Source organism: Centropristis striata, chromosome 5, assembly GCF_030273125.1.
Source record: "Centropristis striata isolate RG_2023a ecotype Rhode Island chromosome 5, C.striata_1.0, whole genome shotgun sequence".
NCBI lineage: Eukaryota > Metazoa > Chordata > Actinopteri > Perciformes > Serranidae > Centropristis > Centropristis striata.
Window position 1 is genome coordinate 8,980,532 of NC_081521.1, and position 60,948 is coordinate 9,041,479.

Genomic DNA, 60,948 nt, shown 5'->3' on the forward strand with positions numbered 1-60,948 from the left:
GTTCAGTGAGGAGTCCTGGGAAGAGGGGAGGCGGGATTAGGGGTCAATGATGATAGTTTCTGATTTGTTGCAGTTGAGTTTGAGGAAGTTGCTGTTCATCCAGGTTTTTATGTCAGTGAGGCAGTTTGTGACGGTGAGCAGAATGGCAGGAGTGATGGTTTTTGTGGAGAGGTAGAGTTGGGTATCGTCAGCGTAGAAATAAAATTGTAGACCATGATGGTGTATGGTGTGATCAAGGGGTAACATGTACACGATGAATAGGAGGGGACCAAGCACTGAGCCTTGGGGAACACCATGTGTGACTGGGATGATATGGGATTTGCAGTTATCAATGGTGATGTAGTGAAATCTGTCAGAGAGGTAGGATTTAAACCAGGAGAGTGCTGAGCCAGTGATGCCAATGCATGAATTTACTGTTGTTTTCACACGGGACATGAACCCTGTTCTCCTGGGTGAAAGTCCCGTCCGCCTCCCCTCCCCTGTTTTGTGTCTCTTTGTGGTGATCTTGTATGTCTTTGCTGTTGTTTTGCATCTCTTTGTTGTTTTTTTGTGCCTAATTTTGCATTCACTTTTGTATATTTTGTGGGTGTTTTGTGTCTCATTGTAGTTGTTTTGCATCTCTTTGTGGTTGTATTGTATCCCCTTGCATTCATGTTATGTCTCTTTTTGGTATACTTGAAGGTTCTTTGTGCTTTCCAACATGATATGTGTATAAATGATGAACACTCACTTCGTACAGAGGCCCTTGGCCTGCAAAGAAAGTCCTGCATTCAAAACTTAGTTAATTAAAAGTACAAAAGTATCGGCATCAAAATGTACTTTAAGTATCAAAAGTAAAAGTACTCATTATGCAGAATGGACCAACATACAGTGTTATATTCTACATATTCCAAATATATTATTACATTATTTATATTGATGCATTTATGTAAGCAGTGCTTTAATTTACTACACACAGGCCTCATTCTAACTACTCAATATACTGTTATGAAGTTAAATAAAAAAATAAAAGTGTAATCACTTTAAATTTATCATGTTTTTTGTTAAATCTCAACCTGAAAAGTAAGTTAAAAGGGCAGCTAAATGTAGTGGAGTAAAAAGTGTAAAGTTACATCAAATGGAAATACTCAAGTAAAGTACACATGCCTCAAAATTGTACTTAAGTACAATACTTGAGTAAATGTACTTAGTTACTTTCCACCACTGGATACTAACACGTACTAACTAGCACCAGGCACCAGGGGGCCGTGCCACTCATGACTACCCTAACCGTGGCGCCAATGTGCTAATTTAGAGTTACTATCATACTTTACTGTATATTTCCCTTCACAAAAACAGACATCTGTTTCATTTTATTTGCAGCTTCTTCACACATATACCCCTGTTTACAACCCTCTGTCCTGGCCTCCTGCTGCCTGATTCGCCCCCTGCAGACTTGAACAATTACATGTCTGCCTTCCTGGAATGGAGCCGCAGTCATTCCTTTAATCACGAGCCCACTCACTCACATTGTTTTGTTTTTTCCAAGTACAGAAGAAAAACACCCTCTGACATTACATCTTTGTCATCTGTGTCATTTTATCACACACACACAGGAACACTAACATTTCCCGACAGCTGATATCAGTCTCATATCAGAGTAGTGATTCAGCAGATTCTGCAGTGGGCCACTGCACCTGGTAGGAATGTTCCACACACCTGTAAATTGTCTACACACAAGTGTTTTCCATCTGCATCCCCCATTTAGTCATTACGAGCTCCTTTATGATGTTGTTTTGATGATCTCACAATGGCATCTTGAGATGTACGGACAATGCTGCATATTCTCACGCACACCCAGAGATGTCACATACATACAATGCTGTCAGATGCGTTATTATAAGGTTATTACAGTTAATGAAAACTAGAATTGAAAAAAGAAAGAACATTCACTGAAATAAAAATAAAAACAAGCGTTTTTTAAAAACCAATGACTAATTGAAACTGTATTTTGTGGTTACAAAACTAACTAAAACTAACTAAAATGATATTGAAAATGTCCTTAGTTCTCGTCTTTGTCAACTTTTTTCATACGTAAACCTTTTTGGTTTGATATGAAATCTATTTAATCTATCTGGTTTTATGACTTAGTTACCTTATTGGGGCTGAGATGGATCAGACAAATGAAATAAAGGAAACATTTATTGTGACCTTATTGAATCTGGCACCCAACAAATACCCCATTACAAAAAAACTAATAAAAAATAAACTAAAACTAAGCATTTCCAAAAAATAAAAACTAATTAAAACTAGCAAACACACTCTAAAAACTCTATTAAAACTAACTGAATGTGAAAACAAAAAATGACAACGAAATTAAAACTAAAACTAATGAAAAATACAAAACTATGATAACCTTGGTCAGATGAATGTTCACACTCAGAGTAAGTCAGTGAGTAAGTCCTTGTGTCAGTAGGAGTCTTAATGGGAGTTCCACTGAAATCACCCATGGTGGTTTGTCCTCCTACTGAATGACTGATTAATAGCCAAGGGCTTGGCTAATAACTGACCTGAGGTCAGATACTGGACGATCCCTTGGCCAGGCCTCCAAATGAGACATCTCAGTGCTTGTCCTCTGTCTGTCTGTCTGGGTGGCTCTGATTTAGCACTTTCTGTGGGTGTTTTGACCCCTGAGGTCAGAACAGAGCAAGGATGGTCCGGCTGAACAAGAAGTCTACAGTCTCAATGAACAGCTCGAGCCAGCTGTAGATGGAAGATTTTTATACCAGTAAAAAGCAGTTTCAACACACAGTCAGGTGACCATGAGTCAAACTCATGAGAATTAGCAAAAAAAAAACAACCCTTGTAACCAAACAGAACACTGTTCAAACAGAAAATGAGGGCTTTTCAGGTGGCTTTCACACCAACTACATAAATACCATATATAGACATAAACATCTGACTTTTTTACCTGCCAGATATCTCACAAAAGTGAGAGTACTGCCTGGCAGAACATGTGTCATCCTGCAGGAGTGACTGTCTTGTGACTTCCCAGACTCACTGTTCATCACGGTCAATGGCATTATTACACAAGGTTGATAAGAGTGGTGGAACAGAGTAAACAGAGGCCGAGCATTGCCCCTCCCATGCCCAGCATACACAGACAGACACATGATACGTGTTAAAGGTGCACTCTCATACGGGAAATCTTTTATTTGCAAAACACATATTCAATTTCATAGCTTTTCATTTTTCAGATCATGCCTTCACTCATGACTTTGGTTTTAATTTCGGGCATAAATTAAAGGATAACTTTTTCAACCTTGACTCTACTTTGCCATGTTTTTGTGTGGATACTTTATTATTGTTGCTATTTTGCACCTATTACTGGCTTACTAGGACCAGAACACCAAACGATGCAAGGACCCTAATGAAAATGAATAAAAAGTAAAATCCCCTCCCCTCAACTCACATTTCTATTATTGTCTTCTTTTCCATGTTAACACACTTTTAATAACCAACTGCACTACATAGAGGTTTTCTGATTGCAAAAATCTCTCTCAATACTGTACCAATCAAAAAAAAAATGTTGTCTCCATTAGTCTCTTAGACACAAAGACAAATATGTTCCAGATTGAAAAATAAAGAATTTCTTCTTTAAGACCCATTGCTTTAGTCTAGTTCTAATAAAAAATACCCAGATTTTCCCGTTTGGACAAAAAAGGCAACAAATGGGAAGCATATTGTATGTTTATCACATAGTTTTCATTCATTTTTGACGTTCACACAAAAAAAGGACACAATGACTATGACTTTAAAACCCTTTAAAAACATTTAAAACCATCCATAGTTTGTTGATATGTACGGGAACAAACTGTGGTCTGCCCTTTTACGGAACAGAGATTAGAGTGTAGCTGGGAGGGGAACCATGCATGGTGGGTGATGACTATCACAGTAATGACAGACAAAAATTCTTGATATTGGGCCAAAGTCTTTGAGGTAAGTCTTAGGTGGCGAGCTGCCTGCCAAAACTTGCGACAAAGGACAGTTTCCCATCAAACATTTTAGTAGGATGTGTGAAAAAACTACCCTTTAACCCTATATTTTAAAACATTTACAGAAATATGGAGTTTAAACTAACATAAGGGAAGCCAATCAAGGGTCATCTAAGGACATGAAAAGACCTCTGTCAGTTGAGAAGTGATGGTAGTTAGTTGCAACAATTTGTGCGTAATTGTACCATCACGCAATGGAAATTCAGGTCAAAAGGTTATGAAATACACTGTACATCTTATACCATAGCCTACTTGTCATAACATGGGTGGTTTTCCCAACACTGTGACCATGTTGATTTTACATGAATGCTTTTCCCACATCTGACATGCAATAACATTTAAGTACTGCCAAGAGGAAACATTAGCAAAGAGTTTGTTGTAATACCTGGTGGAACAAAGGACAGGTCTTAATCTACATTTTAAGAAATAGTCTTTTTTTTTCCTCTAGTGAGATAAGAATATAGATACCAAGCTCATATGACTGTGTTATGCACTGAGCTGCAGAGGGAATGTGGTTAGCTTAGCCATTAGCATAACTGACTGGAGTCTGGGGGGAAACAGCTAGCGTGACTTTTCCCAAAGTTCCAAAACAAGCTAACTAAGACTGTAAAAGCCCACTAATTAATGCAGCAGGTTTACAAAAGTATTTGGTGAGCTCAGATTTAAGTATAGGACTGTGTACATGCACGATGACACCACACCTGGCAACCTCACTGTGACAACATGCCTTCAGGATGCTACATATGGTCACTGTGTTGTTGTTGTTGTTGCTGAAATAGTTTCAGCATGTAGCTCCTTACAAAACAACAAACATTTTTTCACTGATTTCTTTTTATGTACAGGTTTAACAAACAAGAAATGTGTTAAATAATGAGCTTCAGAGATGTTTGGAGACATATTGTTTCACATTGGAGGGAGCCATGCTAGCTTTTTCCGGGAGCGTGTCTATTTTCCCCGGGTCCTATGTTCCCCTCTTTGTATGAGACTGGGGAACATAGAACCCTTTTCCCCCACTTTCCCCAAAAAGGGTCCTATGTTCCCCGGTCTCTTACTTTTTCCACCATTACTGCCAAATTCCATGGCAAATAGGCCTATGTAGGCCTACGGGCTGTTAACACGCATATGCAAATAGGCCTAGACGAGGAAAGATTAGCTCGAGACCTGCAGGTTTGCCACCCCTGACCTAACCATAACCCTAAAACTAACCCCGGAACAGTGGGGAACATAGGACCCTTTTTCAGAAAAAGGGTCCTAGAGCGGGGGACATAGGGATGACCCCCTTTTTCCACCTGCCTCCAGTCCTAATGCTAACATAAGCTAAGCTAATCATGTCCCGATCCCAGCTGTGTACTTAACACACGAGAGCGAGATATGAGATTGGCATCAATATTCTTCTCTTACTTTTTCGAAAAAATGTTGAACAGTTCCTTAAAATGAATCACTTTCATTAAATAAACTTGTGCTAGCATTAATAATGCTGAAGCTAATGATGTGCTAACACAGTTTGTTTTACTTATTGTTTTGACTCATTAACACAGGTTGTGTTACAATAAGCCTTTTAGTCAGGTGCAAATATGATTTAACCCTAAAAAAAATTCTAACAAAAGGTTTCTCAGTGGTTTACAGTAGTATCAGATGTACTTAAAAACATACTAAAAGTTTAACACACAAAGCTCCAATTTTTTTCCACATGCTCTCTATCACCATAAGTTTCAATTTGGATGGGAGCCACTTCATCAGGATTGTGGATCGGTTGGTGTCAAAATCTACATTTTGAGAATATCACTAGATGATTATTTGATCATATAGTTGTGTTCATTTTGGCCATGTATTTACGTCGTTTCCAACTTATTAATATAGGTCATATACAGTACATGTATTCTGAAAAATGAATAACATGCATACATTTAATTGAACTTTATTAGCTTCACTTGTATTATTTATTACATTCACAACCACAAAGATCTGATCAGTTCAAGTGAGCCTTCCTGCATGAGCACCTTGCACCACAGACACTTTACAGTTTCCCTTTAGTAATTATTATTATTAGGGCCCGAGCAGGAACGACCTGCGAGGTCCCTATTGTATTTCGAATGATTATTTATTATTATTTATTAGGGCCCGAGCAGGCAACGACCTGCAAGGTCCCTATTGTATTTCGAATGATTATTTATTATTATTTTTTTTATTCTCGTGACGAAATGATCGCATTTTTCACTGCCTGAACATATCCCAAAACTCATGAAACTTTAAATATAAGTCACACATGGTGAAAAATTTTATAATGTATTGTCATCTTGAATTTCCACCACTAGGTGGCGCTATAATAAAGGACAGTGCGTTTTGGCTAACAACTCCCACATACTTTATCGCACATTCAAAAAACTTATATCCACGCGTTCACTGAGTTGTGCTGAATCTCGTGATATAGGCCACGCCCATTTTCGCCTACCGTTTTTTTTCGCAAATTCGCGAAATGTCGCAAACCTACTTTTTCGAACTCCTCCTAGGCAATTTCATCATTTTGCGCCAAACTTTGCACACAGCATCTATGGAACCTCATAACAAAAAGTTATTAAAAGAATTTTGATAACCCAAATAATACTCAAGTTATTAAATAACAACTTCCTGCAGGTGGCGCTATTATCAACACAAAACACAAAGTGTTGCATATCTCCACATTGGTGTGTCTGAATGACATGAAACTCAGGTTACTATTTCCCCATGAGCCCCTGAGGCTCGTTGCAAAATTTTGGCCGATGACCACTAGGTGGCGCTCTTTAAATTGAAGTATTTTATATCTGCAAATCGGTTGGTTGGATTAACACCAAACTTGGTATACTTATTGTCAATGCCCTCCTGAGGTTAACCCTTGAAGATTTTATTGATCGGCCCCTAGGTGGCGCTCTGGCGGCAGTTTAATTTAATCAGTGCCACTGTGCCCAAACCATAAGACTTAAGGCAATGAAATTCATAGGGGTGGTATAGACTGGCCCCTGTAACGCACAAACCCTGACGGCAGCATGCCCCGACACGCGTGTCCTGCGAGGGCCCGTTCAGTACTGCGCGCAGTCCTAGTTATTTTTATTCTTCTTCCCAAATGATCGCATATTTCACTGCCTAAACATACCCCAAAACTCACGAAACTTTAAATATAAGTCATACCTGGTGAAAAATTTTATAATCTATTGTCATCCTGAATTTCCACCACTAGGTGGCGCTATAATAAAGGAAAGTGCGTTTTGGCTAATAACTCCCACATACTTTATCGCACATTCAAAAAACTCATATCCACGCGTTCACTGAGTTGTGCTGAATCTCATGATATAAGCCACGCCCATTTTCGCCTACCGTTTTTTTTCGCAAATGCGCGAAATGTCGCAAACCTACTTTTTCGAACTCCTCCTAGGCAATTTCATCGTTTTGCACCAAACTTTGCACACAGCATCTATGGACCCTCATGACAAAAAGTTATTAAAAGAATTTTGATTACCCAAATAATACTCAAGTTATTAAATAACAACTTCCTGCAGGTGGCGCTCTTTTCAACACAAAACACAAAGTGTTGCATATCTCCACATTGGTGTGTCTGAATGACATGAAACTCAGGTTGCTGCTTCCCCATGAGCCCCTGAGGCTCGATGCAAAATTTTGGGCGATGACCATTAGGTGGCGCTCTTTAAATTGAAGTATTTTATATCTCCAAATCGGTTGGTCGGATTAACACCAAACTTGGTATACTTATTGTCAAAGCCCTCCTGAGGATAACCCTTGAAGATTTTATTGATCGGCCACTAGGTGGCGCTCTGGCGGCAGTTTAATTAAAAAAATGCCACTGTGCCCAGACCATAACACTTAAGGCAATGAAATTCATAGAGGTGGTATAGACTGGACCCTGTAACGCACAGACCCTGACGGCAACATGCCCCGACACGCGTGTACTGCGAGGGCCCGTTCAGTACTGCGCGCAGTCCTAGTTATTATTATTAGGGACCGAGCACTAACGGTGCGAGGACCCTATTGTAATTGGTCCGTCTATTCTTATTATTATTATCCTGGAATTGGAATCGCCTTTTTGGGGGCTTTATCATATTCAAAAACTCACCATTTTTGGAATATACATAAATCTCCGCTGAAATTTACATATTCTAGTGGTCCCGGGAATGGGCGTGGCAAAATGACTCAACAGCGCCCCCTTGAAAGTCAAGAAAATTCAGCCCCTCGCACAGGAATGTCGTAGAGACATGCAATTTGGTGCATACATATATCATGACCAGACGCACCAAAAAGTCTCAAGAAGCCATACCCTAAAACGTACAGGAAGTCGGCCATCTTGGATCGAAAATGTCGTTTCCTGCTGTTTTGGGCCATTTCCACGTCGCATACTTTAACGAACTCCTCCTACAGATTTCATCCAATTCTCTTCAAACTTGGACAGTAGCCTCACAAGGCCTTTGGGATCAAAAGTTGTATAAAGCTTTACCGACGGTCACACTATGTGGGCGTGGCATGGCGGCAAAATATGGCGTCTCGCCATAACACACGAGACTGTATAACTTGACCATACATTGTCCAATCTGTCCCAAATTTCACACACGTGATTAGGGTCCAGCCCGGAACACACCCACGTGTCAATATTGACACACAGTCATAGCGCCCCCTGCTGGCAACAGCAAGTAACATCTTTTACGCCTAGCCCCAGCAGTAGGTTTCACGTAGAAACACGAAATTTGGTACACACGTGTTTCATGTGGAGACGAACCAAAAAGCCTCTTGGACCCATACCTAAAACCCTACAGGAAGTCCGCCATCTTGGTTTGAATATCGCACTTGTCATCGTTTTTGGCCATTTCCAGGTCACATACTTTAACGAACTCCTCCTACAGATTTTATCTAATTCTCTTCAAACTTGGTCAGCACCATCACAAAGCCTTTGGGATCAAAAGTTGTATAAATCTTTACCGACGGTCACACTATGTGGGCGTGGCATGGCGGCAAAATATGGCGTCTCGCCATGAAACACAAGACTGTATAACTTGACCATACATTGTCCAATCTGTCCCAAATTTCTCACACATGATGAGGGGCCAGCCCTGGACACACCCACATGTCAATATTGACACACAGTCATAGCGCCCCCAGCTGGCTACAGCAAGTATTATGTTTTACACATACCCCGAGCACAGTGGTAGGAGACACGCCATTTGGGACGCATAGGGACTCCCCCGACGTGCCCTACCCCGACGTGCCCTCCTCCGACGGCTCCACTCTGCGAGGGCCCGTTCAGTACTGCTTGTTATTTTTATTTTTCTCGTACCCAAATGATCGCATATTTCACTGCCTGAACATACCCCAAAACTCATGAAACTTTAAATATAAGTCACACTTGGTGAAAAATTTTATAATCTATTGTCATCCTGAATTTCCACCACTAGGTGGCGCTATAATAAAGGAAAGCGCGTTTAGGCTAATAACTCCCACATACTTTATAGCACATTCAAAAAACTTATATCCACGCGTTCACTGAGTTGTGCTGAATCTCGTGATATAGGCCACTCCCATTTTCGCCTACCGTTTTTTTTCGCAAATTCGCGAAATGTCGCAAACCTACTTTTTCGAACTTCTCCTAGGCAATTTCATCGTTTTGCACCAAACTTTGCACACAGCATCTATGGACCCTCATGACAAAAAGTTATTAAAAGAATTTTGATTACCCAAAGAATACTCAAGTTATTAAGTAACAACTTCCTGCAGGTGGCGCTATTATCAAGACAAAACACGAAGTGTTGCATATCTCCACACTGGTGTGTCTGAATGACATGAAACTCAGGTTACTACTTCCCCATGAGCCCCTGAGGCTCTCTGCAAAATTTTGGCCGATTACCACTAGGTGGCGCTCTTTAAATTGAAGTATTTTATATCTCTATATCGGTTGGTCGGATTAACACCAAACTTGGTATACTTATTGTCAATGCCCTCCTGAGGATAACCCTCGAAGATTTTATTGATCGGCCCCTAGGTGGCGCTCTGGCGGCAGTTTATTTTAATAAGTGCCACTGTGCCCAGACCATAAGACTTAAGGCAATGACATTCATAGAGATGGTATAGACTGGCCCCTGTAACGCACAAACCCTGACGGCAGCATGCCCCGACACGCGTGTACTGCGAGGGCCCGTTCAGTACTGCGCGCAGTCCTAGTTATTATTATTTTTATTCTTTGTCCAAAATGATCGCATATTTCACTGCCTGAACATACCCCAAAACTCATGAAACTTTAAATATAACTCACAACTGGCGAAAAATTTTATAATCTATTGTCATCCTGAATTTTCACCATTAGGTGGCGCTATAATAATGGAAAGTGCGTTTTGGCTAATAACTCCCACATACTTCATCGCACATTCAAAAAACGTATATCCACGCGTTCAGTGAGTTGTGCTGAATCACGTGATATAAGCCACGCCCATTTTCGCCTGGAGTTTTTTTTCGCAAATTCGCGAAATGTTGCAAACCTACTTTTTCGAACTCCTCCTGGGCAATTTCATCGTTTTGCACCAAACTTTGCACACAGCATCTATGGACCCTCATGACAAAAAGTTATTAAAAGAATTTTGATTACCCAAAGAATACTCAAGTTATTAAATAACAACTTCCTGCAGGTGGCGCTATTTTCAACACAAAACACGAAATGTTGCATATCTCCTCATTGGTGTGTCTGAAGGACATGAAACTCAGGTTACTACTTCCCCATGAGCCCCTGAGGCTCGCTGCAAAATTTTGGGCGATGACCACTAGGTGGCGCTCTTTAAATTGAAGTATTTTATATCTCCATATCGGTTGGTTGGATTAACACCAAACTTGGTATGCTTATTGTCAATGCCCTCCTGAGGATAACCCTTGAAGGTTTTATTGATCGGCCCCTAGGTGGCGCTCTAACGGCAGTTTAATTTAATAAGTGCCAGTGTGCCCAGACCATAAGACTTAAGGCAATAAAATTCATAGGGGTGGTATAGACTGGTCCCTGTAACGCACAAACCCCGACGGCAGCATGCCCCGACACGCGTGTACTGCGAGGGCCCGTTCAGTACTGCGCGCAGTCCTAGTTATTATTATTATTATTATTTATCCTTTCTCATATGGCTTTTCCTAGTGTTGGTGCTTCCTGCCTATTAAATTAATATTACTATAATATACTATTAAAAAATTATACCTTTCTAGTGGTCAGATTTCGGTCAACTTTTAGTATGTAATTAAGGACATCTAATACTACAAAAAACAGCTTAGAAACCTTTCGTTAGAATTTTTTTAGGGTTAGGTGTTTTTTTTTCATGTATGCCTATTTTCCTAAGGTGATATAGGAACTAGCAAGCAATAGATAAAGAAAGCAATTCTACATTTATATAGGGGTTGATTTTACCCAAAATAAATTTTCTATTTTTTATTTTCTAGCTTTTTTTAACAATAGGGTGTGCTACATGACACACTTATACAAAAAGTGAAAGAATGAGGGACTTATTATTATTATTATTATTATTATTATTATATAGAATTAAAAACCTGCCAGAGGTAAATTTGACCTGTTGGTAGTTCTAGGTGTCTACAGTCATGTGATTAATCGAAACAATTGACGAAGTCTGTGTTTTTGGTAAAGCATGAGAAAGCACAGAAGCCGAAGCCCGCATCATTTATCTTCCAGCCCATTCATTCAACACTTTATCTGCTCTATAGGGCCGTCATCTCTGTAAATTAATCCTTGTTTTCTCTGCTGGGCGTGGCAGCCATTAGGACAGACAAAACACTGGAGCCATCACTGGAGCCATCACTGCAGCCGCTAGACAAATGAAAACCCCTAAACTTGGCAAGCATAAAAAGACCCTGCGTGAGCGCTGTTTGTTTTGTCTGTATTTGGTATTACTCACGTTTGGAAAAGGACTCAGTATGTCTTTTGTCTGTCACTCCACTGCTTCTATCTCCCCTATCTCTTTAGCTTTATCTTTGTCTAGATAACCTCAGATTTACAAATTGGCTTGGATTTAATAATTGGCATTATTTTTAAAATACCCCAAAATATGTTTTGGGGCAACCTCTTATGAAGCCACTTTATTGCTATGATTAGAAGGAATCTCTTTTGTTTGCTTCTCAATGACATAACAAGATATGTTTTTACATCAGGAGCTCTTTATACTTTAATATCCTGCTGCATGTTCCTTCCTGAAAAACAAACAAAGAAGTTGGAGCAAGGATGAGACTGAACATAACCGCAGACAGACGGAAAACTGTTAAGCATGAATTCTATCTGAGTTGTTGATCCTGATGCAGACGTCCGGGGCAGGGACAAAAATATAGATTTCCAAATTAGACTAAACTCATGTTGTTTGAAGGTTTGTACTCTGGGGAAAAAACTGTTAAAGGAAAAAAAGAAAAGGTGGATTTATGTGGAATGTGCTTGTTGTGTTGAAACCTGCAGGGGGGCTTCTGGAATATGTTTACTGCTTCAGAGAAGTCATTGTTCTGACGTGGCTACTAAGGAGACTGTGGAATTGTTCCTTTGTTTGACCATATCCTTTATGGGAGGGAGACAAGCAGACACACATCCGGCTAAGTAGGATAGATAACATACTGTACCGCACAAGACATCTGGAGCAACGTAACACCTTCAAAACCTTTATCTGATTTAACTCCATGTTTTTTTCCAGGTTTATCTCCTTTATTATTAGTCACTGACATGTTTGTCCATCTTTTTTTAATTTTTTTTATACATGTTACATAATGTTTTAGATCTTAAGATGTACTTTTCCTAAAGTTAAAGAAAGTCATTAGTTTCCATTCATCTCTGTAGACATTTTCATTTTATATAATAATTCATATTTTTTACTGGTCTTCCAGAACTGGTCAACTGAAAAACTTAAACTATGAGAAACTTAAATTAAAAATATTATCCTGGTTTTAGCCTTATTATATTGGCTCTGAGACTCTTTTACCTGCTGTTGTTGTTGTTACCAAAAGCTATAATGGTGTGATTATAACAGATGTAAATCTTTTTTGTATTGGGCATTTACATATAAGGTGACACAGATTCATGGATGTTTCTGTCTTTGTGTATTTACATTGAAATGTGTGTGATGCCGGTCCAAAAATCACTCCCAAAAACCAGCTTTTTAGAAATGTTTTGCTTGTTGTCTTGCAGACAGACATGACAAAACATGACTTCAGACTTTTTGCACATTGGCATCATATTGTAGTTTTTTTTCTGCATATTTTAGAACCATTTATTACAATTAAGTCACAGCAAAGTTTGTTTGCTGTGGGTTAACACCACTGTAGTAGCAGCGTTCCTTGAGCTGTGCTAGCCTCCAGATGATAAGAATCCATACTCAATGGTGTTCAGTTTTCTGATGCACCTGGGACCAAGGTTAATATAGTTCACAAAAACGAAATAACAAAAAAACTAGAATTGAAAAAACATTTTCCTTAACTGAAATAAAAATAAAAGCCAGAGTTTTTATAAAACGATAACTAACAAAAACTGTATTGTGGGGTTACAAAACTAACTAACACTAACTAAAATTATAGTGAAAATGTCCTTCGTTTTTCAACTTTTTTCATACATAATCCAGTGTTTCTATTTCTCCACCACTGAGTGTGTGTATTCCTGCTTTGTGGGCTTCCAGGAGAATCGAGAGTGAAATTACCGTAATGACATCATGTTGGCTGTAAAGAGAAACTTCTCAGCTTTCAGAAAACATTGGAATTTTCCAGATAGCGCAAACCGCTTAGTTATTAAAGTAAAAGTGTCTCAGGCGGAAAACTGTAAACTTTATAGTGAGTTTCACTTGCACACAGTGAAAGTACAACATCCAAAAAATAATTAAAACTAACTGAATTTAAAAACAAAAATTCATAACAAAATTAGAACTAAAACTGATGAAAAATCCAAAACTATTATCACCTTGTCTAGGACGTCCACAACAGGTAAGAAGCAGCAAAAATGCCTATTTCAGCAGTATTGTTTGAGCCGTCATGTCTTGGATAAGCAATTTTATTTTTTATTGTAAAGCACTTTTAACAACATCTGTGTTATGAAAAGTGCTCATCAATTGTGTTCGGATATTTCTTGTAACTTTTTTAAATTTCATTTTTTAAAACTTCTTTTAAAAGTGTAGATGCATGTATGAGAATACCAGACTACACTGTAAAAAAGAAACTGTTGTTTTTACGGTAAAAAAACGGCAGCTGTGGTTGCCAGAACTTTACCGTAATAAATATGATGCAACTTTTTGTTATATTACAGTAAAATTATATTAGCACTGGTGATTTCATGCTAACGGTTGCCATTTTATTCCATATTTTACCATAAAAAATAAAAAAGTTTTTCCATCAAAAGAAATTGTGCTTTGCCATATAATTGACAAGAAAATACTTTATAAATGCTGCATAAATTAAATATTTTATCATAAAATATTACAGTATATTTTTGTTATATCGTGTTTAGTACAATTAACAGTGAGAAAAAGTATTTTTACAAAAAATAAATGCAAAAATTACAGTGATGCTTGTATATATATTACAGTATATTTTTGTAACAAACACAGTGCCAGAGTATTTTACAGGGGAGTAATGTATTTTTCAAAAACATAAAAAAACTGTAGAAAAAAAAGAAATACTGTTTTGGCTGATATATACATTTACGGTGTTTCATTGTTACTGAAACTGAATTAACCCATTTATCATTTTACAGTCTTTTACTGTCATTGTTTAGCAGTTTTTCACCATAAAATCTACAGACATTTTTTACAGTGTACACTATCCTTATGATGCAATGAATTCTTTCATCCAGTGACTCCAGTGGAATGAGGCGGTGTGTTTCTCCAGGTGTGACAGGCCTGATCTCACCCACACACACTGACTAAAGACAATGATTAAATCCTTTCAGTAAACAGATCGCAACACATTCTCAAAATGTGATGACATGTTGCTGTTTTTCAGGGTGGAGGATTGTGTTGCAACAAATATCATGCTCTTATGAGTCTAATTTGTGTAGCCACATTTGACAAATGTGTTTATGCAAATTCATTTTATATTGTTTGATACCTCACATATATGTAACAGTCACCTCACAGTATATTTTCATATCCAAGAAACAATCTTGAAAGATGAAGATTTAATTTTTTTATTGAGCTGAATATGTACACTGCGAAAAAGGTGTGTCTAAAATCACGATAAAAACACTAAATCTGAGGGAAATGATCTTGCTGCATGGACAGATAATTTCACTTGACAAGATTTCTTAAATTTGGATTATTAAATCTAGAAATAAGCATGTTGAACACTTAAAATAAGGAATTAACTCTTAAAACAAGATAAATTAAAGCTGCAAGCAGCGATGAACTGGCCCGAGCAGAGTGACCTGACAATTATTTGTTTCTTACCAAGATAAAAAAAAAAACTTTAGATTTAGAAGTGTTAGATAATTCATGTTTGTTCTTGTTTTAAGAGTTAATTTCTTATTTTAAGTGTTCAACTTGCTTATTTCTCAATTTAATAATCTTAATTTCAGAAATCTTGTCAAGGTAAATTATCTGTCCATGCAGCAAGATCATTTCCCTCAGATTTAGTCTTTTTATCTTGTTTTTAGACACACCTTTTTTTGCAGTGTTTACATTGTAATTGAAGAAGTTTCCACCCATCCATTCATCCATTTTCTTCCACTTATCTGGGGCCAGGTTGGGGGGCAGCAGGCCAAGCCAGGTATTCCAGACGTCCCTCTCCCCAGCAACATATTCCAGATACTGCTGGGAAACCCTGACGCATTCCCAGGCCAGACAAGATGTGTTATCTCTCCAGTGTCTTCTGGGTCTACCCTGGGCCCTCTTACCAGGAGGACGTGCCCGTAATACCTCCAACAGGAGAATTCCTGATCAGATGCACTGGCTCCTTCAATTCAGGAGGAGCAGCTCTTCTCTTCAGGGTGTCCAGGGCTCCTCACCGTCACTAAGGTTGAGCCCAGCCACCCTAGGAACCTCAATTCCGACTACTTGTATCCGTGATCTCATTCTTTCTGTCACTGCCCAAAGCTAAAACTAAGAGCTTTGGCTTCCAGCACTCTGTTCAACATGGTGAACGGTCCGGTACAATGCCCATATCACTGCTTGACGCAGCACCAAAGCGTCTGTGCACCTCACTCCATTTTACCCTCACTTATGAACAAGACCCCAAGATACTTGAACTCTTTCACTTGGGGCAGTTACTCACTCCCAACCCGGAGGGAGCAATTTCCGTCAGAGAAGCTTGGCCTCAGACTAAACCAACACCATTTTATGATTTATTTTCCCACGAGTGCACATTAAATTGCAAGTAAAGCATTCAATTATTGTGTGTAGCTGATATAATGTATGCCTCACAACTCCATTGTTGCCCAAAAACTATTAAAAACAAATGTATCATTGTGTTTAATATCTTCAGGGAAATTGTTGAGATGAAAAGATCAAATCATGTTCTTGGATTTCACTGTTCTATCAGAAAAGTCCAAGTAATATTTGTTATCATTCATATCTAATAAAAAGAAGTTTTATTTTCCAAATTCTACAAATCTCAAAGTTATTGAATTCCACTGAGTGCTCAGAATTTACCAACTTAGGAAGGTTGTGCAGGACAAAGGCATGCTGTGAGCAGTCTGTGGTTTGAGCCTGTGGAAAAGAGGGCGGTGACTCAGCGTGAGGGGGAGTGGTTTGAGGGGCGGACCTGAGGGCCCACAAGGTTTATATAGTTTAACAGCTTCCCCTCTCCTCCTGCCTTGTGTCTGTGAGCTCCCAGTCCTGCCTTCCCAGCCTGTGCTGTTCTCTCTTACTCACAGTCTCTCTCACTGAGTCTCACACTCTCCAGCCACAATGAAAACCTCCAAGCAAACTACATACTCTGTGCGTACCTCCACCAGTAGCAGGCCTGCTGCTATACCAATCACCCGTTCTGCTCCTGTCTACAAGGCCTTCAGCCACCACGGTGGGGCCGGCGGCGGGACCCGCATCAGCATGTCATCAGCCTCCAGCCTCCGCAGCGGGGTTGGATCCGGGATGGGAATGGGAATGGGAATGGGAATGGGCTCTGGAGCAGGGGGCTTCTCTAGCAGCGTGCAGGTGAGCGGGAAGAGCGCCGACATCATGGGCAATGAGAAGTTTGCCATGCAGAACCTGAACGACCGTCTGGCCAACTACCTGGAGACTGTGAGGAACCTGGAGCAGGCCAACCTCAAGCTGGAGATTAAGATCAAGGAGGCCCTGGAGAAGAGCGGACCGGACTTCAGAGACTACAGCAAGTACCAGGCCATCCTGGACGACCTGAGGAAGAAGGTGAGGAGGGAGCTGGGGGAGGATGGGGGAATGACCATGTGTTGGCTTATTAAGTATTGAGCAAGATGAAATTGAATGAAGGGGGGTTAGGTTTAAAGGGGAGAAGGGGGGTTAGGGATAGGGTTGGGGGGTTAGGGTTGGGGTTGGGGGAGCATGTGGATGGGTGACAGAAGATGTGATTTAAGAGTGATTGAGCAAGAAATGTGTAACAGACCAACGCAGATGTGTTCAAAGCAATATATTCTGTACCCCTGACCTCAAACCCCGTTCGGCTTACTGCTTGGCACCACGCCTGCTACCACTCTGAGGGGCCGGGGGGCCGGGGGCTGGACCGGAAACAGTATGGTGGAGGAATGTTGGAGCATCTGGGGAGACAGGAAAGCTGAGAGAAAACAAAAAAAGACAAAAGAATGCGGGGACTTTACAGGCTATAAGGGGTCAACTTACATCCATGCCCATTCATCATGACTTGAACTACCTTTTTCCTCTTTGTTTAGTGTTACACAAACACAGTGTTGTTGGTTGGACAAAGGGACTGTACATGCATTTCTCCTGTGTATACATAAAATAGAAGCTGATAAGGAAAGGAAGGAGAGAAAGTCACTTCATGTGAATAGGATCTTTTAAAGGTGGAGTTTATTAGTTCTGTATTTTATTAGTAATTAATCTGATAAGCCAATTCATCTCACAGTTACCTGATACGCCCGATATCAATATATCCGGCACAAGTAAATAGCACACAAAGATTTTTTAAAGTTGAAAGTAAATGACAACCAGCATGGTTTGTTAATCATTCATTTTAGGTTTTTCCCCAGTGAGTGCCATAATAAAAAAAACAGGTTAGACTGAAAGACAAGTGGACTGTGTAACCGCCCTCCTACCGGCATTCTTTATTCAAAGCTTAATTTTCCTTTTCAGAGAAATTAGTGCACTTTCCAAATGGAACATTCCAGTTGGGCTTAATGGGGCAACTGGATGAACACCTAACTACTGTGTGTCTGCTGTAGTCGTTCAACATTGGAAAATTGGTCATTTTTGCATTTTCTCTTTACTGGAAAGTGCCCACAAAGACTAAGTCTTTTTTGAAACTTTTTTCTTAAAGGGGCAGCACACATAGCAGCATCAAGGTCAGTGATGGCATGGGCAAAATGGAAGGCAAAGAGAGAAGGAGTCTACTATCTTTTTCCCATATCAGCCTCAAAACATTGCATAAGAACGTTTTTTTTGTTTATTCTAATACTAAGGGCCTACTGAGGGCCTCAGTTCATCCAAACAGTCCAGGGTCAAAGTAGCCTCATATTTCTTTTGGCGCAAAAATTGCTCTCATGGCTCCTTCCCCCTCATTTCCATCTGAGAAAACACAGACTCTCACGCCAACGTTAAAATTGCCCAATCCGGTACACAGTCAGCTACCCACATGACCATACACTCACACAACCTCACCACCACCATCACCACCTTCCTCATGCAAATCAGCTGCCTGTCATGCTGACAGGATAGATCCTGTTCCTAAGCAGGGACAGGACAGTTGGTGCCTGGCAGCCACTGATTGGCTCTTGGACTTTGCTACCTGGATGGCTCCCCTGGCAGCCGTTCAGTCCTTATCTACCGTACCGTGACTGCTAAAACAAATACTGCAACCACCTGGCGTTTTTGAAGCAGCCCACTGGCACTGTCCTCATTTACACATATAGATAGTGACTCGTTTTATCTAACAGTAAACCAAACACCCAGTATATGCATGTTTATATGTGTGTGTAATTTAAAAATATAGACATTTAATATTTGGAATTTAAAAATGTAATTTAAAAAAAATGTTCGTAAGAAGGTTAAAATGAATTATTTGTTCCTAATTCAGAATTCTCACAATATTTAGAAGAAGCTAGTGGATTTTTAACAGCATTAAGGTCAGGTGTTGTTGCCTGTACTGGCTCGTTCTCATGGTTACAATCTAAATCTATCTTTAACTTGTTCTAGGTGTTTGATTCCACCACCGACAATGCCCGCCTGGTTCTCAACATCGACAACGCTCGCCTGGCGGCCGATGACTTCAGAGTGAAGTAAGTTCCAACCCGTTGTCCTGCTGAGGCTGTAAAACACTAAGCCTGACAGCTAGGGGCACACCCTGTATTACAGCTATATGGGTGGTAGGATGAATGCTTACTGTCATGATCTGTCTTGTCGTTATAAATCAACACCTTTGCATCATAGGCGGTGGAGCCCTTTCAGTTGTGTCGTAAATTAAATGGCAGAGCAAACACAGCTGGTAAATGGAGTATAGAGTACTGTATGCTGACCGAAAACTGACCATGTATCTTTAAACTTAAAGGAAAAATACCTTTATACAAGTGTTGGGACAACGAAGCTTCTTAAAGCATTTGCTTTATTTACGGAGCCCAAGAGATGGCGCTCTTTGTTCAACAAAAGGCTAAAAACACACTCAATCCCCATTGCTCAAGTCCTTTTTTTAAGTCAAGACCGCCATCTAGTGGGGTCAGAAATAAAGCAAATGCTTCACGAAGCTTCGTTGGGCCTTCGTTACTTCATATACCAAGTTTTGCCTGTATGTTTTTGAGATATCCTCACTGCCATAACTGCGTTGTGCAGATACGAGTCTGAGCTGGCCATCCGTCAGTCTGTGGAGGCCGACATCGTCGGTCTGAGGAAGCTCATCGATGACACCAACATGAGCCGCATGAACCTGGAAAGCGAGATTGAATCCCTGAAGGAGGAGCTTATCCACCTCAAGAAGAACCATGAAAATGTGAGTATGATGGCATTTAAATCCAAACTTTACTCAACTCTAAAGGGCCTGATTGTCAGTTTCAACCATAGACTTAACATAACAAGGAGATGTAACCACCATGGCATCACTCTTTGGTTTGTGGACTTGAGTTTTTAAGTGGCCTGGAGTTTTGAAGACTTTTTCGTACCTTGCTAACCTAGCTAGCTAGCTATCTTAATTAGCAAGGTACAAAAAAATAACAACAAATAGTTGTAGTATTTTTAATACAATCAAACAGTGAAAAAGACATTTTTGTGAAAAAACATAGACTAGAGTTATTTTTACAAACAGTGGAGTCGCCCCCTGCTGGCCATAAGAAATAATGCAGGTTTAGTGCACTTCTGCATTGACTTCACTTTGGTGACAACCCTTAGTTGAGAAAAAAACATATTGAGGTTTTATTTATTAGGAATTTAACATTAAAATATGTAGCCAATTTGCTGCTTAGTTGTGGTTTAATTAGATTTGACTGACTGTAACTGGCAACATTAGCAAACAACCCAGAGACTGCTGATTCAGATATTGCTACATTTTTATTGGGACTGGCCAATATCATATATCCAGCTGCAGTGAAAAAAAAAAGCAAGGACCAAAGCAGACTGTTCTGTTCTCAGGGCCTTTAACATAATCTTAAACTCTGGTTTTGTACATATTGTCAATGAAAGTCAAAGATAAGTCAAAGGTTGTATTCATGCTGCTACAGTGTTGACATTTTGGTGCTGCTTTCAACAAGGTCTAATGAATTCCAAACAAAAGCCGCTTTTAAAAGACCTCAGAACATCATATCAGCCAACAGCCACACCTTAAAAAAGATCTGAATAAATATTTGCTTATCTCCCCATAATCCCCTTCACTATTATCACGTCTATATAACACACAGTACGCCACGACTGCAGCCGACACATCCTGTCAGGCTGCAGGGCGGTCTTGAAAACAAGCTTGAGAAAAGTTTAGTGGGAAGAGGGAGGTTTGTTAGGAAATATCTGCATGTGAATTTTGTGGGAAGCCTCATCGTAAAATGGTTTCCATCCATATTTGGCAACAGTGAACACACCAAAGAATTTAAATAACTATCAATTAAGTGCATAAACCATAACACAACTGTTTGTTTACTGAAAGAATTAGGGCCCCGAAGAGCTGCTTAGATGCACACCCCTGTGTATTTACCTGACCATAATGTGATTATGGTCGGATGAGGCTAGGAGTCAGAGCTGGGTCACAGCTCAATGAAACAAGTCTCTGTGCTCTATCCATTTACACTAGATTTCTCATTATGTCTATTAACTCCTGTGTACATTTTTAATATTTTAGGAAGTTATGGAGCTTCGTAACCAGATCGCCCAGTCAGGAGTCCATGTGGATGTCGACGCTCCTAAAGGACAGGACCTGGCTCAATTAATGGCGGAAATAAGGGCTAAGTACGAGAAGATGGCACAGAAGAACCAGGAAGAACTCAAAGCATGGCACGAATCTCAGGTAAACGATTAACAAGAAACTATAATCTCTAAAATGTCTGTGAAAAGACTTCCATGACAGTTTTCTGACAAAAAAATCACAACACAGGTAATTTTCTTATAGATTTCTATGCAATCTGACACGTAGCCACCATGGCGTCTTTTGAGTTTTTTGTATCTTGCTAACCTAGTTAGCTAGCTAGCTTAATTAGTAAGGTACAAAAAAATAACAACCAGTTGTTTAATACAATCAAATGGTGAAAAAGACATTTTTGTGAAAAAACATAGACTAGACTTATTTTTGCAACCATTGGAGTCGCCCACTGCTGGCCTTTAGACAGAATGCCGTTTTAAGGCACTTCATTGGCTTCACCTTGGTAACAGCCCTTGTTAGAGTTTGGTTGGTACCAATGGGTTCCTTAGCTCTTCTAGTTTCTTATATAACCAGTGTGTCTATTAAACTCAGCCCAGAACATATTTTGCATTAATAACATCACTTTAATGTGTTAAATATTTCAAATGAACATGTTTATTGTCATAGCACTCACTTTTACTTCTCATTTAATCTTAATCCAGATAACAGAAGTGCAGTCCCAGGTCACCCAGAACACAGAGGCCCTGAAGGGTGCGCAGACAGAGGTGAATGACCTGCGCAGACAGCTGCAAACCCTGGAGATCGAGCTGGAGTCACAGAGGAGCCTGGTGAGAAGCCCTCAGTCAGCACACACTTCATTTACCTCGACACACGCTGCAAAGCCCAACTCAGCACTCTCACTTCAAGTCTCTTACATTGACTTTGTTGACACAAGCTTTACACTCCGGTGACCCCTCGCTATGGAGCTGCCATCAGCCAGTTGGCTTCACTGAAAAAAATTAACCCGTTCTGTTCTTTCCCTTTATAGAAATCCTCTCTGGAGGGCACGCTGAGGGACACAGAGATGCGTTATAACATGGAGATCGAGGCCCTGAACGGCGTCCTCCTGGGTCTGGAGGCCGAGCTCACACAGCTGCGTAACAACATCCAGGTGCAGACGCAGGACTACGAAGCCCTGCTCAACACAAAGATGAAGCTGGAGGTGGAGATCGCTACATACAGACGCCTGCTGGATGGGGAAGGGGACTTTGCGTAAGTAAATGAATTAATCTATAAAAACAGAGCTATCAAAAGCAAGAAAAACCTTAATTGTAGAACCTAACTGATATGGGATTTTTGATGTGGATACTGGATTCTTTAATAACCAATATGGCAGCCTATATAGTGTAACGAAAACAGACATTTTAGAGACCTTTGTGGACTTATGTGACATTATTACACATTAGGGCTGGGCGACATGGACCAAAAGTCATATCATATATCATATCCCAATATTTTTAATTGCAAAGTGAGAGCAAATGTTCAGTCAAAGCCAAATATGACATGTCACAAGTAGTTTTATTGAAACCGTTTATTTAAGCGAACATAAATACTGTATAACAACAGGAGTACCTTTTTTTTAAATTAAAGCTCCATAAAGTGCACTTTTAAATGAAAAAAATATCTTAAATAAAAATAGCCTATGAAATAAAATAGGCCAATCTTTTTCTGAAATAAATATATTTATATGAGAAAAGAATAACGAACATTTCAAAAGAAATAAATATGACAAACCCTAGTAAGGGCAGCATTTATATATAAAGAAAGGAAATGTATATATATAAATATAAATAGATATATATCTATATATATTGCAAAAAAAAAGGTTTTCATATCGGTGCATATCTGACAACATACAGGCTGATATCAATAGATAGCATTATGCCTTTGATAGGCCAATATCGTTTGATAATAATAATAATAATAATCAGTCAACTGATAACATATCCGATATCAGTCGGGCTCTACTTTATTTTACTTTAACAACCTGGAGAGGCAAAGTGCATCATTAAAAAACTCTGTCAATAGAAAGTACCTGAGAAGATTAATGTTGTTGATGTTGTTGTTGTTGTTGATTCTTCTGTTCAGGCTCCAAGATGCTCTGGACCAGAAGTCAGTAAAGAAAGTGATGACTGTCACACAGACCCTGGTGGACGGCAAGGTGGTCTCCTCCAGCACAGAAACCAAGAATCTTTAAATCCCAGAAGCAACCACCTGACACTCCCAACAATCACTGTCTCTGCAACATAACACTAACATGATTGGCAAAAACCTGTCTGTCTTTCTTTTTACAGCACTAACCGTAACGCTGCAGTTAGTTTGACCTCCTGGGCCTACAGCTGTTCCACAGGCCGATGATAGATAAACTGGATAAGAGGAAAACTAAATCATCTTTTATTTATTTCATCATGATTTATTTATGTGTTTGTATGTTGACCTACAGATGTTTACAAAAGTTCAGAATTGGAGAACTGTGAGCTTTTTTTTTCTTTTGGAGACAAACGAATTGAAGACATTGAATATTTCAAAGAAGCAAAAGAGTCCTAAAAATGCAAAAAAAATATTTTTTTTTATATTTTATCATCTTTGGTTTTCTTTCTGTCCAGTTAAGTCTGCCTGTTGTGCTGTGATGTTCAGACATTCCAATAAAGTCCATCTGAGAAATTGACCTTTGGTGTGAACATGGTGTTTTGTCTGGAGCTACAGGAAATTGACATCAGATATATCAGATTATATTATCATAACAGAAAAGTGGAGGAATAAAATGAATAAATCAAGTATATTATGACAGCAGATAGTGACAGGAATAATTACTGCTTTCATTCTCAATAGCAATATATGAATTCTTGAGAAGAATAAATTGTACAAGACTCTTGGCTGGTCTCCAAACTGTAAATAAATAGGATCACTGAAGCCTGTCTAGACGTCTAGAATAAACAGTTTTGGGTCTCAATGTCATATTCTAAAGGTGGACAAGGTCTGGATTAAATCTACAAATAAGCATGTTGAACGCTAAAAATAAGAAATGAACTCCTAAAATAAGATAAATTAAAGCAGCAAGCAGCGATGAACTGGCCCGAGCAGAGTGACCTGATGATTATTTGTTTCTTATCAAGATAAAAAAACCCTTTAGATTTAAAACAAGATCAATTATCTAACACTTCTAAGAGTTAATTTCTTATTTTTAGCATTTTGGGTGGAGGCTTTAAATAAGCCCATCTGGGTTTTCTGCCTCTCCCTGCACTTTACATTAAATGTTATTTTTGTCATTTTATGTAATTCTAACTGTGCAAATAAAATAAAACGTAAAATAAAACCTAATTCAACATGCTTATTTCTACATTTAATAATCTTAATTTAAGAAATCTTGTCAAGTGAAATTATCTGTCCATGCAGCAAGATCATTTCCCTCAGATTTAGTGTTTTATTTTTATTTTTATATAATTATCTTTTTTATTGATTTCACATATCAATATTCCATCGACATTTTACATTTGCTGTACAATTTTCCAACAGGAGTAGAATATTCCCATACTTCTCCACCACGGAGCAGAGACAGTTAGACACAAATTCTCAAGTAAAGTTACAGTAGAATAAATGTGAAGTAAAATGAAACCTTTTAGATTTAGTGTTTTTATCTTGTTTTTAGACACACCTTTTTTTGCAGTGTAGGTGTACGGTCCAAATATTGCTTGGGAACACAACACATGAAGTCTGGAATATTGGGCTTTCTTATTTTTTTTTTCAAACTTTTTTTTATTGGGTTTTGCAGATGAGTACAACCGTATTAAAACATACAAAGAGTAAATTAGTCATTTTTTCTTATAGAAAAAACAAACAAACAACAAAAAACAAAAGTGATCATGGAAGTATTGCTGCATACCCGAACAACCCACAGAACAGCCACAAAAAACAAAAACAAAAAATAAATAAAATAAAAACAAACACAGGCACATCAGTCAGGTAATAGTAAACTGTAATTGAAAAAGCAACAGACATCCTAAATCAGAGTGGGCTTTCTTATTCAGTAAACAGGCATTTTCAAGTAGTGCAAGGTTGTCAACATCCTGGCTGATCCAACCATTGAAACGAGGCTAGCCACCTGTGAAAGCACCAACAGTTGTCAGGAATGGAGGAATTAGCTATAGAGACCAAAACAGTTGTTTGTACCAGGCTGTAAACATGTTTATTTCTGCTGTAAAGTTGGCCATTTTTACATGGAGGTCTATGAGGATTGACTCTCTTCTGGAAGCAGCCTCAAGTGGCCAGTCAAGGAACTGCAGCTTCTGGCACTTTTCTATATAAATAAAACGGCATCATCTCCTTCATAAAACATTCAATTCAAACAAAAACAAAGATGTGATTAAGACTTAAATAAAACGATATAAAAAAACAAACATTTCCGTCATGAGAGAAACTTCAAAATAAAAGATGTTGGAATGAAGCAGAGAAGGATTATGGGAAGCTTCTGATGAAGTTTAGTCTTAAAATAATAACATCATTAATAACTGGTGATAACTTCTGTTATTTCACTGTTAACAACAAACCATAAATTATAATTAAGGACATTTATGAATTATTAGCCATGCTGTCATTTTATTCTGACAGTTTATTGTTGTTGTTGCTGTTTGAGGCCGTTAACCCTCTGGAGTCTATTATCTATTATTCTCTATTATTGAAAACACACATTTTATTTACAGTAATAACTTTATTTATATATGATATGTAGACAAGCTGAGAAAGCCAGTTAAAGTTCAATCATAGGAGTTTTCACAGTGTTCTATTCATGTTTCTAGACAATTTTTAAAATGTGAATTTTCTTTCTACTATGAAAACTATTTCTATTTTTAATTTACATGCAAATATACTGTTTTGTAATTTTATTATTTATTATTTTTTATGCTGTTTTATGTATATCATGATTTTAAAAAAAAAGTACATTTCCCAGACACCTGTGTCTTTAGTTTGTATTCCTATTAGAAATACTTATTTAGATCATCTAAATAAGATGTTTTCTTGTCTTTGTTGGTTTTATTCATTTTATGAAATTTGATGACAATAAGAGAAATATTAAACATTGCCAGGCTTGACCTTGTTAAGCTTAATCTAGGGCTGGGCGATATATCGATATAAAAATATATTTTTAAATATGATATGGAATTAGACCATATCACATATATCGATATGGTTCAATTTCTTTCTTTATATATAAATGCTGCCCTTACTAGGGTTTGTCATATTTAGTTCTTTTGTAATGTTCGTTATTCTTTTCTCATAGAAATATATTTATTTCAGAAAAAGATTGGTTTTATTTCATAGGCTATTTGTATTTAAGATTTTTTTTATTTTTAAATGTGCACTTTATGGAGCTTTGGTTTTTTTTTTAAGCACTCCTGTTGTATTTATGTTCACTTAAATAAACAGTTTCAATAAAACTACTTGTGACATGTCATATTTGACTTTGACTGAACATTTTGTCACTCTGCACTAAAAATATCGGGATATATATCGTATATCGATATCCATCCTAAATATATCGGGATATGACTTTTGGTCCATATCGCCCAGCCCTATCTTAACCTTAACCTTGTTAAGCCTGGTGATGTTGATATCAGAGTTACCATGGATAAAGCTCATTTACTACACACTATCTTTATGAAATTGTCAGCATACCTTTTTGCCTTTGACTCATCTATTCAGTGGGTGTTTTGGGGACAAAGTCTAAGCAATAAGGCCAAAGGTAAAAATGTGATATAGATAGTAGAGGAGTGGTAGGAAGGAATATTGCCTTTCAGAGGGATATATAAGAGCCAAGGTGTCGCCTCTGTCCTCCACTCTCAGCTGCCGAACCCTGTGCCAGAACACACTGCTTCTTCCTCTGATTGATCAGTAACACCTTTTAGGAGCACCATGGAGCCCCTGATGAGACGCCAGACTTCTCAAATTCTTGGTGTCCATTCGTCATCCATTCCCAGACCTCTGCAGGTAGACAGGGCCCACTATGCCCACAGTGTCAGCGGAGGGGCAGGTGGCTATGGGACCAGGATCTCCACGGCTTTTGGCACACGGGTCGGCAACAGCTTCGGGGGTGGCTATGACTACAAATCCACGTCTTCTGGCTCCACTTCTGGAAGCCTGGCCATCACCAACGAGAAGGTAACAATGCAGCACTTGAACGACCGTCTGGCTAACTACCTGGAGACGGTGAGGAGTCTGGAGAAGGCCAACAGCGTCCTGGAGATCAAGATCAGAGAGACCATTGAGAAGAGAGGACCCTTGGAGGGGAGAGACTACAGCAAGTACAATGCCATTATCATGGAGCTGAGGGCCAAGGTAAATCAGTCTTGTTTGTCAGTTAACCCTCTGGAGTCCATCTATTTATTGAAAATACATGTTTTATTTCCTGTAATAACTTTATTTATATATGATATGTAGACAAGCTGAGAAAGCCATTTAAAGTTCAATCATAGGAGCTTTCACAGTGTGATATATATGTCTCTAGACCATTTTTAAAATGTGAATTTTCTTTCTACAATGAAAACTATTACTGTTTTTAATTTACGTGCAAATAGTGTTTTGTAGTTTTATTATTTATTATTATTTCTGCTGTTTTTGTGTGTATAAATGGTCAAAAAAAATGTAAAAATCCATAGAAACCTTTGTCTTTTGTTATTTAAAATAAAATGAAAAATCAGACTGATAGCCAAGTTTGTGTGGAGAAAAAGGAGCCATGCATGTGATGTAAAGACAGACTGAAAGATGCTAAACAGAGACAGAAATTAATGCATAGGAAGTTGACAAATTTAAACCAAAATCTCCTGGACTTCAGAGGTTTAATGCAAACCACAGCACCAGCTACAACCAGTAATGAAAGTGTGAAATCTGGATCTCTTTGGTGTTCTCGTGTTCGTAGACATTGCCGTGTCTCCAAGTAAAGAACTTTAGATTGGCCCAGCTCTCCATCCTCTGTCCACTTTTCTTTCTTGCAAATGTCACATAATGTCTGAGAAAAAGTCAATAAATTATATATATTAATTATATAACCCTAACTAAACCCTACATTTTATAAACTCTTACTTGTATTTCAATGTTATGCTTTTTTATACTTCTACTGCACTCCAATTTGGAGGCCTTTTACCCCACATTTCTTTGTCAGCTTTAAGAATTAGTTACTTTGCATCATGAGGTTGTCAATACAAAAAAATAATCACCAAATATGATATAATATGATTGGGTATGGTATCAAGCAGTATTTAAAGTAGTTAAAAGCTCCACTTTTACTAGCTGCAACATTTACATCAGGGATGGGCAACTTCAATGCTGGAGGGGGCCACAATTTTTCTCCGACACTACCACAGGGCCACATATACACTTCACCAGATATGATGAAACTGCAATTTTAAATATGTTTACAGTGCAGCAACTTAACATATTTCATGCTCAAATGCATGTATTAATAGAAATACGAAAGGTTTGAAGCAATTAAAAAACTGTGATTTCTTTTTTCAGTGCAAGAACAGCAGACCAACATTAATTGCAAGAAGTAATTTCGTGCATTTTTACACTGCACTTTTAAGATTTCATGCTCAAATGCATGTAGTTGTACTGAGGGCCACTTCAAGTGAGGGTGCCCCCGGGTCGTATGCTAATCATAATCCAGTATAATTCTGAAATGGGCCTTTCTACATAATTAGTACATTTATTTCTGGTACTAACAACTGATACCAGTGGTTTTACATCTGTCACATTTTGAATGCAGGATTTTTACTTGCAACAGCAACACTTTAGTATTGGTACTGTTCAAGTAAATGATCTGAGCACTCCACCACCACCAAGTCCTGCTCTCCAAAGTGTTAATGTATATCTCTGACTGACTGATTTCACAACATGTATTACCTGTAGCCTCATTCTTATCTTGACCTCTATATGGAGCTCTGAGAGATAACCTGTGGACTTTTTTATGACTTTTATGACTTACAGCGTGTTATCAAAGGCAGTGCATCCCTCTGCCCAATATAACCGTGTGAAAGTACGGATGAATCCAGGGAGGTACCCGAAATAAACAAGTCACCATAACTGCAGCAGCAACTCCCAACAATACGTAATAAATGAATGCATGCTGCTATAAGATGATTAAAACTTTATACTTTTACTTCATGTGTAGCATTTCTATTGGCAACGATATGTAGAAGTTATGTTAGTAGCACAACACGGTAAAACAACCAGTAACATTAGCTAATGCTGCTGGGGTCATCCCTATGTTCCCCGGGACCTATGTTTTACAAAAGGGGTCCTATGTTCCCTGTTTTTCCCAAAAAAGGTCCTATGTTCCCCGTTTTCCCCCAAAAAGGTCCTATGTTCCCCTATAGCAATACATACTGGGACCTATGTTTTTACAAAAAAGGTCCTATGTTCCCCGTTTTTCCCAAAAAAGGTCCTATGTTCCCCGTTTTCCCCAAAAAAGGTCCTATGTTTCCCTGTAGCAATACATACTGGGACCTATGTTTTACAAAAAAGGTCCTATGTTCCCCGTTTTTCCCAAAAAAGGTCCTATGTTCCTCGTTTTTCCCAAAAAAGGTCCTATGTTCCCCTGGAGCAATACATACTGGGACCTATGTTTTACAAAAAAGGTCCTATGTTCCCCGTTTTTCCCAAAAAAGGTCCTATGTTCCCCGTTTTTTCCCCAAAAAGGTCCTATGTTCCCCGTTTTGCCCAAAAAAGGTCCTATGTTCCCTGTTTTGCCCAAAAAAGGTCCTATGTTCCCCGTTTTTTCCGTAAAAAAGGTCCTATGTTCCCCCTTTTTTCCCAAAAAAAGTAATATGTTCCCCATTTTTCCCAAAAAAAGGTCCTATGTTCCCCTGTAGCAATACATACTGGGACCTATGTTTTACAAAAAAGGTCCTAAGTTCCCCGTTTTTTCCCAAAAAAGGTCTTATGTTCCCTGTTATTCCCAATAAAGGTCCTATGTTCCCCGTTTTTCCCAAAAAAGGTCCTATGTTCCCCGTTTTTCCCAAAAAAGGTCCTATGTTCCCCGTTTTTTCCCAAAAAAGGTCCTATGTTCCCCGTTTTTCCCCCAAAAAGTCATATGTTCCCCGTTTTTTCCAAAAAAAGGTCCTATGTTCCCCTGGAGCAATACATACTGGGACCTATGTTTTACAAAAAAGGTCCTATGTTCCCCGTTTTTTCCGTAAAAAAGGTCCTATGTTCCCCCTTTTTTCCCCCAAAAAGTCATATGTTCCCCATTTTTCCCAAAAAAAGGTCCTATGTTCCCCTGTAGCAATACATACTGGGACCTATGTTTTACAAAAAGGGTCCTATGTTCCCCACAGTCTATCAATCTTTACGGTAGACTCTCAGCATGGTCAGCAGGTCTACTGTTGCATGGCCCACCTTAGCTCAAGCAGCCCAAAACTTAATTTGCACAGCAGCTATTTTCTGGTTATTAGGGACCGAGCACTAACGGTGCAAGGACCCTATTGTAATTGGTCCGTTTTTTATTATTATACTTTTTTTTCCTCAAAGTAAATTGCCTTTTTGGGGGCTTTATCATATTCAAAAACTCACCATTTTTGGAATGTACATACATCTCCGCTTAAATTTACGTATTCTTGTGGTCCCAGGAATGGGCGGGGCAAAATGACTCAACAGCGCCCCCTTGAAAGTCAAGAAAATTCAGCCCCTCGCACAGGAATGTCATATCGGCATGACATTTGGTACATACATGTATCATGGCAAGACGCACCAAAAAGTCTCAAGAACCCATACCCTAAAACGTACAGGAAGTCGGCCATCTTGGATTGAATATGGCGTTTCCTGCTGTTTTGGCCCATTTCCACGTCGCATACTTTAACGAACTCCTCCTACAGATTTTACCTGATCAACTTCAAACTTGGTCAGTAGCATCACAAGGCCTTTGGGATCAAAGGTTATTGAAAGCTTTACAGACGGTCACACTATGTGGGCGTGGCATGGCGGCAAAATATGGTGTCTCGCCATGAAACACGAGACTGTATAACTTCACCATACATTGTCTCATCTGGCCCAAAATTCTTACACGTGATAAGGGTCCACCTCTGAACACACCAACATGTCAATATTGACACACAGTCATAGCGCCCCCAGCTGGCAACAGGAAGTAACAACTTTAACGCCTAGCCCCAGCAGTAGGTTTCTCGTAGAGACACGAAATTTGGTACACACATTAATCATGTGGAGACGCACCAAAAAGCCTCTTGGACCCATACCTCAAACCCAACAGGAAGTCCGCCATCTTGGTTTGAATATCGCACATGTCATCGTTTTTGGCCATTTCCAGGTCGCATACTTTAACGAACTCCTCCTACAGATTTCATCCTATGGACTTCAAACTTGGTCAGTACCATCACAAGGCCTTTGGGATCAAAAGTTATTGAAAGCTTTATCGACGGTCACACTATGTGGGCGTGGCATGCCGCCAAAATATGCCATCTCGCCATAAAACACGAGATCGTTATAACTTTCCCATTCTTTGTCCCATCTGCTACAAATTTCTCATGCTTCATCACAGTCCAGCCCTTAACACTTCTACATAACAATATTTCATAAAGGCAGAAACGGCAGCATGCCCCGACACGCGTGGACTGCGAGGGCCCGTTCAGTACTGCGCGCAGTCCTAGTTAGGGACCGAGCACTAACGGTGCGAGGACCCTATTGAAATTGGTCCGTTTTTTATTAGGGACCGAGCACTAACGGTGCGAGGACCCTATTGTAATTGGTCCGTCTATTATTATTTTTCTCCTTCTCCCAAATGAATTGCCTTTTTGGGGGCTTTATCATATTCAAAAACTCGCCAAATTTGGAATATACATAAATCTCACGAGAAATTTACGTATTCTGGTATTCGCGGGAATGGGCGTGGCAAAATGACTCAACAGCGCCCCCTTGAAAGTCAAGAAAATTCAGCCCCTCGCACAGGAATGTCGTATCGGCATGAAATTTGGTACATACATGTATCATGGCAAGACGCACCAAAAAGTCTCAAGAACCCATACCCTAAAATGTACAGGAAGTCGGCCATCTTGGATCGAAAATGGCGTCTCCTGCTGTTTTTGCCCATTTCCATGCCGCATACTTTAACGAACTCCTCCTACAGATTTTACCCGATCTACTTCAAACTTGCTCAGTACCATCACAAGGCCTTTGGGATCAAAAGTTGTATAAATCTTACCCGACGGTCATACTATGTGGGCGTGGCATGGCGGCAAAATATGGCGTCTCGCCATAAAACACGAGATTGTTATAACTTTTCCATTCTTTGTCCAATCTGGTCCAAACTTCTCATGCTTCATCAGAGTCCAGCCCTTAACACTTCTAAATCAGAATATTTCATAAAGCCCCGCCCCTTATGCTTTATCCACGCCCCCTTTCATAAAATGACCACGTTGCATACTTTACATAACTCCTCGGACAGATTTCACCCCATGGACTTCAAACGTGGTCAGTACCATCAGAAGGCCTTTGGGATCAAAAGTTGTATAAATCTTTATCACTTGTCACACTATGTGGGCGTGGCATGGCGGCAAAATATGGCATCTCGCCATAACACACGAGACTGGGTAACTTGACCATACATTGTCCAATCTGTCCCAAATTTCACACACGTGATTAGGGTCCAGCCCGGAACACACCCACGTGTCAATATTGACACACAGTCATAGCGCCCCCTGCTGGCAACAGCAAGTAACATCTTTTACGCCTAGCCCCAGCAGTAGGTTTCACGTAGAGACACGAAATTTGGTACACACGTGTTTCATGTGGAGACGCACCAAAAAGCCTCTTGGACCCATACCTCAAACCCAACAGGAAGTCCGCCATCTTGGTTTGAATATTGCACTTGTCATCGATTTTGGCCATTTCCAGGTAACATACTTTAACGAACTCCTCCTACAGATTTCATCCAATTCTCTTCAAACTTGGTCAGCACCATCACAAAGCCTTTGGGATCAAAAGTTGTATAAATCTTTACCGACGGTCACACTATGTGGGCGTGGCATGGCGGCAAAATATGGCGTCTCGCCATAACACACAAGACTGTATAACTTGCCCATAAATTGTCCAATCTCTCCCAAATTTCACACACGTGATTAGGGTCCAGCCCAGGACACACCCACGTGTCAATCGTGACACACAGTCATAGCGCCCCCTGCTGGCTACAGGAAGTAACATGTCTTACACCTACCACAAGCACAGTGGTAGGAGACACGCAATTCGGTACGCATAGGGACTGAGCCAACAGCGCCGCGTCTGATGTGCCCTCCCCTGATGGCGCCTCCCCCGACGGCTCCACTCTGCGAGGGCCCGTTCAGTACTGCGCGCAGTCCTAGTTATTATTATTATTCCCAAAAATAAATCGCCTTTTTGGGGGCTTTATCATATTCAAAAACGCCCCATATTTGGAATATACATAAATCTCTGGTGAAATTTACGTATTCTTGTAGTCGCGGGAATGGGCGTGGCAAAATGACTCAACAGCGCCCCCTTGAAAGTCAAGAAAATTCAGCCCCTCGCACAGGAATGTCGTAGAGACACGAAATTTTCTACGTCCATGTATCATGGCAAGACGCACCAAAAAGTCTCAAGAACCCACACCCTAAAACGTACAGGAAGTCGGCCATCTTGGATCGAAAATGGCGTTTCCTGCTGTTTTGGGCCATTTCCACGTCGCATACTTTAACGAACTCCTCCTACAGATTTCATCCAATTCTCTTCAAACTTGGACAGTAGCCTCACAAGGCCTTTGGGATCAAAAGTTGTATAAAGCTTTACCGACAGTCCCACTATGTGGGCGTGGCATGGCGGCAAAATATGGCGTCTAGCCATAACACACAAGACTGGATAACTTGACCATACATTGTCCAATCTGTCCCAAATTTCACAAACGTGATTAGGGTCCAGCCCGGGACACACCCACGTGTCTATATTGACACACAGTCATAGCGCCCCCTGCTGACTACAGGAAGTAACATGTTTTACACCTACCCCGAGCACAGTGGTAGGAGACACGCCATTTGGGAAGCATAGGGACAGGGCCCACATCGCCGCGCCCGACGTGCCCTACCCCGAGGTGCCCTCCCCCGACGGCTTCACTCTGCGAGGGCCCGTTCAGTACTGCGCGCAGTCCTAGTTATTATTCTTTTTCATAACCAATAGTAATTGCCTTTTTGGGGGCTTTATCATATTCAAAAAGTCATCAAATTTGGAATATACATAAATCTCACGTGAAATTTACATATTCTAGTTGTCGCGGGAATGGGCGTGGCAAAATGACTCAACAGCGCCCCCTTGAAAGTCAAGAAAATTCAGCCCCTCGCACAGGAATGTCGTAGAGACACGAAATTTGGTACATACATATATCATGGGAAGACGCACCAAAAAGTCTCAAGAACCCATACCCTAAAATGTACAGGAAGTCGGCCATCTTGGATCGAAAATGGCATTTCCTGCTGTTTTTGCCCATTTCCACGTCGCATACTTTAACGAACTCCTCCTACATATTTGACCCGATCAACTTCAAACTTGGTCAGTACCATCACAAGACTTTTGGGATCAAAAGTTATTGAAAGCTTTACCGACGGTCACACTATGTGGGCGTGGCATGGCGGCAAAATATGGCGTCTCGCCATAAAACACGAGATCGTTATAACTTTCCCATTCTTTGTCCTATCTGCTACAAATTTCTCATGCTTCATCACAGTCCAGCCCTTAACACTTCTACATAACAATATTTCATAAAGCCCCGCCCCTTATGCTTTATCAACGCCCCCTTTTACAAAATCACCACGTTGCGTATTTTACATAACTCCTCCAACAGATTTCGTACCATTGACTTCAAACTTGGTCAGTACCATTACAAGGCCTTTGGGATCAAAAGTTATTGAAAGCTTTACAGACGGTCACAGTATGTGGGCGTGGCATGGCGGCAAAATATGGCGTCTCGCCATGAAACACGAGACTGTATAACTTCACCATACATTGTCTCATCTGGCCCAAAATTCTTACACGTGATAAGGGTCCACCTCTGAACACACCAACATGTCAATATTGACACACAGTCATAGCGCCCCCAGCTGGCAACAGGAAGTAACAACTTTAACGCCTAGCCCCAGCAGTAGGTTTCACGTAGAGACACGAAATTTGGGACACACATTAATCATGTGGAGACGCACCAAAAAGTCTCTTGGACCCATACCTCAAACCCAACAGGAAGTCCGCCATCTTGGTTTGAATATCGCACTTGTCATCGTTTTTGGCCATTTCCAGGTCGCATACTTTAACGAACTCCTCCTACAGATTTCATCCCATGGACTTCAAACTTGGTCAGTACCATCACAAGGCCTTTGGGATCAAAAGTTATTGAAATCTTTACCGCCGCTCACACTATGTGGCCGTGGCATGGCGGCAAAATATGGCATCTCGCCATAACACACGAGACTGCATAACTTGACCATACATTGTCCAATCTGTCCCAAATTTCACACACGTGATTAGGGTCCAGCCCGGGACACACCCACATGTCCATCTTCACACACAGTCATAGCGCCCCCTGCTGGCTACAGGAAGTAACATGTTTTACACCTACCACAAGCACAGTTGGAGGAGACACGCAATTTGGTATGCATAGGGACTGATCCAACAGCGCCGCGTCCGATGTGCCCTCCCCCGACGGCTCCACTCTGCGAGGGCCCGTTCAGTACTGCGCGCAGTCCTAGTTTTATAGTTATTTTTTTTGTCTTTTTAAATAGGGTTAGAGTTAGGGTTTGGCCTATTTGCCATGGAATTTGCCAGTAATGGTGGAAAAAGTAACAGACCGGGGCGGCTGTGGCTCAGTTGGGAGAGTTGGTTGGCCCCCAACCGAAGGGTTAGTGGTTCGATCCCTGACCATCGCAGCCTACATGTCGAAGTATCCTTGAGCAAGATACTGAACCCCAAATTGCTCCCAATGTGCTGTGTTCATCGGTGTGTGAATGAATTCCCAATGGTGGCAGGTGGGACCGTTTAGGGTAGCCTCTGCCACCAGTATGAATGTGTGTGTGAAAGGGTGAATGAGCGCAGTCTGTAGTGTAAAGCGCTTTGAGTGGTCGCAAAGCGACTAGAAAAGCGCTATGTAAGTGCAGGTCCATTTACCATTACCGGGGAAGATAAACAAGCTCCCATGCTGCTAAGCTAGTGTCTAAGCTAGTGGTCCATGGCTGCACTGGACCCACTATTGGCATGGCATTATTGTGAAATTAAACTTTCTGTAAAATGTAATGACCACAAAGCACACAGTATTTGGTCGGGATCACAAACAGAAAAGGTGCAATGTTGTGTGGTGTTTTGATGAGTTAGCATGTTAAACAGTAGCTAAAAGAGGTCATTGTTTGTCCTCCCAACGGTCTCTGATGAAAACAGAAAGCTACTCATCTGTGTTTATTATCTACTCCAACTAACTCATTTTGTGGTTAACAATGTCCACACATCAATTAGCTGAGAAACTCCATCATTAATCTAACTGTCCAGGCTGCAGGAATGTTGGCGCTGCTGGTTTACCACACAAAGCAGTCCCGGATTCATCTGTATGCAATTTTGTTTATAGTGAAAATAACAAAAATGATTTATTTCTTACAGATACATGACATGATCAAGGGCAATGCACATCTTGCTATCAGTCTTGACAACGCACGCCTGGCTTCAGAAGACTTCAGAGTCAAGTGAGTGTTGAGCTTTAACCCTTTGGAGTCTTGGCGCTATTTTGTCGGTTATTTAATACTTTTCACTCTGACACTTAAAAAATCTTTACCATGCTGGTGTTGGTATCAGTTTTTTCAGCACAACCGCACCTTTATGAGCTGATAATTATTTTTTCACTTTGACTTACTGGATCAACATTTATTCATAATAGCTGCATTAGAGGGAAGCTGACAGCTCGACGTTGCTTCAATTTTATATTGTGACGTCATGAAGAAGTAGAATGAAGAAGTAATGTGCTGGTGTTTTCATGGACGCCATAGTATTAAATACAAGGTCAAACTCCATCGAGGCAGCATGAACATATCTGAAACACAATTATGTTTGTTTAGGATGGAGTATGAGATGGCCATGCGTCAGACGGTGGAGGCTGATGTGGCCAGACTGAGGAAGCTTTTGGATGACACTAATGTTATTCGCTTGCACCTGGAGAGCGACATCGAGTCTCTGAAGGAAGAGCTGATCAACCTGAGGAAGCACCATGAGACGGTAAGGGACACTGATCAGGAATTATTTGTATGGCAACAACTGTTTTGGCCTAATCCAACTCAATGAAAGGAGAAACATATTGAGTAGACAAAATGAATGTAAATAGAAGTGTAAATACTGGCCATTTAACCTCTTTGCACAGGATAACCCCACTAACCTGATCCAGGAAATCACTCCCTGACTATTTCCCCCTAAACAGGATGTTGCTGAGCTGCGTGCCCAGATCACTCAGGTTGGCGTCCATGTGGATGTTGACGCTCCTAAAGGACAAGACTTGGCCAGGATCATGGAGGAGATGAGGGCTAAATATGAGAAGATAGCACTGAAGAACCAGGAGGAGCTCAAAGCATGGCATGAATCTCAGGTATTTTGTCTCTCAGTGGATTTTCCATCCATCTGCTTTTGGTATTGCTGCTTGCAACATTCTCATGCAGCATATCAGAAAAGATCCATTCAACTTCACACTCAACAGTGCAAGTCATGCAATGTGCAGTGACAGTCAAACATACAAAGTTATGTGTTTTGGGGTGAAAAAATAGTTTTATCCATCCATTTTCCTCTACTTATCCGGGGCCGGGTCGCGGGGGCAGCAACGTCCAGCTCCTCCTGGGGGCCCCGAGGTGTTCCCAGGCCAGACGTTCACATGAATATGTCCAAATCGTATCTGCTGATTATTTCATGTTCATAATTCATAGTACTCTTAAAGGAATATACTAATATTTTAGAAGATATGTTTATTAGCTTCCTTTTCGAGACTGAGATGAGAATATTGACTGTAGATATAAAGTCTGCAGATAGCTTAGCATAAAGACTGGAAACGAGGAAATAGCTAGCAAAGACAAACATGGTCATTCAGACATCATATCTATATCCACAAAATGTAGGTGCAATAGCACAAAGCATTCACAAGTTAGAACATTTCTTGTAATACAAACCCTTCCCACAGCCTTTTAGCAACCTTAAAGGCCCAGCTATTCTGCCCTACAAAGCCTAACTGCAGTAACTACATTTTTGGTAAAAGTTGAGTTATAACTAAAAATGAACTCCTTGATGTCTGTTTTATCTTGTGACAAAGTTTTAGTTTTCAATTTTTGCTTTATTTCTGAGAAATAATTATATAAAAACCACAAACTCAAAATCAAGCAGTAGTTGCAGTTACCATGATCTGCTGTGGATATATATATATACTAATTTAAACATAAAATGATAGAAATTATATGTTTATTTAATAAGGAAATTATTATCTAGATGTTATTAGGAAAAAAGTACAATTATATTAAGACTAAAATATAACATTTCTTTATAATATTAAGTCTAAAATATGCACATATTTGAATAGAGTTGTTTAACACTTTTAAACAGACTGATAACAAAATCAATTTGAAAATGTTAATTTAATGAAAACTAAATATAAAAGCTGAAAGAAGACAACAACATTATAGTTACTGTACTCTATTTATCATTACTATTAGAACCTTTTACAGCAAAACCAGAGTGCAGTAACTACATTTTTGGGCTCAAAGATCAAATAAATCGTCAAGATTTTTTTAGCATAAATATTACATCATCAATACATGTAGAAATAAGTGTCATATTACTTAACTACATATAACCAATCTGGCTGGCCAGTTAAAATATGTTAAACAACTTTAAAGCATTTTTTCTCAGTTTTACCTTTTGACTAGTTACTGCAGTTAGACTTTGTAGGGCAGTATATATCAAAACTAAACAGAGTAAATTTTCCCAGCTAAAGATATTCTGTACCAAGTTTGGTTTTGATTGCTCAAAATTTGTTGGAGGAATAGTGAAAAAACAGATAACTACCTACTGCGTATCTTAATGAACCAACTCCTAATAGTCGTGGATGGAAACAAGCACTCTTTTGCATTTTCTTTTTCAGATTTTCTCAATATTGGGTTAAAATTTGCAATACGTTTGGATGGAAACCTGACAAACGTCAGTTTTTGTAAAACATATTTGGGTGGTCTAGCTGAGTTTGTAAGTAACCTTTTCTGTATATTTTTGTATGATGTATCCAGATCACAGAGGTGCAGGTCCAAGTGACTGAGAGCACAACAGCTCTGAAGGAAGCCACGACTCTGGTGTCTGAAACTAGGAGGAGGTATCAGGCTATGGACATTGACCTTCAGTCTGCACTTAGTATGGTAAGAACATCTGTGCTCATAATTAGTGCATATTTATTGTACAGACATGACTGTAATCAATCAAACCTACTCTTCACTGCAAAAAAAAAGGTAATCTAAAAACAAGATAAAAACACTAAATCTGAGGGAAATGATCTTGCTGCATGGACAGATAATTTACCTTGACAAGATTTCTTAAATTAAGATTATTAAATCTAGAAATAAGCATGTTGAACGCTTAAAATAAGAAATAAACTCAAATAAACTCAATAAAAAATACATTATTTAACACTTCTAAATCTAAAGTTTTTTTTATTTTGGTAAGAAACAAATAATTGTAAGGTCACTCTGCTCGGGCCAGTTCATCGCTGCTTGCAGCTTTAATTTATCTTGTTTTAAGAGTTAATTTCTTATTTTAACCCTTTATCAGGCAAATAACTATATTTGGTAAATTCAGGTAATATTTAGAGAAAAAAAGTTGCAAATTTACTAGATTAAAGTGGCAAATCTACAAGAAAAAATGTCGCAGATTTATGCGATTTAAAGTGGCAAATCTGTGCGAAAAAAGTCGCAGATTTACGAGCAAAAAGTGGGAAAAAACAACTTTTTTCTCCTAGATTCACCACTTTAAATCTCATAAATCTACGCATTTTTTTTCTTGTAGATTTGCCATTTTAACCTAGTAAATTTGCAGTTTTTTTCTGGAATTTTTATTATTGTTTCTTTTTTTTACACATTCTAGCAGTATGTAATATCCTCCAATATTCTCTAGGGTTGAAATTTAGAATTTGCAAGTACTTCAATGAGTGTCCTATTAAGGGTTAAAGTGGTGAACCTGGGAGAAAAAAGTTACTTTTTTCCCACTTTTTTCTCGTAAATCTGCGATTTTTTTCGCGCAGATTTGCCACTTTAAATCTGCAACTTTTTTCTTGTAGATTTGCCACTATAACCATGTAAATTTGCAGCTTTTTTCTCGAAATATTACCTGAAGTTACCAAATATAGTTATTTGCCTGATAAAGGGTTAAGCATACAACATGCTTATTTGTAGATTTAATATATTATATTATATAATATTAATATAATCTTAATTTAAGAAATCTTGTCAAGTGAAATTTTCCCTCAGATTTAGTGTTTTTATCTTCATTTTAAACACATTTTTTGCAGTGTTGGCAAAAGGCAAACAAAACATCTTTCTGTTTCTCTACTGCATCATTCAAATGAAGCTTTTTCTTTGCCTTTAAACAGAAAGCAGCCCTTGAGGCCACTCTGCGTGACATCGAGGCGCGTTACAACATGGAGGTAGAGAAGTACAACGTGATCATCCTGAGGCTGCAGGAGGAGCTCACTCAGATCCGCACCGACATCGGACAAAACACGAGAGAGTACGAGCACCTGCTCAACATCAAGGTGAAACTGGAGGCCGAGATCGCCGAGTACAGGAGGCTGCTGGACGGAGAGGGAGACTTTAAGTGAGTATGAAGAGAGGAGGCGGGACGTTCTGGTGTAAAAACTGCTTGATCATACCTTTGCTGAAAGCCAACCATTATTAGCTCTGAGCGACATTACTGCTCTGTTCCTCTCAGGAAAGTTTATGCAAATTAGATTCAAATAAGCTTCATGCAAACATGAAGAGAGACGTTGATATGGAAAGTAAAAGGAGTTAATTTGCTTCAAAACAAAAGTCTTTTCATCTGCTTCATTTCAACTGCTGAATTTCAGCATGTGGATTCCAGATAACTTTATGACACAGTATGTATTTGATGCCAAAATAATGACATAAAGCATTAGATGCTGCAGGGGGCCACAATTTTTCATGGACACTACCACAGGGCCACATATAGGAGCGTGCACTTAACCAGATATGATGAAACTGCAATTTTAAATATGTTTACAGAGCAGTAACTTAACATATTTCATGCTCAAATGCATGTACACTGCAAAAAAGGTGTGTCTAAAAACAAGATAAAAACACTAAATCTGAGGGAAATGATCTTGCTGCATGGACAGATAATTTCACTTCACAAGATTTCTTAAATTAGGATTATTAAATCTAGAAATCTAAATTGGTTTTATCTTAAGAACCAAATAATTTGCAGTGTATAACAGTATAAATAGGAAGAAAAGATAAGAAAATAGAAAAGGTTTGAAGCAAATAAAAAAATAACCACTTACTGTGACTTCTTTTGTTTTCAGTGTAAGAACAGCAGACCAACATTAATAGCAAGAAGTAATTTTGTGCATTTTTACACTGCACTTTTAAGATTTCATGCTCAAATGCATGTAGTTGTACTGAGGGCCACAACTGGAGGCCCCCGGGCCCATCCCTGACATAAAGGATCTTATCCCAGAGCATAAACTGGGACTATATCAGTTTTACTCATAACAAAGAACAGCCTTGTATTGATTTTACTCTTTTTTTCTTCTTTTTTTTTCAGACTGGAGGATGCAGTTGATTCAAAGATGGTCCAGACCAAAGTGGTGACAGTCACTCAGACTCTGGTGGACGGCAAAGTGGTGTCAGAGAGCAAAGACATCAAATCCAGTGAAAAGCTTGCTGCTAATTAAAAACTAGGGGAAACCCTTCATAACAAAAATAAAAATGAATAAGAAAAAGTGTGTCATCAGGCCTATGACTGTTTCTTAGTTCTGTGTTTCTGGGCGAAAAAATAGTTATATACCCATCCATCCATCCATTTTCCTCCTCTTATCCGTGGCCGGGTCGCGGGGGCAGCAGGTTAAGCAGGGCATTCCGGATGTCCCTCTCCCCAGCCACAATGTCCAGCTACTCCTGGGGTCCCGAGGTGTTCCCAGGCCAGGCGGTCACATGAATATGTCCATATCATATCTGCTGATTATTTCATGTTCATAATTCATAGTACTCTTCAAAGAATATACTAAAATTTTAGGAGATATGCTAATTAGCTTCCTCTTCGAGAGTTATGAGAATGTTGATCTTGTGACTGTAGATAAGGGCTGTGTCCCAAAGTCAAGGAAGGATGCTCAAACGGCTGGATTTGAAGGACACTACGTCATCGACATCCGCCGAAGGACTGTCCCAATGTCGAGGATGCTCCGGAGGACAGAGTCCTTCTTTTGCCCAAATTCCGAGGATGCATGTGTGTATCCTCCGTGCGCTCCGACTACCCATAAAGCATTGCCCACACCGGTCTACCGGGGGATTTAAAAATGGCGAGCGTAGAAACAGTGACGCCGGCGGCGCAATTTGCATTTAAATATGTAGATATTTTCAATTTACACTGAATGTTATCACATAACTTACAAAACGTGTGTTCACAGTCAAGCAAAAACATATGAATAAGCATATGCCAGAATATTAAGCTTAAAGATAATAAACGTCATCTTGATACATTGCCGGTTAAGTTAATTAATGCCGTCTCAGTCGCTAAAGTTATTGTTTATTAATTTATATGCGTCCGATGATGATGTACTATGTGCAACTGTGCCATTCAGAAAGTTATACATTTCTTTATTGTGTTTACAGGGACCGAAAGTCCGCTATTATCCGTTATTGTTATTTATAAATAACTGTTACTGTAGCCTACTGTAATATAAAAAATAAAAAATCACAGAACATATTTTCATGATGAATTATGCGCCGCTGCATTCATGGCACTAAGTAGCGGCCGAATTCAGCCAGGATCAGTTAAATATTCAGGTTTAATCCACTTTATGATTTTTACTTGATAAATCGTGGAGATTCAACCTTAAGGCATCTTCTTCCATTTTCACAAATATGTTTCAGAGTGCTGATGCCAGAGACACATTCATGTCGTGAACTGATTTTGAAATTGCGGCGCTGAATTTATTTATTTATTTTTTATTAAACTGATAAGAACAGATACTACACTTGATCTTAGCCAAAGGGCCGAGAGCGGCGCTGAAGTTAAGCAGGACGTCCAATTACGCAATGACGCACAGCTGCACACTCCGAAGGCTGTCCCATTTGTGCATTACACCAGTCAAAGGAAGGACTCTTGCCTTGCCTTCGGAGGACCCGACTCTGAAGGAAGGATCCTACCAAGGAAGGATCCTTGACATTGGGACACAGCTATAAAGTCTGCAGATAGCTTAGCATAAAGACTGGAAACTAGGAAATAGCTAGCATGGCTCTGTCCAAAGGTAAAAACATCTGTTTTCATTTCATCTAAAAAGAAAAGCATTTGCATAATGGTAAATGGACCTGCACTTATGTAGCGATCACTCAAAGCACTTTCAAACATTCAGACTGGTGACCTAAACGTCTTGCCACCTGCCACCATTGGGAATTCATTCATTCAACACAGCTTTGGGAGCAATTGGGGTTTCTGTTTCTTGCCCAAGGATTGACATGTAGAGGGATTGAACCACCAACCTTCCGATCAGTGGCCACTTTAACACTTCAGTCAAGCTAGCTGTTTCCCCGACTAACCAATCTTTTATCCAGGTTTTTATACCAGCTACTGACAGTAGACTCTGTCAGCAGAGTCAAAGAAAGCTTATGAGCTTGTTTTTCCAAAACTTTGTGAACTTTTTTCCATTTCATATGAGTAAGATTTGTCCATTGCAGCCATAGATTGTGTAGCCGTAGAAAATATGGACTGCAGTCTCCATAACATCACCTATAGTTTTGTGACGAGCCAATGTGAAGCTTGGTGTGGTGGTCCTAGCATCACCATCTTGGCAGTGCCTGGCTCCTGCTAACTCTCAGCTTCTCCAAAAATGGGGAAAGAGGTGAAATATGCCAAATTAACTTTATGCCTTACTATATTTAAACAGCAGAGTTATATACAAATACAACCCGTCACAGTTGTTATAAAAAGGAAATCAGTTATAGACCAAAACCATTTTTATAACTGGCTGTAAACATGTTTTATTTCCTCCATTTTAACATAGGGGTCTATGTATCCACTAGTAGTGCCGAGTCTTACTTTTGCATTAACACAACAAAACAGCAAAAGGTCAAGACAATAAATGCGGCCAATACTTTTAGGAGTTGGATCTCCAAGTTACTGCTCCCTTCACCACCAGATATTCTCCACTCCCAAACAAGCAGAGAGCAGTTTTTTTGTGTGTATTTATTTTTATTGTTTTCATAACAGAAAAATATAAACAAATTATATACACAAATTAGAGATAGTTGGTGGAGCTACACAGAACAATACATGTTTTTTTTTTTTTTTTTGACAGAGTTTTTGACATTAGACAAACAAAACAAGGGTATAACATAAATAGCACAGCAACAGAATAACACTAATTCAGTTTTTAGACATTAAATCAAGAAAAGGTTGCCATATTTTAAAAAAGACATCCTCTTTAGTAGATATTATGTACCTGATTTTCTCCAAGTGTAATACATTTCCCAGCTCTGAGAGCAGTTTGTTTTAACTTCAGTTGCAGCTGAGCTCAGCTGTCAGTCAAAACACATTGGCCAATAGGAATGCACTCAGAGAAACCCGCCCACACATGAAATTTGTGCCAGAACCGCAAGCAAAAAGGCGCAAACACAAAGACAGAATCGCAAAAGCAAAACCAGCAGCAAACAAACAAAAAAACAGTTATTCAAAGAATTAAAGACAGATTTCTTTTGCAATTACAGAAATAATTTGATTGCAAGTTTTGAATTTTGTCTTTGACTTTATTTTTTATGTTTACATTTTGTATATGATATTTTGATTAATATTTGAATTTGAAGAAGTGTTGTTTGAACATTCTGGCCCAAATCTAACTCCATAGTCTATGGGGACTTTTGGAACCAGCCTCAAGTGGCCAGTCGAGTACCAGCAGTTTTGGCACTATTATGGTGGTTTTATTTTTCAGTCCTTGCGGTTGCTGCTTGGTTGCAGTTTGTAAACACAGCGATCAAAGTTGGCCCTTAATCACCGGCTCAGCAACATCTAATTAGCCAGCAAGTTTACCGGGCTTCTCTGTGAGAATTTAACAAATCCTCCTCAGCTCTGACTCAGAACATACTGATAACAGTATCAGCCAGGCCATGCCCAGAAATATCAAGAGCACAGCAAAAGATAAGATAAGATAAGATAAGACAAGATAAGATAAGATAAGACTTTATTTTTCCCCACAGTGGGGACATTTAGTTGTTATAGAAGACAGAATAAAGAACATTAAATGGAATGGTAATGGACAAATGGAAAAGACAAAGTGTGTAAAAAGAGGTAATTTTCTCTGCAGATACAGACGCCACCACATACTTCTAGTAGGTCATAAGTATGAAATGGGGAGGGATTATTTTCAATATATACAGTATATATATATATGTGTGTGTGTGTGTGTGTGTGTGTGTGTGTGTGTGTTTTAGGGAAATCCTGCTTATTGTGCCTAAAAACTTGGACATCAACTGCAAACTCAATTTTCAGAATCTAATAATGAAACAGAAAAAGAAAAGCTTAAAATGATGATATATCATTTTACAATGTCAACCATCACACTTATGTAAGTCAACTTCCCTGTTATGCACATAGACACTGATGGCTGTCTGGCCTCCTGCCATCATCCCTCCCACACACACATGTCTGCTGTGTGTGCGGGAAATTCTTCCAGCTTCTGAGAAATTCACATCCTGACCTGCAGTTCTTTAGCCTTGTCCCATAATAAGACAGACGGCCCTGATTCCCATGCCATGTCCAACCAGTCCTGTGGCTCTGCTTTCTGTTTATTTACATTCACATTAGTCAGTCTCATTACTGTATGCTCTCTGATACAAGCTGACTGGTCTCAGTTGAATCATTGAATAACTTGATGTTAACAGGACAGTCATATGTTACTAATAGAGATGTGGGGAGCAACATATTTGAGTAATTGTCTGGGACGTTTTTGGACAATTGGGGATGATTATACAGCTTGAACTCAACCTTTGACAATCAATCCTTTATTCATCATCACAATGAAATGTTTTTTTGTAAAAAATTAATTTGCAACATTCAACTGACAGTGCATTAATCTTTCTGCCACATTTGAATCAAGACTGCTTTCCCAATCATGTGACAACAAGTAACAGTCTCCTAATCTGTGCCAGTTTCCAGTGCAATTTTGTATGCCCTACAGCTGTTATTGTGTAAAGGGTGTGTAACAGTGTGTCTGCTGTGCTCCTATTGCCAGTCTGTTGTTGTGGGTGAAGTCGTAAAGCTGTCCTCGCTAACACTCTGAGCCTTTGTTGCTGCTGGGTTCTGCCACCCCCCGCAACCAGACGATTCATGTTCTGGCCTCACTGACTGAAGCTAGGCAGACCAACCAGAGAAACAGGGAATTCTATAGGAGGAGTGAAAAAGAAGGGATGTAAAAGATTGATGTACATAGGCGATAGATGGAGGAGAAACAGGGGGGGCACTAGTACATATCTCTGCTGCATGCCTGCAATTCCTCAAGCCCCACGGAGAGCTGGCTGAACAATACCTTTCTCTCTGCATGGGGAGAGGAGGCCCTCCGAGGATTCACTTTGCTGAATCATTAATCACCAAGGAATCTAAGTAACACGGCAACACAGTCCCCTCCATTTTTGATGTTGCTTACTGGCAAATTGCATGTAAAAGTTCCAAATGTTTTGCCTTCAAGCGAATTGATTGATGCAATACGGTGAATATTATGCTGATTTTCAGGTTCATACTTGTATTTCTACTAGAATATATTTGCATGCTTTGCTGGTGTAGTGGTAAGCACACTTGCCTCAAGAGGGTCGACGGTTTGAATCCAGCTTGGGCCTCTTCTGTGTGGAGTTTGTATGTTCTCCCCGTGTCAGCGTGGGTTCTCTCCTCCGGCTTCCTCCAGAGTCTAACAACATGCAGTTTAGGTTTGATGGCTGAATCTAAATTGCCCGTAGATGTGAATGGTTGTGTGTGCCTGTGATAGTCTGGTGACCTGTCCAAGGTGAACCCCACCTCTCGCCCAATGTCAGCTGGGATCGGCTCCAGCCCCCCATGACCCGAGTCCAGATAATAATAACTTTATTTATATAGCACCTTTCAAAACGAGTTACAAGGTCCTGTACAACAGAAATAAAACATATCAAATACAATTAACTGACCACAACCAAATAAAACCACAAACAAGAAAGACATTGAATTAAAAAAATAATCATTTTAAATCACCATTCAGGACGGGACCTTGGGACCAGAAGCAAAGCTGTACCGGCAGCGTTCAGGCTTGTAGGGTAAAAGTATCCCATGGATATAGGCAGGAGCCGGACCAGCTTTAAAAACAAGTAATACATTCTAAAATAAGGATAAGCGGTTAAGGATAATGGATGAATGATTATACATGTAATATAAATCAAATTTTAAAAAGGTATGGATGAATTGTCGTTTTTCACAGCATCCAAACTTTTTTGTAATAGGGTTGTAATATGGGGTTGTTTTTTTTGGCTTTATTATGTAAATAGATTAGGTTAGGCCTGCAATCAAAATGTTTTTTGCAGGTAAAATCAGTTTTTGATGAAAAATGTACTATTGAGGATCGAAAACTCGTTTGCAAATTAAATTTGCTGTTTGCTGTACAATTTAAGCTGAGTGGGGAGCGACTTATGTTTATGCAAAATGTTGGTTTGTAGTTTTGCTTTTAATGTATTTTTTAATTACAGTGGAGCTATTGCTGTCAATCCTATTCTGTTTGATTGCATGATAAAAACCCAAACATACTCCATATTTTCTTTTCTGTCTGAAACATGTCTCTGTTTTAGTGCCTGTCTCGCTCTCAAAAGAGCCCAGTTTGCTCTGGTTGATCAGTTTTTTTGGGGTCCACATCTGCACTTTCTACATCTCTGCACCATCATTGCAGCTGGGGAATGACTGTAACTGCAATGTAGCAGCACTTTCTGCCTATATCTTATATAGTTGTGACATCACAACACAAGACAGCCCTTCATTGTATTCCAAATCCCGTGCATTCTGCATTCTGTCCTATAATCCATCTTTCTATAAACCAACTTTGAGATAGGGTTTATCAAATATATGTATTGTAAAAACTGAACATGGAACTTTATTGTTAATAGGTTGTTTTTTATCTATGTTTTTCTAAGTTTCAAACAGATCCCAAGTCTCCAATAAAAAAAGTTAGTAATCTGATAATCTGGAAGGGCGTGACATGTGATTCTTACTGTGCCGCCCATGTGTTTGTCCCTGAGTGTCTGCAGCCAAGTCCCAGATAAATGTTGCAAACCCAAAATGTTAAAGATAAACTCCACATACCAAGTGTTGCAAGGATATTGCATCACCCGAAACTCGTGAGCTGCCTCCTTTTTTTATTTGACAGAAATATAGATGCTTTTATTTAATGTTGCAAGAAGAGGCCTGTAAAGGGTTATCAGCAGCTATCATGAGTTAAGATAAACAGTTTGAGTTCATTCAGAACAGTCATGATGGGCCACAGGCCACTGTTTCATCTCATTCTCCCTTTTCCCTAGTAAAACCGTTAACAGGCTCAACATAGATAAACTATGAATCATCTCTCACTCTCTCACACATAAACACTCATTATTGTGTCCCTCTACCCCACACATCTGTTGGGTGTGTCTGGTGTGAGTAAGTCAGTCAGCCAGTGATCCCAACTGGCTGGGCCTCCTCCCAGTGGGAGCAGAAGTGGAGGAAAAGTGAGGGGACGGTGGTGGAAGGAGTAGGGTGTGGTGTCTGTGCGTGTTTGTGTGTGTGCAGGATAGGTTTGGGAGACATGTGGACCGCTTGGGCGGGATAAAGTACACTCTTAGAAATAATGTGCTCAATTTGTACCTTAAGTGGTATAATGGCTTGTCACCTTTCCAAGGTACAGCTGTTGTAACCCTGGACATTGGCTTTGGAAACATACATATATATAAATATATATATATATATATATATATATATTTTACTGAACAAAAAGTTCAAAGAAACTGTCATTAAGTGAAAATACAGTGAAAGGGTCAAAGTTATGAGACCAAACCGCTAAACTTCCTTTTTTATATCTATATAACTTTATTGACACGTTGCCATGGAGGCATGGCATTGTTCTGGTTCTCTCCTGATGACAGCTCGCCTTGTTAGTGGCCTGTCAATCAAAGGGAGCCCCACCCCAAATCATATGATTCTTTATCTTCTATTTTCTTCTAAATGGGGCCTTTATTTACATCAAATTATCTCGAAGTTTTCTCATTTTCCATTGAAATGAATGGACAGAAATGTTTTTGCAGCCAAACTTAGCGCCCCCTGCTGGAATTTTCGGTAGAATGCAGCTTAAGGCACTTCCTGGTTTGCCTCCCTGCTCAGACCCGGAGGTTGCCGCCTGGCTAGAAGTAAATTTTTGTCCCCCAAGATACACTCTACATTATAATACCCCCTTATTGGATCGCAACTAACCATGTGTACTTTTTTGAGGGCCAAAGAGTTGCATAGAGTATACATATGTTCCAAAGCCAATAGCAAGGGTACAACAGTGACAAGTCCTTGTACCCCTAAAGGTACAAATTCAGCACATTATTTCTGAGAGTGGAGCTGGAGAGAAATCGAGGCAGTGACAGGAGAAAGGAAGTTCACTGGTGGAAAAACAAATAATTAATTCAAGCTGCAGTCGATTGACACTAATTGACAGAATAAACACTCTAAGCTAAATACACGAAACAGACTGCTCACAGGAAGTGTTCATAATCAAAAGCCAAAATCAAAATCCAAACAGTGGCGAGGAAATGCTCCACTAACCGGCATCCTGACTCACCAAAGAGAGATCTTTGGCTTCTCACAACATCAAAGACATGATGGATTGGTAAACAAACTAATGTCACCTTAAATGACTTCTGGGAACAGAATTTTTTTGAACAGTTACTGGAAGTCTCGCCACGATTTTAAGCTGGTGAGTTTGAGTTGTGAAGGTCGAGGGCAGTGGAGAGGTGACAGAAGAAATGTTGAAGAAAGGGTAGGGGAAAAAAAGTGAATGTGAGGGAGAAAGGAAGAAATTGAAAGAGAGTGACAGATGAAAAGAGGGAAAGCAGGAGTGTGGGAGAGCAGAGATGTGGAGGAGGCGCAGAAGGGCAGATTAAGTAAGAACACAACTGGGCGCTGTGCCACCATCCAGCCACCGTTTTCTTTCCCCATTTTTATTTTCCAGTTGCGTGGGGAAAGAGAGAGAGAAAGATGGAAATCCATTCCCAAACTGTAGCGGTATTGGCGCAACTTGCTGAATGACTCACTAGTCTGGTTTCCGTAGAAACTACCCGAAAGTACTTTGTGACCAAAGAGTAGCAGGCTGTACACCCAAAGGAGTAAGATGATTGCCGCCTATGCTCTGCTAAAAATACAGCAGCTGGATGAATCCAGCCTGAAACAGCTCTTGCAGAGAAATGTTCCAAAGCAGAGTTCAACAAGTTAAAATGAAACCAGCGTTGCCCATGATGAAGCAAATACTATCTTGAAGAAATAGCAGAGTTGATTTTTCTTTTCCCTTTTTTAGACAAGTGACCTTTTTGGATCCACGTTATCCAAAGCAGTTTCATTAACCTTGACATTTTTCAATGAGTAACTAACTGACATTCCAGAGCAACGGGTAAATGATTAAAACTGCAAGTGGGACTGTGCTGCTCTGTTGTGAGGTAATGATAAGAAAAGTTTAGAGCATACAGTCTTTTAAAGGGTAGCCTTTTGAACAACCAGATTGTATGAAAGACGCAGAGGAAAAAATAAAAAAGGCAATGTAGCAGTGCCATAAACCTGCATTCTTTCTGATGGCCAGCAGAGGGCGACTCCAAATAAGTCTGATTGTTGACAAGTCTATGAAAACATGAGCCTTCTTCTTACTTGATTTATTACCTCTGTTAACCCTCTATGCTAATCAGTAACCAGGCTGTTTTCAGGGGAGAAAAAAGACCCCACAAAAGCCGGCTCCGGACTGCTCGTATTCAAATTAGGGACGTTTCGGTGAGTGAGACCCGCCTCATTCCTGGTATTTCCCGGTCGTGGAAACAGCCCTAAAAGCTTGAAACGGGAGGCTACAAGTCCACAAACCAAAGGGGTGCATCTCAGTGGCTATGTCCACTTCTTTTTTCTATGTAAAAAACTGTGTCACTTCACTGTGCATGGAAACTGTCACTTGTTTTTTTTAAAGCAGAGTTTACAAGTATTTTACTTTCTTCAAAAAAGAAAGACTAACTTTACACCAATGTGTAAAATCGGCCATGTTTAGTTTGTAGCAGCACACAGTGGCCAGTAGGATCTAGGAACTTGTCTGCTCATAAACCACAGACCCAGCTCCACCCTGACTTTTCTCCACAGCCTCGCTCACACACCCTCTCGTCCACAAGATCCAGGGTGGCCCATGGCTTTGTGGAGTGAGTGACAGAACGTACCAGACACGTTACACATTACAAACATGTTAAAAACGTCAGTGTAATATGCTAATATGTGAAGCTAGCCACAAAGTCAGAGAACAGGCTTTGTCAAGCTGCCATCACTCAGTGACTTTACCCCATAAAATACCTTAGCTGTTTACTTGCAATTGTACAGTAATTGGCACAGCTAAAAGCTCAGCCCAAAATATACATATATACACCGTGGAATATACTGACCATGGAAGAAGTTCCAATAAATGAATTAGTGCAGGGTTTACACAACCAGAAGTTTACAAGCAATGAGTGTCCTTGATATTATTACTACTCTGGCAGGCATTATTTTTTGGGTACTTTAGAAATGTTGCATTGCATTCTATAAGGTAACAGTCATATTTTCATTAAAGAACAGAACAGAAGCAGCAGATATCTTAATACCCCTAGTACAGAGAGTAGAAGTAAAACAGGTAGTGCCTAGCTACAGCAGAACCTCATTTAAAATCCCACTCAATCAATCAATCAATATCCTTTATTTAACCAGGTAAAAATTCATTGAGATTAAAATCTCTTTTTCAAGAATGACCTGGCCAAGAAGGCAGCACCATGATACATTAAGAACAATCAACCACAATTCTCATACACCACATTCAACATCAATTAAAGTACATACAAGATCAGGGACAAGACTATATGAAGATTGAAATGAGTACAGTTAAAAAGGAAATAAATAAACTGGTGACGGATGAATGAATAAACCCGGTCGTTATCAGAAAATAGCTTCACAAACAATTGCATTGACCAAGAGAACTATCTTCTCTGTCCTTCAGGATTCCTTTGAATTCTCCCAAGGTGACCAGCTCAGACAGCTTCAGCTGCTTTTGCATAATGTTCCAGGCAGAAGGCGCAGCATATTTAAAAGCCTTTTTCCCTAACTCAGTTCTAGCTCTGGGTACCAACAACTGTAACACATCCCTAGAACGCAAACCATAGCTACATTTGTTTGTGGACATGTAAACACATAGATATGAAGGGACCAGCCCAATAAGACACTTGAAAACAAAAAACAACCAGTGTGAGAGTCTGCGTACAGATAGTGATGGATATTTTGCAGTGGCATACAGGGTACAATGGTGGACACGATTTCCACAGCCAGTTAAAAATCGCAGAGCACAGTGGTAGACGGTATCCAATTTCTTGAGGTACTGGTCAGGGGCGTTTATGTACAGCAGGTCACCGTAATCTAACAACGGTAAAAAGGTCGCAGTGAACAAATGTTTCCTGGCCTGCAATGAGAAGCATGATTTATTTCTAAAAAAGAAACCTAATTTAATTTTTAATTTGGAGACCAGTTTTTCAATATGAAATTTAAAAGACAATTTTTCATCAATAATGAAACCCAGGTATTTGTACGAATTGACCCTTTCAATTTCGGTCCCATGACTAGTTATAAGCTTTGGCAAAACTTTTGGTAGAGGTTTTCCATTTGAAAAAAGCATGAATTTAGTTTTATCTGTATTTAAAACTAATTTCAATTTTGTCAGCTGTGACTGCAGAACGTCCAAAGCAGACTGCAGGAAATGAAAAGTGTCTGCCACTGACGGGGATGAACAATAAATAATAGTGTCATCTGCATAAAAATGACAGGCAGCATTGGTTATTGTGTCACAAAGATTGTTTACATAAATAGAGAACAACAATGGCCCTAATATGGAAACCTGGGGCACGCCCTTTGACACAGGGAGGGAGGAGGACGAGGACCCAGCAAACTGGACACATTGCGTTCTTACTGACAAATAATTAGAAAACCAGTGTACAGCCTGCCTAGATAAACCAATTTTGAGTAGCCTATCTACCAAGGTGGCATGGTCTACAGTATCAAATGCCTTGGAAAGATCAATAAAAACAGCAGCACAATACTTTTTACAATCCAATGATTCAATTATATCATTAACAACTTTTAATGTTGCAGTAATTGTGCTGTGTCGTTTTCTAAAACCTGACTGGTGTTGGGATAAAATATTATTCACGTCTAAAAAGTCTTTCAGTTGGTCACTGACACATTTTTCAAGGACTTTAGCTAAAACACATAGTTTGGAGATAGGCCTGTAATTGTTTAAAACTGTAGGATCACCTCCTTTCAACAAAGGCAGGACATAGGCAGATTTCCAAATGTTAGGAATCTCATTATTAGAAAATGTCAAATTAAAAATATGGGTAAGAGGTTCTGCTATGAAGTCTACAGCCAACTTCAAAAATAATGGCTCAAGCTTGTCAGGACCTGCAGATTTAGCAGGGTCCAAATGCTTTAGGGCTCTATGGACCTCAATTACGTCCAGTGGAACAATATTAAAAGATTGAACAAAATCATTATTTGGGAGTGGAGATGGAGAAGTATTCTGCATATTATTAGAGTCCGGTTGTAAGGACTCAGGTTGAGAACCGGAGGAGACAAAATGTTCATTGAAGCAATTAAGAATTTCTAATTTATCAGTCAGCCTACATGAATCCTTTACAATACATGTTGGTAGGTCGTTTGTGGCCACATGTCCAAAAGAAGATTTGATGGTTTTCCAGAATTTTTTAGGATCATTTAAGTCGCTAGTGGTTTTTGAGAGGTAGTATTCAGATTTAAGCTGTTTGACAAGAGAGGTAAAGCGGTTTCGCAGCTGTCTGAAAATCAGCCAGTCAGCCTGAGAGTTGGATTTTCTGGCCTTAGCCCAGGCAATATCCCTTTCTTGTTGTAGACTAGACAGCTGAGAGGAAAACCAAGGATTGTCTCGACCTTTAACTCGAAATTTGCGGAAAGGGGCATGTTTATTAATAATATTGATGAAAGCATCATGAAAGTATTTCCATGCCAGTTCTACATCATTAAAAAGAGAGATCCTGGACCAATCAAAGTCCCACAGATCATGGTGAAAAGCTTGCTCACAAAAATGTTTTAAATCTCGTTTAAAAATAATTCGTGACCTTGATTTTGGGAGCTTGGCTTGCCTCACTACGGCTATAGCACAATGGTCACTCATATCATTAGCAAAAATGCCTATATCTGAATATTTATGAGGAGTGTTTGTTAAAAATAAATCAATAAGGGAAGATCTCTCTGGACATTTAATATTTGGACGAGTTGGGCAATCGATTAATTGAGTAAGATTAAAAGAATCACAGATTGATTTAAAACTGTCAGAGGCAGAGGATAACCAGTCCCAGTTAAAATCCCCAATGAGGAGAATCTCCTTAAAGTCTAAGGTTAATAGTTGTTCATTTAATGATGACAGGGCCTCACTGGTTGCTGAGGGGGGTCTATAACAACCAGCAATGGTGATAGAATGGCCTTTAAGAAGTTCCAACTTCAAGGCAAGAAACTCAAATTGTCTGCTCAGAGATACAGATGAAAGAAGGGTAGTCTGAAATTTGTTTTTTGTGAAAATGGCAATGCCGCCGCCCTTCCTAGGACGGTCACAACGAAAAACACTGACCACTGACCACCCACTGACATTTAATCCAGGCTTCCTCACCAATTTATTGGATCACTCTATCTTTAGATGAGGATGTTCATTAGATTGTCTTTTATGTAGAAGAACCATATGAATAAAGCATTTTTCCCAGTCAAGTTACCAGGATGCTACACTGGAAGTACCAGCAAATGTCTCTAATGTACTTGCTCCATGGGCTTCAAAGAGCCATAGAAGATCTAGGCTTTTTATGCATGGAAGTCAAACTTTTTTTGTCTCCATGCACCATCAAGCAACTTTCATTGGAATGAATTGGGTCCCGCCTCCAGCGATGTATCCAGTTCTTTTTATATATGGTTTATATATCTATGTTCCAGCCTTTTTAGACAGCATGAAGTGAGAGTGTTGAAAATATTGCAAAATGTTTGTTCTGTAGGTTATTATTACCCCCGCCAATGCAATTTACAGTTTGTTTTGTTTGTCAGAACGATTATGGAAAAACTACTGACCTGCCTTTCATGAAACTTGGTAGAAGTGTGTAGCATGGGCCAAGGAAACCACGTACAATTTTGTATTGGATCCAAATCACAAAGCAGATACACAAATCCATTTTCACTTACATTAACATTGCAAAATTAGGCATTTGGCTTTGGCTGAGATCTGCGCTCTTCAAGTGACCCTTCCATGGCTTCGTATTGAAGAATGAGATAGTAATTCATGGAGTACATACAAATGGCGTCAATTTGAGACAAATATTTAGTACAGTTGGTTTGGCATAAATATGTCTGATAATTGTTTCTCTGGCAGGACCTTTGACCCTCTCTCTCATGTCATCTCTCAAATAAATAAAATTATAAAAAATAATCTTTTTTTAATGAGATGGAAGTCGTACAGTGGTCTTTGAGTAATTTAAATACCCCCACAATGCCAATTAAGGCCAATAAAAGGTTTGGCTGTTACACAAGTTAAAACCACTATCAAAATTTGATGGGATTTTCATAAGAGCCATACCACTTTATACAAAGACTTCTTTGTTTCCTTATTAATTGTCTTTATCTAACCCCAGTTAATCCACTTACTGCAGGATGCTGTTGAGAGGGAGCTCTTATTATAGAGATTGTTTGGGAGAATTTTTTTGACGGGAGGAATTCCATCACAGGAAGGGAGAGTCCGAATTTAAAGAGCTGCTAAGGTTGTAATGACCTTCTCTCATACCGGCAAGCCCATGAGGGGTGACACATAAACATGAATACACACACATACACATGGTTCAAAGACAAACAGGTACAACTGCATGCCTTATATTCTTTCACTTTGCTAGCATACAAAAAGGCCTATGTAATATAATCTTGACAAAGCTTTGGCTTGTTTCCTCAGGTGAAATCTAAATCTAAGTCAATGGGGCAGAAAGTGAGAATAGGGAACACAAGGGGTGTGGCTCTGGGAAAGGAAGTACTGGAGCTTCACTCCAATAGTTATAAAACCAGGAGGATTTCAAAGGGGAGGGATGTTCGTGGTTTGGATTAAAATAGTGTTTTATGTAAGTTGAGTTGAGTTATGTACATCGGTACGTAAATTAATGTAACTCAACACTGATTGACAATGTCAAATTGGCTTCACAGCCCACCACCATTCCTGGTGGCTTGATCCATCCACCCCAACTGACTTTATCACTCTTTATACTATGTCTCCTGTCATAACTACTATGACTGCTAGAGGTCGCCCGCAATGAACATGAACATGGGTCTTAATGCTTGCACAGATGATACATAACTTTTTAGAGTGTTTTACACCGCGCATTGTAGCCAGTTACCCGGATGTCAGATTTAAAATGTTTAAACTACTAAAAAGCCCAGAAGAACATGCGTAAACGGCTGGACTTTACAGAGAATGACTAGGACAGCAGGAGAAACAACCATATTTACCTACAGTACTAACTCGTGTGGACAAACTTCTAAATACAGAAATCTGTTACCGTCAAATGATGTTTCCTGAATGGTGTTCTCTGTAGCATCACCTCCACGGTTGGAGTTAGGATTTCAGTTTAAGGTTAGGGCTTGTAGAGAGAACTGTTTGGGGTTCAGGTAAACTTGGGCTCATGTTAACAACTTAAAGGAGGACTGGTTGGGGTCAGGGGTCAGGTTGGTGCAGGTTAAGGTAAGGGCTACACATATCGACAGGGGAACAGACCGGCTTTTATTTACTAAAAATTGTTTTTACACCTGGTTACTAAATGAGGCCGGTCATTGATAGGGGCCCGGCTTTAAATTGAGGAAATACAGTAGGTTAAAATGAAAGAGTTTTACATTTTCATTTAATCTGGACTTGAACTACAGGTCGGATATGCACACGGTTACCCAACAGAAAAAGTTGGTTCCCATTTAAGTAGAACGAAGCACACAGTAGACCTTATATGATGAGGCTGTTGGTGGTCAAGAGAGAGATTAGTGAGCAGGTTTGGCCTCTTACCACATTAAAACACTCAACAGCTCATTGTTTGTTGTTCTTTGTAAAAGTTCTTCAGTCTCCTCTGCATTCCTCTCATGCAGAGGTATCTCTTTCAAACCTTTTACTTGCTCATATATTCTCAGCAAAGTAAAGGCCCCTCAACTGACACCATTGTTTACCCGGGATGTTTGGCCGCTATTTGTTATCTACTGAGTGGGAACAAGCTCAAAGACACAGACAGAAAACGAGCAGCAGTTAATCTCACTGGTTGTACAGTTAGGGGTCGAAGGTGAGGCTCAGTCAGGGATCCTGTTGCACTGTGTTTACTGGGTTTCCACGGTAACACAGTGACAAGAGAACGCTGCCAGATTAGCAAACAGTGACTTTTGGTATTTGTTTAGTTTTTGCAGAGAGAAAAATCATGTGCCTGACTCTATGGACCTTAACCCCCAGAGCCCCCTCCCTCATCCCCAATCCCTCCCTTCCCTCTTATGTTGTCCCTTCCTGTATGTTTGTATGTGTCTTATCTTCCTTTTATTCCATTTTATTATTATTCTTTTTTTTCCTCATATATGGTTATCTTCATTCATTTATTCGTGTATATTGTGTATGCATTTATATGTGTATATTTTGACTATATAATTTTGGTGTTTATATTTATTTTGTACTTGCCTAGCCTATGGATGTATTGGATAAAATGATGTGTGCTCTGACAGCTGATGTAATTATTAGGGCTGGGACTTTAATGCGTTAATTAAGATTAATTAATTACACAAAAATGAACGCGTTTAAAAAAATGGAGCCATTTTAATCGCATTTATTTTTGCACCGCGGAACGCTTCTCACTGGATGAGTTTCAGGTGGACCAATTATACTGGAGCACCAACTAGAGTTCATGAGTTCAGACAACAACAAACCACAGGGAATATGAAGGAAGAAGCTGAGTCTCAAGTATCACCTCAATGCAAAGCAGAAGGTCTACCGACCTATAGGCTACCTGAATTTATGAAATGTACTATATTTCTAAATATGCTATTGCTACACTTAATGGCAAAAATTGCACTGGTCTGTTGGACTTGAACAAAAATAAACAATATTTTTGTTGCTTAAGCTTATGTATTCAGTCATTATTCAATGGTATACTAAAAATCCATGTGAAAAAAATTACTTCTCACTGTTCTCAGGTCAAATATTTATATGCGATTAAAATGTGATTCATTTTGATTAATTAATTACAAAGCCTCTAATTAATTAGATTTTTTTTTTTTTAATCGAGTCCCAGCCCTAATAATTATGCATCCAAGGAAAATCCAATAAAAATAATTTTGAAAGAGAAATCATGTGCCTGACAGCTGGACGGCACATGGAGTGAATGGTGGAGGGAAAGGCTTTTAAAAATGACACTGTTTTGTTGTTTTGTGTGTCACCTGTCTCTTCCAAATGCATCCTTGAAATGTGTCATGTAACTCAGCTATTCTCAACCTTGGGGTCGGGACCCCAATTGGGGTCGCAAGATGATTTCTGGGGGTCGCCAAATCATTTTGGAAGTCAGCTCTGTCTCCACTGTGTTAAAGTGTTCAAGTGTTTTAGTCTTTTGGGTCACTTAATGTCTTTTTTTTGGTCATTTTGTGTGTTTTTTTGTCATTTTGTCTTTTTTTTCATTTTGTGTCTTTTTTTTGTCATTTTGTGTCTTTTTTTGGTCATTTTGTTTCTCTTTTGGGTCATTTTGTGTCTTTTTTTGTCATTTTGTGGTCAATTTTTGTCTTTTTTGGTCATTTTGTTTCCTTTTTTGGTCATTTTGTTTCTTTTTTGGGTGATCTGAACTGTGCGTGTGAGAATCTGTTCAGTGAGCGGAGATCGCGGACAAAATGCATGTTAAATTGGGGGTCGCGACTCAAAAAGGTTGAGAACTACTGCTGTAACTGAATCTAGTTCAAGTGCATGTGTGTCCTTTCTTGTCTCTTAGTGGCTGCATTTGTATCCAATTGTGCATGACAGTCCACCTACAGTGTTAACAGAGGCCAGCCAGTGTCTGTCATCACACCGACACCTCCGCATTACCTCACAAAGTGACAAAGCGGTCACAGTTCTCTGCAGACCAGTCATGCAGGAGAGCTTCTTAACTCCTAGAGTGGACACACAAACCGACAGACCTCTGCCCTTTAACTCCTGTAATTAGGGCCCAGTTTGTTCCAAATTCTAGGTTCTAGTCATGGGCAGACTATGAGACAATGGGCAACATATTTAGTTGCCTGTGATTGTTTTGCCTCTTTATGTTGTCCCTGTGTGTCTCTTCGTAGTTTTCTTTGCCTTTTGTGGGTTTTTTGTTGTTGTTGATGGTTGTTCAATTTCTTTATGTTGGCATTTTATGTCTCTTTGTAGTTATTTTATGCCTCTTTGTGGTAGTTTTGAGTCTCTTTGTAGTTGTTTTATGTCACTTTGTAACTGCTTTGATCTTTTTGAAGTTATTTTTTGTCCATTTTAGTTGCTGTTTACTAAACAGTAAAAAAGTCAAAATGAAAAAAAAAGTTGAAGCCATAAAGAATAAGTTAAGTCACGAGAAAAAATTAAAAATGAGAAAAAACAGTTGAAGCCACGAAGAAAAAGTCAAAATGAAAAAAAAAAAAAGTCGAAATCATGAAAAAAAAAAAGTCAAAATAATGAGAAAAAAGTCAAAATAACAAGTGAAAAGTTGAGGTCAAGAGAAAAATGTAAAAATGTGAATAAAAAAGTCGAAGTCACGAGAAATAATTCAAAATGAGAAAAACAGTTGAAGCCACAAAGAAAAAGTCAAAATAGCAAGAAAGAAGTCAAAAT

At 39.4% G+C, this 60,948-nt stretch overlaps 2 protein-coding genes and 1 non-coding gene across 3 annotated transcripts; 2 read left to right on the plus strand and 1 right to left on the minus strand.

The window, feature by feature from the left end:
• The first annotated feature begins 16,809 nt into the window (after positions 1-16,809).
• On the plus strand, positions 16,810-24,201 carry LOC131971668 (keratin, type I cytoskeletal 18-like). The gene is made up of 7 exons (XM_059333206.1): positions 16,810-17,380; positions 19,358-19,440; positions 19,988-20,144; positions 21,477-21,641; positions 22,196-22,321; positions 22,522-22,745; positions 23,622-24,201. Exons 1-7 carry the CDS (start codon positions 16,922-16,924, stop codon positions 23,728-23,730), a joined length of 1,323 nt encoding a protein of 440 aa, XP_059189189.1. The 5' UTR covers positions 16,810-16,921; the 3' UTR covers positions 23,731-24,201.
• A 3,047-nt stretch (positions 24,202-27,248) lies between these two features.
• Positions 27,249-42,498, plus strand: LOC131971710 (keratin, type I cytoskeletal 18-like). Its single transcript, XM_059333271.1, has 7 exons — positions 27,249-27,866; positions 37,179-37,261; positions 37,631-37,787; positions 37,987-38,151; positions 39,827-39,952; positions 41,179-41,402; positions 42,369-42,498. Exons 1-7 carry the CDS (start codon positions 27,444-27,446, stop codon positions 42,496-42,498), a joined length of 1,308 nt encoding a protein of 435 aa, XP_059189254.1. The 5' UTR covers positions 27,249-27,443.
• Positions 42,499-43,646: 1,148 nt separating this feature from the next.
• LOC131972408 (U2 spliceosomal RNA) lies at positions 43,647-43,833 on the minus strand. Its single transcript, XR_009394468.1, has one exon. It is a non-coding gene; the product is annotated as a U2 spliceosomal RNA (small nuclear RNA).
• Between the last annotated feature and the right edge of the window lie 17,115 nt (positions 43,834-60,948).

Coding starts and splice junctions, on each gene's coding strand:
- LOC131971668 (XM_059333206.1), top strand. CDS start 16,922: ATGAAAACCTCCAAGCAAACTACATACTCTGTGCGTACCTCCACCAGT. Junction 20,145..21,476: donor TCAAGAAGAACCATGAAAAT/GTGAGTATGATG, acceptor TTAATATTTTAG/GAAGTTATGGAGCTTCGTAA. Junction 22,746..23,621: donor GATGGGGAAGGGGACTTTGC/GTAAGTAAATGA, acceptor TCTTCTGTTCAG/GCTCCAAGATGCTCTGGACC.
- LOC131971710 (XM_059333271.1), top strand. CDS start 27,444: ATGGAGCCCCTGATGAGACGCCAGACTTCTCAAATTCTTGGTGTCCAT. Junction 27,867..37,178: donor TCATGGAGCTGAGGGCCAAG/GTAAATCAGTCT, acceptor TATTTCTTACAG/ATACATGACATGATCAAGGG. Junction 41,403..42,368: donor GACGGAGAGGGAGACTTTAA/GTGAGTATGAAG, acceptor TTTTTTTTTCAG/ACTGGAGGATGCAGTTGATT.